The sequence below is a fragment of the Seriola lalandi genome, unplaced genomic scaffold (genome assembly GCF_002814215.2).
Source record: "Seriola lalandi dorsalis isolate HSWRI2012SDOR001 ecotype SW California unplaced genomic scaffold, Sedor1 jcf7180002054040, whole genome shotgun sequence".
NCBI classification, from domain to species: Eukaryota; Metazoa; Chordata; class Actinopteri; order Carangiformes; family Carangidae; genus Seriola; species Seriola lalandi.
Window position 1 is genome coordinate 294708 of NW_019524593.1, and position 63997 is coordinate 358704.

Sequence of the window (63997 nt, forward strand, 5' to 3'; positions counted from 1 at the left end):
TGCAATAGTATTTGTACAGATGATTTCCTGTGCTTGCTGTTACCCAGTTTGGTAGTTATTGATTGATAAACCCATCACAACAAATGTATTATAAACTGCCCTTTAGGTGACTTCAATTTCATACAAGGTTTAAATGAAAATAACCTACATTTCACATATCAAAGCTGTGTAAATTGCATCTATTTGCATTGTGCTTTTGACATGCTCCAATAAGTCAGTTGATCAATACACTTTGGCTCATTTATCCATTGTTTGTCTGGTTAATTTATCAGAGCTTTAGAAATGGCTTCTCTCTATTTAGACCAACAAAGTGAATGGTTTGCGAATCGAACTACTGGGAAGCTGTCAACCCATCGCAAGCAGCGCTGAATTCAGTGAGATAATTTCGTCAGCATAATGATTCAGCAACAGTTAACTGTCCAGTTTGAAAGAAAAATAATGACTGTCTGCTTCCTGTACTGTCTTAACTCTGATCAAGTTATTGCTTACATAAGATCCTTTAATGGTGGATGTATAGCTGCTGAAGTGTCACTATAGGAGACTGCATTCACACCATAATAGCAATAACCCGGCAGAAATGAGATAAACACTGAAGGCACTGAATTTAGAGACAACATTATATTTATTCCGTACTAATTTACATTAATTCAATGGCCATGGAAATCAGTATCGCCCATCATGAGGAAGCACATCCTGGTTATGACTGCAGAGTGTTGAGGTAGCAGGAGGTCCTGTGGGTGTGGAGAGGGAGGGACTGAGGAATGTGGATGATTATCTGTGCCTTCCACATCCACCGAAGAATTAGGGAATTTGAAATTCCTGTTGAAGACCTCAGCATGCTGGCTGACCTGTCTGGCAGTAACACTGCTGGTTGGAGGGAAGAGTTGTTCTGCAGGATTGGCAACTCTCTGGCTAGAATACATGAAACCAAAGAGAGCATTTCCACAACCCCAGTGATGGTGTGGTTTGACTCAGAGTTTGCAGTTCCTTGGGGAATAATGAAATGCTTGTGTTGAATGCTGAAATATGAGAAACCACCTGAACATCTCAGCAGTTTTCATTCTTTTTGGAATTAAAAAAAAAAAGCTGCATATTATATTAGTGTTGTTGATTACACTGGTACTGTAAGTGCTAGAAGGCAAGTTTTACATTCAGTTCTATTTATATATGTACAGCTATTTATCTTAAAATATTGACCTAAACGTCCCAGTTAGATTTAATGTTAGTCTTACCACCAGTCTCCTTAAAATACATATTGATCTACTTCGGTAATATCAAAATGAAAGCATGTCATATGTGGTAGCTATATACTATATAAAATGATGCATAATAGGGATAAAGATTATAGCATGTTTGACCATTGATAGATTATAATATCATAATGATATTAAATTCAGTATTTGTAATATTTACTATAAATAGTTCTATTTAAATTTACCAGTTATATAGATGTGACAGCCACATATTAAGGCTGGATTACCAACCAGGAAAAGCAGGCAACTGCGCAGGGACCCCAGACACCTTCAGGACCCCCAAAAGACTCTATTTGGGATTTACATAAATAAATTCATCACAAATGTTTGATAAAGAATTTTTCCAGAACTGTTTAGCAACAACAGCTGTAACTGGTACTCCACCCTCTATCTTGCGACCCTGTGACTCTGTGTCCAGATTTATTTTACAGACTTGCATTATTTTAGTTTATGCTGAGCACATTTGTTGTAAAATTGTGTTTTATCAAATTGCTTAACTTTTTTCTGTGTCAAGTAATTAACACACAGAAAATCTTGGGCAATGTCAATGTAGTATTATCCATCATAGAAGTACTGTTCGGCTGCAGCCAAGGATTATTTTCTCCAAAAATTGATGATTCTGTGTATAAAATGCCATCAAATAATGAAAACAACATATTAACATATCTAAAGTTATTTTTTAAGTTTGATGGTGAGATATTATTTATTATTATTATTATTATTATTATTATTATTATTATTATTATTATTATTATTATTATTATTATTATTATTATTGAACATTGTAGTAGGCCATAGTAGTAGAAATGTGGCGCCCCCTTGTGTCTTGATCTTGAAATTGTCAGTCGTTACGTCATCAGAGCGACGGAAGCAGTTTTCCTAAAAAAGACAATTCTGGCTGATTCATTGTAGTCAGTCCGTTTGGCTTTGCTGCCCACAGAAAAACATAGTCTTCTTAACATCTGACAGATTTGACAACAGGTAAGTGGAGTTACAGTTTTAATACAGCCAGTAGCTTCCATAGAATACGGTGAGATGGAGTCAGTGTCAGTAATTTGTTGCTGCTTTTCTGGTGCGAGATGGCACAGGCTAAGTTAGCATGAGTAAGCTAACAGCAGGCTAAAGCTTTCAGTAACAGCTAACAACATCAGTTATTGAACCGAGCGATTTAATGTCACTTCGTTAATATATTTAAGTGACATAAAGTTACATAGAAGTCTATATCTTTTTGTTAACCCACAGCAAAACTCAATAGATACTGATATTAATCAAAGACCGACATCTGCCTACTCGGCTTCTTATGCGGTGTTTACGTGACTATGGGTAAACCAGCTAACTGAAGCTACCTAGCTAACTTTGATTGCTAACTTTAGTTTTATTCAGGATTTCTTCCTTAAATAAAATAATAATGCCATGAACTCAAACAAAGCATCAGTCAATTTAAATTTTATTTCGGTCTGCAGTCAATAAGATAAGATAACCCCTGTGTTGCAGCAGCACAAGCACAGAAATAACTGCAGATACACTGAGAAATAAACGTAAATACCCTTACAAGTACAGTGGTGTTCAAAAGTCTGAAACTTTACGAAAGGAAAATGGTTACGCTTAGACACGTAACATGGTATAAAGAGCCGGATTTTTTTGAAAAGCAGAAACCTTGAAGTCTACTACGTAAGCCAAATGTATTCTGAAATCTTTGTATTGAATTTGTCCAAAAATGCTCTTACATTTACTTATTCCTGGTCGTGAGTGTATATTTAACTGTAAATATATATAACTTATGAAAAACCAAATGTATCTCTCTGGTATCTGATGATTATACAAGTTGTTGGTCAGCTCTATATAGTATATAGCTGTTGAATGCAGGCTAATGACTTTTTATGTGTCTGTTTTAATAGACCCAGATATGGACCGGCTGCTGAGGCTTGGAGGTGGAATGCCGGGGCTTGGCCAGGTATTACAGCCATTTAATTTTCTATAAATAAAAGAAGATGAACAAGTGTTTCTAATGCTTCATAGCATAACCATGATGGGCAGAAGTCAAACTACTTCTCAGATTCACACCTTAAATTACTTTTAAATGTAAATGTGTCAGTGCTTATACTTTTAAAATGTTGTTAGATAATATTTAAAAAACATTTGTTTTGCCACACTGGAAACTTCTGTCCATAACACTGATGGGATCATTACTGCATTATAATGTTTCCAGTATTTCATAAACATTAACAAGTCTTGCATGTTGACACTCAAATCTCATGGTTTAGCATAGCCTGTCACAAGATTAAAGGATACAAAGTTATATCCCATTGGACATTACATGTAATCCAATTCCTAAACGACAGCTGTATTGTGGTGATTAATCTGAGCAACTACTATATTTGAAAGGCCTGAACAACTGGTAAATAAACTCTGCTTTGACTCCTCAGGGCCCCCCAACAGATGCACCTGCTGTGGACACAGCAGAGCAGGTGTACATCTCCTCTCTGGCCCTGCTCAAGGTAATCACACGTCATCTGCACCAATCATTCTCTTTCAAAGTTGTGGTATTCATCTTTGTATTTTGAATAACACTTCAATACACTTGTGAAATCTCATTCATCAGATGTTGAAGCATGGGCGTGCTGGTGTACCAATGGAGGTCATGGGATTGATGCTGGGAGAGTTTGTTGATGACTACACAGTGCGAGTGATTGATGTGTTTGCCATGCCCCAGTCAGGAACAGTATGTATTCTCCTTAATATCATTATGTATCATTAGTGACATAACATACAGTATTTGATAGCTCTGCCATGCCTAATGATATGTAGTTCCATAATAAATTCTTTGTGTGCTGATGTCAATAGCTCTACAAGTCTGTGATGCTACATTTTGATTTTGCTCTATGTCACGAAATTATGTTTTTGATTCTCACAGGGAGTGAGTGTAGAAGCAGTGGATCCTGTGTTCCAGGCGAAGATGTTGGACATGCTGAAGCAGACCGGCAGGTAAAACTTACACAGTTAAAATATTTGAATTAATTCCCATGGTCAGATTTTGCCTATACTTACAAAAATCCTGAAGTGTAATTTTTAGAATGGCAATTCTACCAAATTTTGTCAGCTACAGCATCAATTAATGGTGCAGAAATTTTAAATGAAACCTTACTTTAAGGTGAAATGTAGACTGAATGTATTTTTTCCCCAAAAAGTAACTTGAAACATGTTTGCTGTCTTCCCCTCACATTCCTCATCAGACCAGAGATGGTGGTGGGGTGGTACCACAGTCATCCTGGTTTTGGCTGTTGGTTGTCTGGTGTGGACATCAACACACAGCAGAGCTTTGAGGCCCTGTCAGAGCGAGCCGTTGCAGTGGTCGTCGATCCCATTCAGAGCGTCAAAGGAAAGGTAAAGATGTGTGGCTGCTGCAGAAATCCTTAAATCAACTGTTCTCAATTTAGGTGCATTATACAAGATAAGCTATTCATTGGGAATTAAAGATAACTCACTGCTCAGTAAACTAGTTTCATGTGAGGCCTCTCTCTTCTTCAGGTTGTCATTGATGCCTTCAGATTGATCAATGCCAATATGATGGTTTTGGGTCATGAACCAAGACAAACCACATCCAACCTGGGTCATCTGAACAAGCCCTCAATCCAGGTAACACATTGTGCGACATACATCACCTTCGTTAATTCATTTCTTTAATAATTCCTGATGGGTATGGTAGAGTGGTAAGTGGTTGTTCCCCTGGTTTCCCCATAAAGATGAGCTTAGCTATTAGCGAACAGAAAAACGCAGCAGATACCATTTTGTTGTACCAAGGGAGAAAGCACACAATATCTAATTATGTAATGATTTTGATGGCACTCAGTCCTGTTCCTGTCAAAGGTCCAAACATAATTTAATCACAAGATGAAGTTGTTGAATATCAATTCTACTGTTTGAGTTTTTTCTTCTGTGTTTGTGGACATTCTCAGGTCAGAGCAAAGAGACTTTGCATGTTTTTATTCCTTGTAGTTAACGCAACTTTTTCTCATATTTGCAGGCTCTGATTCATGGACTTAACAGACACTACTACTCCATCACCATCAATTACAGGAAAAACGAGCTGGAGCAAAAGGTTTGAGAATGCACTCCACCGGGATTTTAATATACTGTGTGTGTGTGTATATATATATATATACAGTTTTGGTGTTTTTAAAAGGACATGACAAACATGACTGCTATTATTCTTTAGATGCTGTTGAACCTGCATAAGAAGAGCTGGATGGAGGGGCTGACCCTGCAGGACTACAGTGAGCACTGCAAGCTCAATGAGACCATTGTCAAGGAAATGCTGGAGCTGGCTAAGAACTACAATAAGGTACAGCTTTTAGATCTGCCATTTAGGACAGCCTTTTTAAACTCCCTGGAAAGCGCATTTTATTCAGCTCTTCAGAACGGGGAACTAACAGCACAAAATGGAACAAAGGTTCTGGTGTGCATTAATTTATGAATGCAAATAAGTACATTTGATTAGAATATTATTGTTAGCTTTAATTATCTTTTTATAAGGAGGTATTAATAATCTCAATATTGACTTAAAAGATCATAGCAGTGTTATAACCCAGAAAATCACTGATCTGTGATTTAATTCAACTGTTTACTCTAGCTCAGCAGTCAGAGAATCAGTGAGTGTCTCTGTGCTGTGAGTGTTCAAAGATCAGAAACCCACAAATTTGTTGACACTTGTTGATGCCTATCTTATCTCAACCGGTGCAAAAGATGCATGCTATATTTCCCTTATACAAGATTCTCAGGGTCTTGCATGACCTAAAATTATATTCAGTATTTCATCGGAGCAACGAAAAACTGCAAAAAGTGCTACATGCGTACAAATATGCGGCTCTTTGAGGTGTGCTCCTCCTCAGTACTGAGACGCTGTCGTGTTTCCACTTCAGGCTGTTGAAGAAGAAGACAAAATGACCCCAGAGCAGCTGGCAATCAAGAATGTTGGAAAACAGGTAACAAAGCCAATTTCAGATAAAAACATTGATGTATGCTGATTTATTTATTTATCTTTTGTAACATGACAATGTGCTACATTGAGGTCAGTGTTTGTGATTGGTGTTGATTAGAGGTACAATTAAATGAAAGAGAAGAGTGCATTGGCTCACAGTCAGATTTATTGTGTAGACATGTTGGTACAAACAGAATTAATACAATCAGAGGTCAGGTAACTTTGTCATTAAAGTTACTTAAAGGTTGTTTAAACAAAAGACTTTTCAAAACATTATGTGTATTTGTTTAAACCATCGTCATCACATCTCACTGTTCATGTTTTTTCTCTTTTCTTCCCAGGATCCCAAGAGACACTTGGAGGAGCACGTAGACGTTTTAATGACATCCAACATTGTTCAATGCCTAGCTGCCATGTTGGATACCGTAGTTTTCCAGTGATGGCCCTGTGTGTATAACTGTTAATATTGCAACCCATGTCTTCTTTTATATAAAATAAATGTATGTATGAAATAAAGACATAGGCTGGTGTCTGGTTTGAATTGGACAGCATGGTGTGGTACTTTATTTTGCTATCCAAGCAGCGAGTTGTAGTGCACTTGTAAATCACTTTGTAAATATTTTAGACAAATTAATCATTGACACATATATTTTTAATACCTGGTGCATTTGTATTTCTCGGGATGAGTGATCCCCTTGGTGTTGTGACGTGATGCGCATCCTAACCACTGGATGGTGCAAGAGTTGCAGTTTACAAACTAGAAGTTGTGATTTTGAGGAGTTTCTACAACATTTCAGCCCAGTTATTGTTCCAGAGTTAAACAGACTTGTTGGGATTATTTGACTAGTTTTTAGGTTTGATGCAACAGTTGGTAATGTGTACCTTAGAAGCAAACCACTGATTTTTTTTTGCCAAAATATAAAACTAAAAGCTTCGTATCCTCTATTGTAAACACTGAAAACTGGTAATGCTCCACCTTGAAACCACTGTGCATTGACGTAGTTTATGCTGCTTCTGCTGACTGTCTGAATATCAAAAATAAGATTCCTTCCCCTGTATTTGTCGCAGACATCAGCATAAAGTCGGTTACAAGGAGAAGGATGACGCAGGGTCATCACCTTTTCCCACTTTAAAGAAGTCTAATGAGCAAAATTGAACTGCCTTTTTCAGTTTATGTACAGGAGACAGACATCAGAAGTGACTAATCAGCACTGAGGGCATGAAAGGAATTGAATCCTAAATATTACAATAGTGTCGCTTTTGTAACCTTTTGTTTCAGAAAGGAACACGTTCAATGGAAAAGACATGATATTTAGAATATGTGATTGTTGTGTATGCATGTGTGCCTACATGTTGGGTTTGGTCTGAACAGAAGATGCTGCACAAACAGTTTACAACTTACCTGGATGATTGAGAAAGGCAGCTCTCATCTGGTACCAATAAAGGATCCATTGCAGATTGTGAACAATAGCTGGGTGTTGCTGTCAGTGGGAGCTGGGCCTAAATACCAATATCCCTCTAAGTTTATTACGGTTTGAAGAAAAAAGTCTCAATAATGGTCTCAAAGGATCTCAGCCAGATATGAAGCTTGTTTTGCAGCAACCCCAGTGACAACATGGAACATGTGGTCCTTCTCCATCCTGTCCAGTATATACTAACTTGACAGAGAGTTACGACAGATGTGGCCGCCAGCCATTATATCAACCTAAGGGGGCTTCAGGTTACATCATTTTTGTTCCTGACAGAAATCTTTGCAATGCACATGATGAAATTGGCTTTCTCTCGATGTGAATGAGGCTGTGAAATGAAATGAAACACCTCCCTTTGGTGAACTGCGGGAATGTGAAACCGGGCCCCACCATAGTCCTTATTATAAATTCAGAATCTAAAAGTTGACCCCTGCTGTATAGATCTCTCCGAGTTTCAGTGTATTACAACTGCTGCTTTTAATCAGTGTGGTAAAGCTGTTTCCCTAAGGCGAGGTTTTCTTGACGGGAATGTTGAGATGCTTTAGCAATGAGACTAGAACATTTTTATTGAATATGTGAGCGAGGAGTCTGGAGGAAGTGTCTAAGCATTTTCTGTGCAGTACAGTAGTAGTTTAAATATATCTGTAATGTAAAAAGGTCAGTGTAAAACCCATGTTAAAGAGTAATAATGATCATCAGCAGCTTCATCTCTTTCCATTAACTTAAACGTGAAACAGATTTCTGTGAAGCCAGTGACTGAAGAATTATATTTTGCTTAAGTAATAACTCAATGTAAAAGAGCTAAATTACAAGTAAAAATCCTGCATTCACATTTCACTCAGCCAGATCTGCTTAAGTTTAAAATTATACACTGTTGTATAGTTTAGTCTAGAACAATGCATCATACTGCAATTTTTATCTTCATTGGCATTACAACAAAAGCTGAGCTCATAGTGCAGCAGGACTACATACGAAAACCATCATAGAAATGTAACAGCAGAATGCACAAAGCAAAATAAATCACAAAGATTAGCTGAAAGGTTTATCCTTCAAGAATCAAATAGCCACAAGGAATGTACTTGTTTTGGAAAGCTAAGAAGTTGTTTTACAAACTAATCTCATGGTTTGCAGGTAAAACTTTAATCTGCCAAATAAGTTTTAACTGCTGAGATTTCCCTTTGAAATGTAGTGGAGTAAAAGTATAAAGCGCATGTCTCTAAGTGCAGTACTTAAGTGACTACATTGTAAATTGTAAATGTATTGTAACTTTCTCTCAATGTGTGAGGCTAATAAAAAAATAATTCTTGTGTGAAGTCATGAGAAAAATGTATAGGAAACTAAAATTTACAAAAAACCTAATACATATATATATAATAGATATAATAGCTATAGTTGTTCGGCTTATAGTTGAAGTTACAGTAATGGTGACCTCGCACTGAAGATAGATGTAAATGGAAACAAAAAAGTGTGTATGAAAGTTGTTATTCTCATCGATTGCATGTACAGCCAAGTTTGTTCTTTTCAGCTTACCTCTAAATCTGCCTGTTTGTCTTAACTCTTTCTAAAAACTATGAAGTTCTTTAAGTCATCGCAAGCTATCTGCATGCGTTTGTGTGCTCCTGTGCCACATCCATTGTCTGTTTAAAGTGCTGAATCATTGCACAGTATTTTCATTCCAGCCAGCTGGAATCATTGAGACGTTTTCAGACATGGCCTGTCCTGTTTGAAGTGTGAGGCGATGTCTCACTGAGATTACACACACACAAATGAAACCTGTGTGTGTGTTGTGCATAGAAGCCATGTGAGACAGCAACAACAGCACAATGTTATCTTTTGGGGGCTGTGATAAGAAACGTCCCCTCAGAAAACTTCACTGTAGCACAAGTCTGAACCAGGTTTTTTGTCTCTTTCTGACAGCAGGATAAGATAAGCCTTGACTATTGTAGGCTTTCTTTTGCTTAGATCAGTATGGTTAGTTTGCTGCCACTCTGTGTTTGTGAGTGCATGCTGTTGTTTTGTGTTTGACTGGAGACTCACTAATGCTTAAGTTGTAGTCAGACAATTCTCCTCCACCTGTCCAAACCTGAAAGTCTTTTCTCCTCTTCTTTGGTTTGAAGCCCAAAGGATAACCGTCTTATCTCATGTTCCTTTGTAGCGCTTATTTTGAAAGGGAGTGGTTCTCTCCCTGTTTTCCTCTCGTGGCAAACCACCTCTGAGCAGATGACTCCAAGGAGGAGGCTGTAAACAGCGCTGATGCTGTTTGGTGCGGCTTAAGAAGACTGATCACTCCCATGGGGCCACGGCCAAGTACACAACTTTGCCCTGCCTCAGTGGAAGGGAGCCAGAGGATGACAGAGTTCATGCTTTTTAAGTGCGTGCTTGTGGATGAACAGTAAAGAGTGTTGCAAAAATGTGAAGAGTCACAGCATGAAAAATGGAGATTTTTGTTTTTGCGAACAGCTTAAAATCCTTTGCTACTGAGTCAGAGTGTTGTGAAATCCAAACTGATCTGTTTGGGAATCATCTCGTTCAGTGTCAGAGTTTATTCTTGACCTCGGAAATAGCTGCTGGCAAAAAAACAATCTTGATTCATGTTTCATTTATTTGCTGTTCTGGAGCTTTTGATCATATCACATGGCTCTTGGGATGTTAGTTGGTAGATCCACCAATTTTGTCCAGACTGAAATATCTCAACAACAATTTGACGGATTGCCATTAAATTTCATCCACACATTCATGGTTCAGCGACATAGCTCACACCACATACAGGTCAAAATCTTGAACTGTCCTGTGAAATGTTAAAACATCTACTTGACAGATTAGTACAGAATTTGTTGCAGACATTCTTGGTTCCCAGATGATGAATCGTAGTGTAGTTGGTGGTCCCCTGACTTTTCCTCTATCAGGCCACCAGAAGGTTAAGGTTTGGGTTGAAATGTCTCAACAATTGTTGGATGGATTGCTATCAAATTCGGTACACACATTCATGCCCTGCTCACGAAAACAAAACGACTTTGGTGTCACCCTCAGGCAAAATTTCATTTTATTCAGTACTTTGGTTTATTCCCAAATACCTGCCAAACTAATGTGGTTCCCATCAGGCATGCAGAACATAAATGGAACTTTAGACAAGGTTCTTTGTTCTGCACACTAATTTGGGTGTAAACAGGGTGCATGAGTGAGAAGGTGTGAGTATTTTTGCTTGTTAATTATCGAACGAGTGTGAATTTTTGCACATGTTTATGATGTACTCTGCACATCTGGATGAACATCTCTTTGGGCTGATAAACACTCTCCCATCAACCTCGATCTGCTTTCACACGGCCCCCACAGAGCACTTTCTCCATCCCAACTAAATTTCACCTCTCTTCACTGCCTATTAAATGTCACCAAGCAAAGTTAATGCGGGCCGTTCGGGCATTTTAGTGTAATGCAATCTGTCAGACAGCTGCGCTATATCAACTCAGAGTCTGACTCCCTTGTTGTCTACCCCGGCCCATCAGAGATAGAGTGCCCTTAACCTACAAAGATCCTCACTCTCTCAGCACATCTGTTCAGCCAAGAGATAAACAGATCTGCGGAGCAGTTCATACCTGCAGGGTCGTCTGGCAAATGCTAATGTATACAACATGAAAAATGGTGCCTGCTACTGTGAGAGGGGGCATGACATCTGGGCTGTGTGGAATGTGGACTGTATTTGCATTAAGCTCTGAATCAAACACAGAGTCAGACAGAGGACGTGGATCATAGTTTGAACAACCAGTAATTGTTTAGCATCGGGGCTAGCCAGCCTCATACAACTAAACCCAAATGAAAGCATGAATGGATGGCAGAGATGGTGAAGTAGTCATGCTGCCTCTAGCATGCCAGTTTGACCACATTTCACCTCAGGAATATTTGGGGTATGACTAAATTTGTTCCTTAAAAGGGATGAATGAAAGCGAGTGGATTAACTGGAGCTCTGTTACAAGGCAGAATATTTTATAGGGGTTATGGAATGGCAAATGACGAACAAAATGAGAGGGGGCGGTGATGATTGAAGTAAAAGGGTAAAAAGCATTTAACCAAGAAAACATAAAATTCTATGAAAGGTTTGCATATACTGTAGGGGCTAAACATTGCCAGGAGCTGAAACGATCCTCCTTGATTTCTCTTCCTCTACACGAACATGTTATGGGAGCCTCTGACCTATATTTAGTAAAGTGCTATAACAATATAACAATGACCAGAGGGTGTAAAAGTCACAGTGCAGGGAGAGAGTTTGTGTTGGACTGACCTGCTCTGACCCCCACCCATTGCCACAGAAAGGATTCCTAGATGGAAAATAATTCATTTCTCTACTTTGACAGTATTTCTATACGTTTCAGGACAGGGAGCCTATTGTGTATGCCTCAAGCATCATCTCCTTGGTTTTTTCTTGACCAGATTATTTTCCAAATGCCACTCAACCAGATGTCGGACCTCCTCTTTGTAGCGTGTCTCCTCGTTGTCGGTTAGAAGTCTCATTATAGTAGTGTCGTCAGCAAAGTTAACTATAGTATTAAAAGAGTGGATGGGGCTGGGGTGCAGTCATGGGTGAAGAGGGCAGGTCTGGACATACAGCCCTGCGGTGCAGCTGTATTCAGAGTGTGTGGTTGCCCATTCTGACAATTTTGTGGTCTGTTAATGAGGAACTCCATAATCCATGGGCAGAGTTTAGCAGCTAATCCCAGGTTGTTGAGTTTGTTTATGGAGGATTATAGAACTGAAAGCCGAGCTAAAGTCAACAAATAACATCCTAACATATGTGTTTGGAAGCTCCAGGTGATTGAGACTGCATCCTCAGCAGATTTGTTCCGTCAGCAGGCAAACTGGTGGCTGCAAAGATCAGTAGGGGTTGATGGCCTTGATGATACAAGCCTCTCAATGCGCTTCATAACATTTGGGGTTAAGGCAACTGCGTTATAGTCATTAAGGCTCTTAACTGCTGTTTTTTTGGGCACAGGAGCGATGGTGTTGGATCTTAGACAAGTGGGGACTATAGCCTGTTGTAAGGAGAGGTTAAAGAACCTTTGACTGAAGTCTTTGACCTTTGTTATCAACTTTATGTTGCCATTATGTATTTATTTTTCACTTTTTAGATCTCTTGTTTTCTCTCTGTCTTTATTTGTATCCTGTTGTTTACAGACTCGTTTCCGTGTATATATTAATTAGGTAATCTGAAGCGATCTGAAGTGAATTGTGCTCTGCAGATGTTAGTTTAATGCAGCAGTGTGGATGGGGAACTCTTTGTTCTCTGTCCTGTCAAACTGTTTTAAACTGCTGATTCCCGGGAAACGGAAACACTGACTAAGAGCCCATTTGTTTCCAGGCATGTGCAAAAGAGCTCGGGTTCTGCAGGGAAGGCTAGTGGCCAAAGTTCAAACCTGTAACCATACAGAGACTCTACCGAAACAACCATTTCTTATAATTACGTGAAGTCATTTCCCCCCATGTTTGCCTTCTTTGTCAATGTTATGTAATGCAGCCATATGCTTCCAATCCACAGAAGAGAGTTAGGAGCAAATAGAAGCACAAGAATTTACCAGGAACTCTTATCTTGCAAAGCACAGATAAACATATCAGGGAATAGCTCACCCCCTTCAAAGTGTTTGTTTAAAGGTAGCCCTTCAGATATTGCATAGACAAATGATGGGAGGGAAGGGATTTGATAGTGGACAAGTAAACAAAGACCATCCGGTGCCATCCAGAACATGTAACTTCGGTCGTTCTTTAATGTTTTTATCCTGATGCACGACTCTTTCGAAATGAAAAAAGATTTTAGACCATAAATGAGCTCACTTTGTCTGCCCAGGGAGATGTTTTTGTTCCTCTTTGCTTTGTGTGTGTCTTTGTGTCCTTGTGTGGATTTCCGCGATTGTTGTGCCCTACAGTCTTTGCTTCGGTGGTTGTGGTACTTTAATGACAGTATCACCGTGCCTTGGTGTTGTGATGTTACTCGTTGCCCAGGACTACATTTCCACTCTTGCATGATGATGTCACTGTCCGCAAAGTTTCCACCACAGCAAAGGGCCTGCAGAGATGAAGGGAGTGGGTGTGTGAGTTTGTGACGCGCAGTCAGACTGGCTGCGTTTGCACAGGGAAGAGGGTCGTGTTGAACAGAGCCACAAGAGAGAGGTGCTGTTTTCGTTGGTCTAGTCTTCAGGGACTCACCGTCTGGGTCTGTGTTATTTAAGTCAATAACACACACACATACATGTATTAGAAAACAGGAAGCTTTCCGTTTTACAGTATATTTACTCTTCGTCCTTCAATTTATGGTTACATAAGTTATTCTTCCTCTCAAAATGTCAGTAAGGAGATATGAAAAGTGGATAGTGCATGGGAAATGGAAAGAACTGCAAGAATGCTCCTATTAACAATTCTATTTTATTATATTCAATGGAATCGCAAAAAAAATATGCATGCCTCCTTCTGTATTTAATCTATTGCAGTTTTATCTGCAGTGTTAAGGTGAATTAGTCTGTGGTAATGCAGAAGTAGCATAATAAAACATTGGCAACGTAAAGGCACAATCCATATATAGTGAGGAGGTATCACCACAATTCAAACTGGAAACACAGGATTAGAGCCTGTTCACATGAGATACCATTAAATAATAAATGATTAAATGATGCACAAACAACAGTAAATCTGATCCAAACACTGATCAAATATAGTTTTAGATGCATAATCTAATTATCTATGTTAAACAATTTTTTGAGCCCAGAGTAATAATTTACCTTAAAATTTACTAATAAGATAAAATTTTTGAATTGCAGATAATTCATTTTTTTTATTATCCAGGCTGTTTGAGGGTCCTACACATGTTGGGGCACCTAGCTCTTCTTCAAAAAAGAGGAAGACCCAGTGGGCTTGAAATTTTGTCCTTTTCCCACTGCAATATAATAGAATTTTTAAAGGAGCATTCTGCAGTCTCCTTACGAAGAGTTGTTTGTGTGGGTGTGTGTGGGTGTGTGTTGCACCTACACACTCAATGATTTAAAACTGTGTTTGCTTTGAAATTCTGCATTACATGTAAGAGGTATTATTTCATATTCAGCCAGAATTATTCATGACTCAAGTTAACTTTTAGGAAGCCCTTTGAAAAAATAATACAGGTTGGAAATTGAGTCAGACAGCCCTTCTGGTTTGCCTCAACCTCCTTCCTGTGATGCAGACAGTTGGAAAACAGCACCAAGTGAATCTGAAATGTCAGCGCAGGAGAATTTATTAGCCTAATATTTCTGCCAAATGTGTTGGATGATGACAAATGTGGTGTCTGTGTCTGTGTCTGTGCGGTTTGATGGAACAATTTGGAGCTGTTTCATCTGATAGGTAGAAAAGATTAGATGGGTTAAAAGACTAAACCACCAAATCTCATCAGTTTGAGACATTCCTTCTGCTGAGGATAAAACGCCAAACAGATGTTCTGAAAGAGACTCATGTGATGTCAGAATTTTATCAACTACTGATGTTTCCAATGTAAATACTGTCTTATATTAATGTAATAGTAATGTTGTAGAGTAAAAAAATCTTGTTGTTTCTTTCTTTTTAGCAGGCTGTAATATAAAGTATTGACTGTGTTCTACTCTTTTTTTTCCCCCTAAACTTTTGTTTCCCAGAACTTTACCCTGTCAGAATTCAGTATTTACAAGAATACTAAAAGCAAAACCTATTTCTTCTTTTCTCTGAATTTTCCAAATGTCACTTCCTTATTCCACATAGCCTTCTCATCTTACACTGTACCAGCATGGAAGTACCAGTATGATGTACTGACCATTTTATTGATACCAGATTCACACTGTGATATGACACTGTATTACAAAGTGTTACCTTCTACTCTCGTGGACTCTGTGTATTTGTTTACTCAAACACAGCATGTTGGACTTACAGTAATGTTGCTCTTTCACTGGCGATACTTTGTTTCTTCCTTCCAGGTCACTTCACAGTTAGTCTTATACTCTTGTGGATCCAGGTTTATTTTTGCTGCGCTAATTTCTTTTTAACCATGCAAACAGCACGGCTCTTGGGATGACGGTGTCATTCTGCCTGTTGGTCTGTTGCTTGTTTTACAACTTTAGTCCAGATTGAAATATCTCAGCAACTGATTGCCATGACATTTTGTACAGACATTTATGTTTCCCAGAGGATGAATCTTCCTGACTTTGGTGATTCCCTGATCTTTCATCTAAGACAACCAGCAGGGAACATTATAATTTTGCCCAGTACTGTGGTTTATGAACAAATACTTGCAAAACTAATGACATTGCCATCACTCGCTGCATAGATGTGCAGCTGCATTCATACTGAGGGCAGAAGATTATTTGTAGAACAACAAATGTTGGAAGAATCCATAAGAAAGTCCTTTAAGATGATCAATTTGGATGCATGACAGTTTGCGTTCGTGCATACAACTGAAAATGTAAATATTATTGATTAATTTATAGATATATTGCTCTTGGAATCTGTGAACTTTTCATAAGTTTCATAATTATAACTTCCAATTTTCATACTTTTTCGCAGACTTTCCTAAATTACCTCAGAAACCTCTAGACTTCCTCTTTGGCTATAAGACACTCACCACAGACCGAAGCATCTCCACAACAAACACAAACGTTCACAGTGCGTCACCACCTCACTGCTACATTTGCAAAAACAGAAGTTATGTTTAGATTGTACTTATGTGATACAAATACTTCCGTGTCTAGAGGTCTTTTATTTCATTTCTGCAATGTTTAGTTCAACTATAGTTCAACCTGATATACTGTATCTACATAAATATCAGGAGAAAAGTTTGTTTTACATACAGCTTGGTATTGAAAGGTGGTTAATCACTGATACGTTTCTTCCTTTACCTGTATGTCTACGTCACGCCTCCTGTTATGTCACAGTCTCGAGTGAGTCAGATGAACAGAAGCAGATCACATAAGTCTCTATAATGTGTGAGCACGTGAGGATGTTCCAGCTTTACACCTTTAAATAAGTAACTGGCCTGGTGGTGCTGTGGTCTGATGTCATCTTCTGGATTCCTTCATGGGAGGATGAGCTGTGTAATTATAGGACATTAGAAATGGAGAGAGACATCAAACACACACATGCGTGCACATTACACACTGTGATGATGTCATGCTCGTCTCCTAGGACCTTTTGTCTCAATCTGTTTAATGGTCTTAAAAGCTGCAGGACGAGACAGATCACCCCCAGCTGACGGTTTGTGTTTTGTCTGACAAATAATTACAAAGTCAGGCAAAGTGGATGTGAGGCAGGGGTTTTTGAGGTCTGATTGTGTTTTGGTGCCTCAGGTCCTTTGTGATTATTGCAGCCTCGTTGTCCTCTTGCTTGTTGCTTTTTCTCGTAAGTACAGATCAGAAATTTCAGTTACCGGCACAACTGAGTAATGAAACAGTAAGTCATACAGCAAAATGTTCTGGCCTCATTACAAGATATTTTTGTTTCCAAGAGTGTGAGGGTGTTGCTGACATGTTTGTAACTGTATGTGCAGTGGGGAACTATAACTGTGTGCCTGCTGTGCGACTATACAGGGAAAACGTTGGGAATCTCCTTTCAGGTCATTCTTAATGTTTTCTCCATGCAGAAAAATATTCTGCTGGGAAATAATGTAAATCGGCTCACCAGTGCTCCCATCCACAGACTGTGAGTCATTCTGTCACAGCTTGATGATTTTTGCTTTGTTTTTTTGGTACTGCATTGCAATACATTTAAGTCACAGCCAACCTGGAGCACTGTTAGAGCCTTAGCCAAATGAGACCTGGAGTTTACGTTTACAATAAGTCTTCTTTACTCGGCTGTCAGTCTGAGAAGTCAAAGATGCACTCCACTAAACTGTGAACAGTCACATTCAAGCGTCAAACACTCTGTAGGGTTAAAGTGTTGTGGTTATAGTTTTTGGCTCTCTGTGGCACAGTCAGTAAAACATTCTGGCATTTCCCTCAGAAAACAGCACTGTGGCAAATGATCTAAGGAAGGCTGCAGTCTCACATGGAGCCAAATGGAGAGAGAAGCTTTCAGACTGAGACCAAAAAAGGTAGTGGAGAGGAGTGAGTGCGGGGGATGGTAAAAAAAAAAAAAAAAAAAAAAGGAGGAAAGTATAATACAAGACAAGGTGGAATGATATTCTCACCCACGTGAAATAATTCTTTGATGATGCTGCTGTGATGTAACTGCCTCCACTTTCACTATTTAGACCACTGCCTCTTATTTTGAAAGACCATACTGCTGGTTTTCGTGTGTTTTAGCCAATTAACTACAAATTAAATTTCCTTTTAAGTGACAACATGAAAACAAATGTCCGTAAAGATTCTTCGTGATACATGAGGGTGTAATGTGACATGAATGTGTGAAGTGACATTAAATTTGCAGGAGCGATGTTACCTTGGATATTTAAGATCACACTTTACAGCCTCAACATCAGCACCACCCTACCAATGCTGAAGAAATGCCATTATATCCCTACTGTTAGCCACTGTTTGAATCATTGTGTGGGTGTGAACTGTGACCCAAGCTTCACTCAGCAGCTATAGCAGACTGCTCATCCACAGCTGCTCTACCCATCCTCCACCATCGCCCTCTCTGAATCAAGCCTCCCCATCCCTGCAGACTGCTCATGCTGGCACGCCTTACATGGAGGCCAGTGTATCATTTCTAGTAGTGGTGTCAAAACAGAGTCCTAACACAAGTGTGTCTGAAAAAAATCAGAGCCAGGGAATGAAATTTTTTTTTGCTGTGGTAGGGATTACGGCTGAAGTACATGCAACACACAAATGTGGCGGAGGCTGAGAACAAACATCTCCGTGCTTTGCAGACTGTGTTTGTTGAGGTGTCTGTGTATTTCTGTGCATGTGTATGTTTGTGGAGGTGTCTGACTCCGTGTGTTGAGGGGGCTGTGGTGGTCTGTACATGAGCACCCTTCGTTACTCAGACCTCTGGAAGTGCAGCTTCTCATATTCAAGCTGAGCAGAGCTGTCCCGGGAATGAGCCACACTGTGGTTTCTTTGACTTGCATCTAAAATTACAGTTTTTTTTTCTTTCTGTTGATCATTAATTCCCATCATGTCATGCCATTTTATGTTAATAGAATCAATGGGGCTTGTCATGCATTTCCCAAAACAGGCTGACTTCCCCTGGGATGGGGCAGGTGGGCCTCCTCCTCTGTGCGGCCCCAGGTGAGCTGGCGCGTCCATGTCATCTAGACAGGAAGGAGTGAGTAATGGTGACGCTCACAGCAAGGTACACGTTTAATGATCTTCCCCCTCACTTGTTCACAGAGTGTGTCTGCATTATCAGGGCTCAGTTGCATAACATATTTAGGGGTGATAATAGGCATGTTTGTGTATGTGTGCGTTTGTGGGGCACAAAGTGGGTGAGTTTCGACAAAGGATTGCTGCTTTGGCAGGGAAATGGTTTTGTTTTTATTCCTCACAAGTATACATTGGCAGAATGAGAGGGAAAGTGCCGACATTGAGAAAAACACACGGCAGAGAGAGGGCGAGACGCCAAATGACATTTTTTTCACTTGCTAGGGTCTCATAAACCCTCATTCTGCTTCCCTCAGGGGTCGGCGCTGGGAAAGTCTGCTTTACATCAGTTGTGTCGTCAGGAAGTTTTAGGAGGCAGGCAGGCAGGAGTGCTGGAGTATACTCTGACCTGCTGTATACTATGGACCAGTCAGCCTACTGTGATCTAGAGAAAACAACCTATTGTCTAGTAAAACATAGTGAAACAGAGCATAATGGAAACTACTCACTCATTAAGAGTGAATGTTTTAAAAGGTGGGGTATTTTTCCCACAGGTAAAACAGCCAGGGGAAGGATCCAAATTGGCTCAATATTTTCGGCACAAACAGCTTTTACTGTGGAATAGAATGAATGTATTTACTCATCAACAACAACATCTTTGTGTTTTCTTTGTATATGTTTTGTCTGACTGCTGGGCATCTCTCTTGAATCTGCATTGGACTGTTGCAGACACACATTTCCTGATGGCCAGTAAAAGGTCTGGCCACTCAAAGCCCCTCTTTGTCTGCTTACCCCAGGAGCTTTTGAGGACAACCTGCTCAGTGAGAGATGACGAGGGAGGCTGGTTGTGGCGAGGGGGGCTGCCTACAAACGCACGTCGCAGACACACACCAAAAGTGTGAGCAACAAGGTTGACCAGGGTCAGGTCAGAATGATTCTCTACCTCGCTGCCTTTGGAGCTTCCTGTAAGTCCTTTGGAAATGTGCCCTGTCTGTGTGAATATCATCACCTTTCTACTGGCAGCTTAATCAGGAATTCATTAATGAGATGATTTGCAGTCTCTGTTTTAGAAGACAATCACTCATAGTTGGCGTGACAACAGGAAAAGACACAGACATTTTCACATGGGTCCCAAATTCTGTGCACGTCCGCGAAGCTCACTTTGCAACACTAACAAAGTGTCTATTTTTTCATTCTGGTGGGTAAACAAGATGCAGACTTGTTTCCTCTACTTCTCCCATTGGCCATATTACAACCACAGTGCAGTCTGGGGAATTAACCCCACAGGAAAAGGACAGCTCCTCCTTTCCACGTTGAGTGACTACACTATGGCAAAACTGTGGACAGTGTGTGTGTGAGGGCATGAGTTAAAGAAGCACTGCCTGTTTCACGCAAACACACCAACATGGTGCAGAAAAGGAAACACACGTGTTACCCTCTTAAGGTCAAGCTTATTTACACCTTCTGTCATGGTGTGAAAACCCAGACAATGTTTCCACATCCCTGACCGAAGGTGAAGTGTCCTGAAAGACTGCCGTCCAGGAAATTGCAGCAGAACTAACGTCAGGTTTGACTGGTGGAGGTATAAACAGTGACTGAACTGAGGACACACAGCTGTCTGCAGAGGTGGAGGGCGTAGGTCAGCTTTCACAAAGCTTTGCAATGGGCGTGCCGTTCTTGGATCAGGATGGACCCTCGAAAAAGGTCAGAGAGGTGGAAGAGGTGGGAGACATCCCGCGAAGCACCTTTTGAGGTTAACATTGCACTCAATCATCAGCACTTGAGGTCAAATGTAAAGTGGCTATAGTCAATTCTTTATATCAGCAATGACTCACATGACTACTTGTATGTGAAAACGGACGCTTGCGGAAAGTGAAAATTTGTCTTACAGAAACATGACTCCAAATTAATGATAATGTTACTTTACATCTCATGAATGTGTAACGGCCAACTGTGAACCATATGGACCATATCTACTGAAAAAGTGATATGTCAGTGTTCACAACTTGTTTCCACTTCCCTCAAGTGGCCGGAAAAACCGCCATGTCCGATTTATAAATCATTCATGTCAACATTCCAGCTCACAAGACTGACTGGAATTAAAAATGTATAAATTACATTAAATGTTAGCTCTCTGAGACCTGAAAGACTTGCATCTGGACTTGCAATTTGCTTATGAACTGGCTTGTGACTTGACATGGACTTGCCCTTTAAGGACAAGAGACTTGATTTGAGACTTTGCGGCTCAGCAAATCACTGTAGATTAAATGAATCTGTAAAATATTTTCTCTGATCCTTTCGCTCCTCTGGAGAACTCTTGATATTGAGGTTAGCTCATCTCAAGGGCGTGTGAGTGTCTTGTGTGACTTAACATATAATTCAGTCGATGAAGCACCGCCATCATCACCACCCTTCACTTGTCAAGTCAAACCCTTGCTGTCACTCTCCCAATGGCCCCACCCAATCTGGTTTCCACGGTAACTCTGTATTGTAGCACTCTGTTGTGGAATCTTGGAGAAGTGCTGCGTCAGAGTGTTGGTCTCTGTATGGGCCGCCCGACCTCTCAGCGGCCTTTTTTCATCAGCAGAGCAGCAGATGATCTTCACATCCTGTGCAGAAAATTCAAACTGGTTCAGACTTGAGCGGTGACGAGGACCGCTGAGAATGCTGACAACCTCCAATTATGTTGCTCAACCATTTCATATTCTTCCTGTAGCTGTCTGGAGTATGAACTTCTGCATAAATGCATGTTTCCCATATCTTGTTTTCACGCCTCTGAGCGTGCAGCGCATTCTTCAGTTCATATTTTAACTGCACAGCTACAGATCCTACCACTTTTACTACTGCAGGCAGGGAGCTGGAGGAAAGCAGCAGGAAAACAGCCAGACATTGGGTGTGACAGACAGACAGTCATGGTCCCATTGCTTCTCATCTTGCCCTCCACCCTTCTGGTACATAAACCAGCCACCGTACCTTCCCAAATTCTACCTCCATTCTAAACCCTCTCAACTTTCTTCCCACCTATCACTTCACATATCCCCCCGCTCCTCCACTCCTCCAATTATTCCATCCAGCTGTGGCCTTCTGGCTCTCACTCTCCAAACTGCCCATCCACATTTGGTGAAGCCAGGGTGGAGAAAAAACAAGCGCTCCCAAGGCTCTACATGTGTTAAAGTTTGGCACATACTACAAACGCTTTTTTTAGATTTGGAAATTGTTGAAGACACCACACAACACAGCTGCTTTTCACAGTTTTATCTCTTTTAGTAAACTGAAGCACAAACACATTACTCATATGGCTGGGCGAAGAACTGGCAGCACACAAATATACTGGCTGTACAGGTCTGGCAGATTTTTTTAGTATCGTTAAATTTTTACTCAATTTACTTAAAGGAATAGTTCAAAAGTTCTGGGAAATATGCTTATTCGCCTTTGTGCCAAGATTACAATGAGCAAATAGATATCACTCTTATCCATTCAATTCCTTTCAGCAGCTAGTTAGCTTAGCAAGAAATAATCCTCTGTTTCCTCCCATAAAACTACAACTTGTCATTTTGCGGAAGGGGAGCGCTGCTGATTTTACACATCAAAGTCTGTTTGCACGCCTTTACAGGTACAGCTGCATATGTGAAAAAAGTTTTATGTAAATCTGTGGCTCCAGCTGTGTGAAATTACCTCAAATAAGTCACTTGACAGTGTTGTTAGGCAAATTTGAAAAAGAAAAAAATCTGAGGGTGTGGAGTTAGAAAAAACTGAACTTAACAAGATCTCTGCAGCCCGCTCTTCATCGCTACATTAGCCGCTCCGACCCAATAGTCAGTGGTCAAGTTGCATTGTGGGTACTGTTGGCACCAGGCTGTGGCAAAGAAACAATATCTGTAGTTTCTTTTGAACTGTCCATCGTGTGTTCAGCTGTGTTATGGGAACGCAATGCTAAATCAGAGGAGATATTTAGGTGGATTTTATTACCTTTTGGACAGAGCCAGGCTAACTACTGTTTCCCCCTGTACTTTATACTAAGCTAAGCTAACCATCTGCTGGCTGTACCTTCATAGAGATGCACACTTTTCAAATCAATCTAACAAACAACTTTGCTCTTGTGCAAATTAGACAAGAAATACAGATGTTGTGTTAATTGCAATGGATTGTCTAACTCAAGCTATTTTCCGTGTTGTTTTGAAATTAATGGAAAATGATGACTGAAAAGTAGAAAAAACAAATCTAAAACACTACATCATAATTTTGAAAAAATGCTCTGCAGTAATGTTATTTCCAGTTCTCAAGGATTATGAGATCAGGTTTTCACTCCACTAAGTCATTCAGGGTCAACAAAAACAAAATCACTGAGAAAATAATCAGAGTGGAGATGTGTTTATGTTAAAATATGGATGTTAAATATGGAAAATAGAGACAGAAGAAGAAGAGTTGAATCAGTTTGATATAAACCAGGCTGCCTTCCAGAGGCTTTGACGGAGACAACTCATAAATCTGACAAGGAGAGCTAACAGCACAGGAAATTAAGTCATAGGCCTCCCCCAAATACACCATTCTAGTAAGAACTCAGTGTCTCTTTTGTTCACAAATATTTATACTCTCTTTTACACCAGTTCCTCCTCTGTACTGTATAAGTGCGCATTTCAGGAACCATCTGTGAATATCGAAGTTACACTTTTTAAAGTAATACCTCAGATTCTGCATCTTGAAACTGTCCTGTGTTTTGATCCCTCACACTCTGACAAGTGGAAAGTATGTGAAAGCTTTTTCCACATGGGAGAAATTGGTGACTCAGTTTCACTCACTTTAAAAACAACGACAGTGTTTTTGCTGTTTTCTTTCTCTGTTTCCCCAAAACCATCTGCTCCCTGCTTCATTCTTGCGCGACCCGTTCCACGTACCCCACGACAGGGATTATTAGACCACAGTCTGACACACATTAGCTGCTCTCCAGACCAGACCCATGAGTAAGTTTAGCTGAACCGGCAGCTCCTCTCCTGAACCATAACATGACCAAGACAGTCGGGTTCTCTTTTTTCCCTCTTTTGCATATTGTTTTTGAAAACATTTCATTTCTTGGCAGAGAAATTAATTTTCCCACAACTGAACCCCACAGACCCTTTGCGAGTGTATAACTATGACCAACCAACCATCAACCATGTTACGTGCAGACAGTTAAACCACAGATTGTTTTTTTTTCAGGGTTTCAAAAGCTACGAAATACTATATGGTAATCTTAATTAAAGGGTAAATTGTATGAAATGTACTACACACCCTTAACTATCCAAATGCAAAGGTGCAGCCATTAAAAGATTTAAAATGTGAATATTTCACTAATGTTAAGTGTTATAAAGGTTAAATGGTGATGCACTGGAACAAGTTTACCTTTATATGTGATGTGTGATCAGTGTAATCTAACTCAAGCAGATATTTAGGGGATTGGGTGCCAGAATGTGAAAGTTCTGGCACTACAGAACTGATATAGTGTTGTATATTAATTTGATGATCAAGGAATATTTATTATCAAAAGCAGTAATATTAACTCTGATACTTAAGTGACTCATAACAAACAACCTTTGTCCTTGTAGCAGAGATCAATTTATGAGTGGAAATATCTTTTTTCAGAATGTTGGACACCTGGCTTTAAAATGGGATATTGCTCTGACATTAAAAAGGATCATGTTTTCTGGGAAAAGTCTTGCAGACTGAATGTGAATTACAGACACGAGGGAAAGCACTTGGTCTTTTTTCCCTGTAACACACTCACACACTTGGCTAAACCAGACGGATGACAAATAAAGAAAGGAAAAACACCATGATGGAAGTAGAGCAGGTGGAGGGGAAGGAGCGAGACGGTGTGTGTGGGTGTGTGTGGGTGCATGTCTCTGTGTGTGTGTCTGTGTGTGTGTGTGTGTGTGTGTGTGTATGTATGTTTGTGTGTGTGTGTGTGGTAGGTGGTGACTTGGGTTGAGGTAAGACTGGCCAAGGTGTTAAGTAATGGCTATTGCAGCATGCACACATTCAATTTACAGATTTTTGCACACCACTTTGAAGGCATTTAACAGTAGACATTACTGCTCAATGTGGTATCCAAAAATATTTAAACTAATTTTTCACTGAGGAAGGGGTGGAAAAATGGCAAAAGCAATGACTCAACAGAGAGTCCAAAGAAAAATGATGATTGTGTTTGATTTCTCAACATGGACAGAAATACATATCGGTGAACTCCTGTCTGGAGAGCAGCAGAATAGACAGTCTGGAGTCTCTGCCCCTGGATGTTTTTGTTCATTTAGGATGCAGCAAAGTTACACGTACTGCACATGTACACCCGTGTCTGTCTGCAGCGATCTTGGTGGATGGATGGGGCATTGACGAATGAAGAACCCACTAAATTTTAGGGCAGATCTGGATCATTTGAATTGTTGGGGTCTCAATTTACTCTATAACAATACTTACTATTACTATTTACTACAACAATTCACAATATTTCATATTCATTACAGGTTTTCAAATTTGTAAAAAATTGAACAATAACTACCCAGTGAACGTTTTACTGCTGAAAAGACATTCACAAAATGCCAATGGTCTGCAGTTCAAAAACCAGTGAAAAGCCGTCCAAAAAACAGCTACGGGCAGTGTATCAAAAGCCAATGAAAAGATGTTCATAAAATGAAACGTTTAAATGTGAACAGTCATTAGTGTAAATTTTGAATCAAAGTCTTCAAATAGTCTGTGAAAGAACTTTCCCCTTTGAACCCATTTTGAACATCTCTTCACCATCGTTGGTTTTTAAATGTCAACAGAAAAATGCTCACTAGGTTCCACTAAAGGACAAAGAAAACCATGTGACACAGGTGAAAATAAATTTGTATTTATTAATCAACAATTTAAATAACATGGACTATATACAATCGCAATGAAATAGAAAAATACATAGTTATTGCAAGAAAAAAACCTCTCTCTTCCCTTATTTAAACATAGGTAATTTTGCATATTAGCCAGAGCCTTTGTGTTTTTAAAGTCTGTAAATTTGAAAATACAGAGTCACAAAAGCCGTTTCAAACTATACTTCAGTAATGCTTGTCCGTCTAGAATCGCTCTGATGAGTCCATGCCATTGATATGGTATTTGATTTCCACTTCTTTAGTCTGCAGACATTGTGTGGGTATGATGTCCATACCCACCTGTCCATGATTTCATTTTTGTTGTTGTCAATGTTCTTTGTCCTGACTTGGACCAGCAGTTGAACCTGTGTCGCACAGTGTCATGCTCTGTGCTAATAGAGGCGTTTTGCAGAGGAGTAATTGTGCTGATCTTCAGTTTAATTATAAGTGCATATATATTGTTTACATGAAACAGCTTAGAGTAAAAAAAAAAAAAAAGAATTGCCTCCCCCAATGATTTCACGATTCACCCGTGTCTGTTTGTTGATTTGTTTGTTTGTTTGTTTGTTTGTTTGTTTGTCAGCGGGATTACGCAAAAGGTACTAAACCGATTTGCACCAAACGTGGTGGAGGGATGGAGCATGGGCCAGGGAAGAACCCATTAAACTTTCGTGTGGATTCTGTTAAGGGGCCGCATCCAGGAATCTTTTTTTTTTCTTTTTTTATCACTTTCCCTAACATTGCCAGATTGGCCAGATTGGACATTTCTGGCCCTGGCGGAGGTATGCGCCCTGCTGAGGGGCCGTTCCTGTTAGTGCTGTGAATGTTTGTTAGCGAAGTTTATTAACTAGAAGCGAAACCAAACAACAAACAAACAAACAAACTCTTTGGGAACTCATAACTCATTTAGGTCTGATCCTTCGTATGAGTTTTTGGAAATCTCTCTTGTTCTTATATTTTTGCATTGACATCTACTTTAGCAGTGGCATGCTCTGAGATGTCTTTTGATTTCTTGCAGGCCCCTGACCCTCTGTGTGGCATCCTCATCCTTTCACAGTGATGCTATCCCACCCGATGCTCTTTTACCCTTTAATCTGTGATTTGAACAGATTTCAGAGGCTCATTCATCGCCATAACTTGATGTGTTTCTTTTTTTTTGTCCTGTGGCTTTTTTTCGTTCCTTGAAAGTGAAGTGTCCAGTGTCAGTATTGCTCACACTCGGGCGGGTCATCCCAGCTCCGGTTAAAGCCCTCCCCTCTTGGGGGCTGCGGCGGTGTGTCCGGGTATAAAACGAGTGCGCTCCCCTCTCCTCAGTCTGGCGCACCAGCTGCAAGGCGGCAGAACCGACCCGCCTGGAAGAACAGCAACTGGGAGCGAAGAACAAGGGACAGAAACTAATCCAATCTCTCTAAGTAAAACTGAACTCCTGCGCTGGCTTCTCCTGTTAAACTTTACTTCAGTCTTTTTTCTACTTTAGCTTGAAATCCTTATTTTTCCACAAAATGACTGGTAGCCCACTGACAGGGCTGCTGGTTGCGCTGTGCGTAAGCAGCGCAGTCCACGGCTTGCCAAACAAGAGCAAAAGACAAACTGGCCAATATCAGGTGTATCCTGAGCTCCAAGACTCAGCGGCCCTTACTCCAGGTTGGTACAAGGACAAAATATTCTTCAGTCTCCTTAATGTGTTAAAAGTCAAAGATGATTTTATTTCTGCATTGGAAAGAAAGTTTTAGTTCCTATTGTACCTAGAGATGTCAATAACAAGTTTTACTTTTGCATTTCTAATATTTCTTTTGAGATGAGCCAAAACTTTAATAGTCATTTTATGGCCCAAATGTTTAACAATCTTTTTGTGACAATATTCATATTATATGATATTTAGTCGGCTGTGAGGAAAACGGTCGCTCATACAGACAGAACGAGCAGTGGGAGAAACCCTACCTTGGCAGTACACTGCTGTGCACCTGCAATGGAGGAGCAGGCATCAAATGTAAAACTAAGCCTGAAGGTCAGTGAGAGAGACCCACCGGTTTCACACAGAAATGTCTTAACAGGCCATTATTTCTCCCCGGCTCACTTTTTCACATCTGGACACAAGTGAGAACTGACTTGGTTTGGGAGAGTTGCCTCTCCCCAGTGCAGTACCTCTTGTTTCAGAGCTATTGTGCCACTGTCAACAAGTGAAGTAAAAAAATATCATCACACCATGATTGAAACAACATCAAAAAACATCTGGCAACATCTTGAGATAGCCACAATTGTTCAGAGAAATACCCAGTACAGGTTGTACAATAACAGCCTCTTAACCTTTAGGTGTTTCCTCTGTTTTTCTCTCAGTGGTGGAGTCCTGTTATGACAAGCACAATGAACGGACATACCAGGTCGGTGAAACCTACGAGAGACCCAAGGACGGGATGATGTGGGACTGTACCTGTATTGGTTCTGGTCGGGCCAAGATCAGCTGTACCATCGCAAGTGAGTTCAAATTAAATTGGATTTAAGTAAAATATTGAAAAATCATAGTTGTTTATGCCTCTGCCTAGAAGTAAATTCCCTGCTTGGTTCATGCATTGGGGAAGAAAACAGTTAAAAAAAAAACAGTTAAATTGCATTTTACTTAAATGATAAAGATTGAAAATAAGGCTTTAGTGACGGACATGTATTACAGTGTATATATATATTAAGGGCATCTTTTGTAAACCAAAGAAAGTGAGCTAAACTTCAAATCTGTGTCAACCGCAGATCGTTGCCATGAAGGCGGGAGGTCTTATAAAATTGGGGACACTTGGCAGAGGCCTCATGATACCGCTGACTACATGCTGGAGTGTGTGTGTCTTGGAAATGGCAAAGGGGAGTGGACCTGCAAACCCGTGGGTGAGTACCTTCACCTCCTGTATTGAAACCTGTCGTCAACACTTCCCACATGAACTCCAGAAGGCAGAAAAATTGTGAAATATGGCAACTTTAGCGTGCAAGTTTGTGTTTTCAGGTTCCACCTACACACATGCACATACTTGGAGCGGGGTAATTTCTCAGAAGCATGACAGTGTTTGATGCTATTCTAAATATTTGAAAACAGTCAAGGCAAACAGGTTGTGTGACAGAGCACCCCTCTCCTCTTTGCCCATCTTACGCCACAGCTATTGATTTCCACATGGTTTATTTTTTGTGTAAATGTCCACATTGATTTAGATGCTGTGATTTCAAGTCAGAATTACAGATGCATTGAATCATGACCCTGCTGTTTTATGTGCAGCTGAGCGTTGCTACGACAACAATGCAGCATCATCCTATGTTGTGGGAGAGACCTGGGAGAAACCGTACCAAGGCTGGATGATGCTGGACTGTACCTGTCTGGGAGAGGGAAATGGACGCATCACATGCACCTCAAGGAGTAAGCAGAATATAAATACACACACACACACACATGAACACACACTTTTTACATACTTAAGTGGCGGCTGTTGACCACTGTTGTTCTGCCACCAGATCGTTGCAACGACCAGGACACCAGGAGGTCCTACCGCATCGGAGACACATGGACAAAGACTGACACAAGTGGACACGCCCTGCAGTGTCTGTGCTTAGGAAACGGCCGTGGAGAGTGGAAGTGTGAAAGACACAATGCAGGCAGAGGTGAGACTTAAAATCAGTTTTTCTATAAGTGTTAACTGAATGACAAAAGCTTTACTCTGAGCCTCTCAGCGGCCACAGCCCTGACATCCATCTTTCTCTCAATCTGCTTGGTGATTAACAGCCACAGGTACTGTCGTGGTGACCCCCACCCATTCCGTGGTCCAGAAACAGGTTGAGACCCCCGCCGAGGGAACCTGCCGCACAGACTCTGGAGCCATCTACTATGACGGACAGCGCTGGATCAGAAGCCAGGGCAGCAAGCAGATGCTCTGTACCTGTCTGGGCAATGGCGTCAGCTGTCAGGAATGGGGTGAGCACAGGAGGGAGGGAAGAAAAACAGGGGTCTCAGTGAAAGAAAAAAAAAAGTTTTTTTGCTCAAAATGAAACTTTAGCTTTTCTTTCAAGCAAAAAAAATCAAACCACTTTCCGCACTCTCCCCTCCCTTTTCTGTGTAGAGGCCAGGAACCAGGTGTACGGTGGTAACTCTAACGGCCAGCAGTGTGCGTTCCCCTTCGTCTTCATGGGGAAAACCTACTACTCCTGCACCTCAGATGGACGCACAGACGGGCAGCTCTGGTGCTCTACAACCTCAGACTATGAGAAAGACCAGCAGTACTCTTTCTGTACTGAGAGGAATGGTGAGATGGAAACATGGGCTTTACAATTATATTGCTTTGGTACTGTGCTGATGTTGGCCTTTTTATGAAGTAATGGCTGTTTTCATCCACCACCAATATAATAATGATTACCTCCCACTTTCTTACTTAGTCTGTGAAACCTGAAAAGTAGATTTAGTTCTTCATCAATTTCTTGTGTTTTGATGTTTATTTATTTTACACTTTACTTTGAGTCCAGCAATTATAATCCCAATATAAACATTTAATACATGGTTTGTAACACACTATAACACACACTATAAAACACTGTAGTTGTAAGCATATATTTATTTTGTTTATTAATGTATTTGTCAATGAAGTGGAGGCTGGTGTATAATGAATGATAACAGTAAAATGCAGTTGTAATATTACATGATAAATGATAATTGTCAGTACATTACATTAATGTACACTCTACTACATTATAGTGTATTATAAACCAATTATTAAACATGTATATACTGCTAATAAAGGCTAAATAGGGCAACTTAAAGTAGGGCGACTTAAAGTAATACATTACATCACTAAGTCTTTATGTTCCTTCTTTGGGATTCATGGATACTTGTTGTTTTTGGTATGAAAATGCTCATATTTTAAGCTTTCACAGTAACCACAGATGAACAATAACTGTTGTGTCTCCTTATTAATTCCAGCCATTGTAGCAACACGAGGCGGAAACGCCAATGGCGCCCTGTGCCACTTCCCCTTCCTCTTCGGTGGCCGCAACTACACCGACTGCACCTCTGACGGACGCCGTGACGCCATGAGGTGGTGCGGTACCACCCACAACTACGACGCAGAGCAACGCTTTGGATTCTGCCCCATGGCTGGTGAGTGTGTGCGCACTGCTTTTTATGATATATCAAGTATTTTTTTTCTAGAGTGGCTTTGAAACAATTCCAAATATTTGTATACATGATATGAAATTTAAAATAATTACATTAGTGAATATAGCTATAACCACAGAACAACCTCCTGAAGTGCAATGAAAGCATCTGCCAAGTTATTATAATGGCATAACCCTAAAAATGGGACACTCTTGGAGAAAGTGCTTTCAGCCCATTCAGCCCAAGCTGGGACATGTGGTCAAAGTTAGAAATGTTCAATTGCTACACAAACATGGTATGTATATCTTTCTGTTGAAAGCATTAAATTAAATGCTTTTGTCTTTATCTTGTTCCCATGGATGATAATGACTGTTGTTTGCATGGATCACTTGCAGATTAAATAGCTTTTAGAGAAGAGGGGGTTTATGGTCATGGGAGAGTAATAGCTCAATCAAGGTTGTTGCATAACACCATTACAATACAGAATGTTTAACCGGACCACAGAGAATTCCCCGTGCGAACGCACACAGCTGCATGTGAATGCTCAGACAGATGCGTCAGAAACAAGCACTGCAAGCACACAGAGCAGAGACTTCTTTGTTTTCATTTCTTTTTTCCTGTCTTTCTTCATGTAGCCCATGAGGAGATATGTACCACCAACGATGGAGCGATGCACCGTGTAGGCGACAAGTGGGACAAACGCCATGATGTCATGGGTCACATGATGGAGTGCACATGCCTGGGGAACGGCCGTGGGGAGTGGAGCTGTATTGCTCACTCACAGCTGCGAGGTCAGAGAACTAACTGTGTTTGGATTTGAAACAAAACTGTTAAAGTCTTGTAGAAGTTGAAACAGTCACAGAACTCATGCAGCCTGACATTGGAGCATAAGAGGTGTGTTTTTGTTTGTCTCATGCTTCTACATGTGCAGACCAGTGTATTGTTGATAGCTTGACCTATGAAGTAAACCAGGAATTCTCCAAGCGCCACGACGAGGGCTACATGATGAACTGCACCTGCTATGGACAGGGACGTGGACGCTGGAAGTGTGACGCTCTCGGTGCGTTCATGGCTCAATAGCTCAGCTGTTGGGGAATTAAATACTCAGCGCTTTGCCACTGAGAATTACAAGCCCACATTTTTCTGTCTGTTGACTTGTCTTGTGTTTTCTATTACAGATCAGTGTCAGGAGCCACAAACCAGGGCCTTCCATCAGATTGGAGACACATGGGACAAAGTCATCCATAACATCCACTACCGCTGTTATTGCTATGGCAACGGGATTGGAGAGCTTAGATGTGAACCTCAGCAGACCTACCAAGGTAGGAAAACAATCTTCTCAACATAATCATTTCAAAGTTGCAATCTGCTTCAGTGGGTTTACAGTTCTGTTTTAATGTGGGCCGTATAAAGTCACATGGGCCACTGGTGGTCTAAGTGTTTGTATGCATCACAGAACAACAAAAGTGATAAAGGAAGTAAACAGAAGACTTTAATTTGTGCCCTATGCAATTTCTTGTATTCATAAATCCATTTAGAAATCAGAGAAAATACTCTACTTATAACTTCAGATCTTCCTCATAAGCGATGTGGAAGTAATTGAATTAATCCTGTGATAGCAGTCTGTATATGCATGTTATACTGCAAACACAAACTGCGAGAAACTAAATTGACAATGAATTTTCATGGTGCAAATCTACTACAATGTAAACATATATAAGCAAATATTCATATTTTAATTTGAAAACCAGCTGAAAATCTCAGCATCATTTTCTAGGTTGTGGAGGATCCAGTTGTGAAAATCAAATATTTGGCTGGTCTGAGGCTCAGTCAATCCTGAATCCCTGCAGACAACAAGATAATGTGGCAATTGTGAATTGCAGTCTTTTACTGTACTCATTCAACTCTCTGACATTGTTGACCTCCTTCCTCTCACCCACCCCGAACCTCCCATCACACGTCACTGAAATGAAAAGTTCACTTCAGGTTTGTGGAGGGAAGCGGGGGGTCTGGGGTTTTTCTTGACTTTGAAGTCTAGCAAATGAGCAAATGAGCAAAGTGCCGGCCAATCACATCACCCCTGCCTTCCCCTTGGTCTTTGTAGTCAGAGAGGTTTTTTCCTCCCCCCGCCTGGTGTTGAGTGTTGTTGTGTTGACCTGCTGAGGGGAAAGGGATGCTGGTCATAATGAGGGGCAAAAGGGGGGGGGGGGTCAGTAGCCTTAAACACACTTCCTGTCTCCAATACCTCCCTCTGGTTAGGTAAACGTTGCTTAATGTGATACTTTGTTCTGCAGCACACTCTGTCCTGAATCAAACATTGACCAAAAAATCTTTTTACAGTTGCAACATTTCTCTCACTGTGATCAGTGGAGGAGGAAAGTGTGTGTGTGTGTGTGTGTGTGTGTGTGTGTGTGTGTGTGTGTGTGTGTGTGGAGAAGAGTGTGTGAAGCTTCGTGTGTGTGTTCTTGAGGGTACAAAGGCCAGATAAATTGTGATGAATATAGTACTCCGGTGTTATGTGAGACTGTAAGATGTCAGTGGGTGTATAGGTTGGTTTAACACTGTCTGGTGGTTTGGTTCTATCCCAAAATAAGAAGCCAACTTTCACCCACACTCTCTCCAGGTAACACTGATGTATTATATTTCTTTGACAACGTGTGAGTCTTTTTCTCATTGCTAATAGCGGCTTTGTTCATGTCTCTCCTACTCTCCCCTGATGTCTTCGCCAAAATCTTTTCTTCCGCCTGACGCTCTAACTCCTCAGACGGCCACAGGCCTGTCCAGGTGATCATCACAGAGGCAGGAAAACAGCCAGACTCTCACCCCATTCAGTGGAACGCCCCTTCGTCTGTTCACATTACCCAGTACATCCTCAAATGGAGAATTGTAAGTCATTCTTTTGGTTCTTAATTTGGGTTAGAAAGTGCTTGAGTAAATGAAAGTGAGCTCTTTTTTTTCTATTTTTTTTTCTAAAACGGGTGTTTGCTGACTGGTAGCATTAGTAGAGGTGGGCAAATAGTCTGAATGAAGTCAAGCCTTTTGGGTAATGTTGACTGAAGTTGGAGCATGGACAAACAAGATGATTAGAGGATACGCAAACTCACTTCTACAGTCTGCAGTTTTTAGATATTCCAAGAAAAATATCCCCCACCCAGAGATTTTTTTTTTTCTCATACATCTTTTTCCTCTGAAGACTTCAAAGTCTGACAAGCTGGTTGAAATGTTAACGAATCTTAACTGAAGTCAAACAGATTTCCTCTGAAGGGGTTTGTGTATTTTGGACGACAAAGTCACACAAAGTCCTCATCTGGCCCTCCTGCTGAGAAAGTCTGGGGTTTTCCGACAGCATGCAAACCCCAGTCTAAATACTTCTAAAGCAGGATTTGGCAGTAAATAAGTATGAGCCAGTGTCCAGTCCAGAATATACAGGCTACCATGTCAAGTCTTCATTTTATGAATTAATTAATGATTTCATTAAATCCTCAAAGTTTCACACAGTATTTAACTTTATCTCATTGGTGCTGTCAAAAAATGTAATTACTTTAAAGATTTATGTTTGCCATAAAGAGTTTAGAAATCAGATTATCTAGTTCAGAAAACAATCTCACCACAGGGTTCATTAGTAGCTGCTCTGGAGCTTTCAATCATGTAACATGGTCTTCATCAACAGATTGAATTTGCCTGCTTATAATGTAATTGTAGATGTTCAAATTGTTTTTTTCAGAGCACCTAAAAGTACTCCTTGCCATGTTCACTTAAAAGCTGAAGTTCGCTCTTGAGCTATTAAACAGCAGTTGAGAAAAAAAACACAGCTTTTGATCGTAGCACATGAACTTCATCAGCAAATGAAGATTATCCGCTCTTCAGTTTGTGCTTTATGTGATCAAAACGTCACTTAAAACCCATTCATTTTTGTCTTTTTACCCTTCTGGTAGAAAAATTCACGAGCACCCTGGAGGGAGGCCACCGTTCCCGGCCACCTCAACTCCTACACCATCAGCGGGCTGCGTCCAGGTGTCATGTATGAGGGTCAGCTTATCAGCATCCTGCGCTACGGACGCCGCGAGGTCACACGCTTCGATTTCACCACTACCCACGGTTCTTGTAAGTAGAGTCGAGCAGTTACATTCTCCCAGTGCCACAAATCTAAAGAAATATTCACATGGTCACTATATCCCTTTGTTTTTAAAGTGGAGACATCAGAGGGAGAGACAGCCCAGCCTGCTCCAGTGTTGGACACTTCTGAGTCGGTGACAGAAATCACCTCAAACAGCTTCGTTGTGTCCTGGACATCGGCTTCTTCTACCATCTCTGGGTTCAGGGTGGAGTATGAGCTCAGTGAGGATGGGGCCAAGCGCAAAGTCCTGGGTATGAGCCTTTGACCATCACTGAAACATCCATAAAGCAAATAATATAATTGATATAAGAAATAAAATAATTGAATCGGTTGATTAATTGGATAGTCTCTCCGTTGAGGTTCTGAATGATGTGTCTCAGGTTAAATGTGATGAACACAATATATATACAATATTAAAACATAGCTTACTCTGGTAGAGACGACACATCAAAATCATACTCTACATAGAACGGATATAGCCTACTTGCATGTGTATTAACCAACTTTTTGTCTGCTTCTCCAGATGTTCCCCGCACAGCCACCTCTGTCACCGTCAGTGATCTCCTGCCAGGACGCAGATACAACGTCAATGTCTACGAGCTACCAGATCAGGGAGAACCAAACCTGATCCTGACTACCTCACAGACTACAGGTATAGGAGAAGCTCTCTCCTCAACTTTCTCATCACACTGAGCTCAGCATCATGCTAATTCTGTAATTCTTTGCACAAAATATGCCATGAAGGATTTCCATTATTTTCCTTTTTTTCTAGCTCCTGACACACCCACTCAGCACACCGTCGATGAGGTGGGAGAGAGCTCCATTCGAATCAGCTGGTCCAAACCTCAAGCTCCTATTACTGGTAAGACGCGACTCACTCTGTATGTGTGTGTGTGTCTATCTGTTTTATTCTGGCTGTGTGTAACTGTATGTTTTGCGCCTGCCAGGTTACCGTGTGTTGTACACGCCGTCAGTGGAAGGCAGCAGCACTGAGCTGAACCTGCCAGACTCAGAGACCTCAGTGACCCTGGTTGACCTTCGCCCTGGTCTGCTCTACAACATCAGCATCTACGCTGTCGAGGAGGATCAGGAGAGTGAGCCTGTTTTTGTACAGGTCAACACCGCTGGATCCCCTCCGCCTGGTACACACTTTTAAACAGACACCATATCTTTCAGTTATTAAAAAAAAACTTCATGACTTTAATACTTCATGACTTAAGTCCATTGCAGGTTTTTGTGTTTTATTAAAGTGAAAGCTGAGCAGATTAAATTTCACAGCTGAAGATTCCTTATAGGGGAGTTCTAGGAAGGGTTGTCAGTGTTTGGGGAAGACTGAACGTGTCAAAAACATTGCATGGTCAAAATATGCTTCTACAGCTATAGCTATACTGTCATAATATTTTTTCTTTCTTAGTCCGTCATGGCCTCTGAATGACCTCTTGAATTCATGGTGGGCTCATAAACCTTCATCTGTTCAGACATAGTTAAAATACTTATGAAAGTAACCATGCATGTACAGCCCACACCCATGCAGAGGCACACACAATTCATAACTCCTCATTATATCTTAAGTGGGATTTCCATTTCTGCCTTGATCCTCCTTGTGCCTTGCACGGTAAAATGTACTGTTTTATTATACATGCAAAACAAAACCAGATGCTGTACGAAATTGCTTCTTTTTTTTTTTTTTTACACATCTGGTTTGACATTCTCTTATATTATCTGCTTTATCTAATCTGTTATTGTTGAAATATGTTAAAGTCTTTTATTGGGCTATTTTTTTTAGTTTGCCAAGTTGCCATAATAACCACAGCCTGTTGTTAGCCTTGTGCAGCACTTACACAGCTAATTTATAGGTGCCCTGTGGGATTTTATTGCAACAAAGTTTGGTTTACATTCAGTGTTTTTCCACAGAACATAATGTGTTTATCCTTGAGAGTTAACAAACATGTGAAATGCATGTCGTTTCTCCAAATAAAAAATGGGGACCCATTCATAAAAACATCACTCCATAGTGTTGACGTATCTGACTATATCCCCTGTCAATCAATCTACCACTTCCTGTCCACAGAGGAGGTCCGAGCCCCTACAGACCTGCAGTTCTACGAGGTTTCTGATGTGAAGATCACCATCACCTGGACCGGTCCTCCCAGCGAGGTGTCTGGTTACAGGGTGATCTTCTCCCCTGTTGGCCCTGATGGCACTGACACGAGACCCCTTCAGCTGCCCATCTCACCCAACGCATATGCTGATATCACCCACTTGCAGCCGGGCACACTCTACCGTTTCTACATCTACGCCATCAGTGGTGGAGTGGAGAGCGAGCCACTAGTGGGAGAAAAGTTCACCAGTAAGTATCACCATGGACAAAGGCGCCCAAATTAGACGGAGGAAGATTACACCAACTTCTGCCTCACGTTTTATATTTTCTCACCCCTCCAGAACCTGATTCGCCCACCAATGTGCATTTCACCGACGTTGGCCCTGACAGTGCTTTGGTCATCTGGGAGGCTCCCCGCGCCATCGTCAGTGGTTACCGTCTCCTCCTGAGCATCGAGGGCTCTAACCCTGTCGAGAAGAGGATCCCAGGCAGGGTCACCCAGTATGCTCTGAGGAATCTACGACCAGACACCCAGTACACTGCCACCCTGCACTCTGAGCGAGACAATGAGCTCAGTGAGGGCGTCACCACACATTTTACCACCGGTCAGTATTAAGAGAAACGGGACATCAGCACAGAGTAGAATTCATTTTTGGCATTGAATTAAATATTATTTTTTCCGCATTCTGTTCCTCTCCCAGCTCCGCAGATGGGAAATGCTCCAACTTTCAGCACCGAGGTCACTGATACCTCTATCATCGTCACCTGGATACCTGTCCGCAGGTTCAGCTACAAGGTGGAAACCTGCATTAGCTCACAGCATAAAAAAAAATATATATCAGTTTATCATCTTGAGAAACAACTGTTCATAATAGCAGAAAAGCTGCTCTAATAAATATTTTAATACTATCACTAAAGTCGCAAAATCTCTAAAATTATCACACGACTCTGCATTTCCTGTCAGTGCTGTAGCTTTTTAGCATATTCAGTCTCATTATTCTGACATTTCACTCTGTCGGTGGAGACCAAAACAGAGCTGAAAGGAGAGTGAATGTTGGACACATGGATCTAAATTGATCCAAATATTGCTCTGTATCTGCTAGATATATAAACAGTCAACACTTTGCTAACATGTTCTCCATATCAACTTTATAAGGTGACAATATGTCAATGTTGTGTTTACAGCTTGTTGCTCGGTTAAGTGTATTTTTCTAGGTTTCTGATCTTTGCATGTTTGTTTCTTTCTCCCCAGCTGTCTGTGCTCCCCAGCCAGGAAGGCGAGTCTCCCAGAGAAGACACCTCTGATTCTGGACGTATTCAAATTCCAGACCTGATCTCTGGAAATCAGTACACCTACAGCATTCAGCCCATCTTCAATGGACGCAACCGTGGAAACCCCATCACCCGCAACGTTGTCACTTGTGCGTATCTATTTCACTTTAACTGAGAAAAAGACAGCCATAATGATGACTGCCACACAAAAACCACAAAAAAAGAAGCTGTATAACTTATCACCATCTGATTTTGTGCTAACTGGGCTGTGGCCCCACATAGCACTGTTCAAACCATATGGGATACGTTTGTGTAAGAAGTTACTGCTGTATTGAATGCTGCTTTTCTGTCCTTGCAGCCGTGTCTCCTCCCACTGACCTCAGAGTGGAATCCAACCCCAACACAGGAGATCTCACTGTCCACTGGGTAGCCTCCAAAGCACCAGGTAAATATTGACTGTGCTCCCCACGCACTGCCAGCCACTGGATCACGCCAAGTCTAGACCTTGGCCTTCTTTTTTTTTTCGGAAGGACAAACGTCTCTTCCCGGTATTTCTTTTTCATTTCTCACAGTGACTCATAAATTGAAAAAAGCTCTTGACATTCTGTTCTATCTCCCCCATATTTGTCATGTCCCCCCCCCTTCCCTTTGCAGGCCTCACAGGCTACAGGGTGACAAGCACGCCGACCAATGGCCAGCGAGGAAACTCCCTGGAGGAGTTAGTCCGACCTGATCAAACCTCAGTCGTCCTAGAGAATTTGAATCTGGGGGTGGAGTACAACGTCAGTGTCTTTACCACTAAGGGCAATTTGGAAAGTGTGCCTGTGTCCACTATTATCACACCAGGTAGGAGCCACCAGGAAGGCATTCACACTCATTAATAGGCATCAGACACACAACTGCGTCCTCACAAAAAGACCGATGTCTGCGTGTGTGTAGGAGAGAGATGAATTTGCCATTAAAGGATGGGTCCAGGTTAAACTAGAGCAAACTCCAATATTTCACCACATTACGGTAATATTTTTATTAGCCCTACGGTTACACTGTATTCGTCTTCATGCTGGAACTTGCGTACAAATATATTCTTTTTAAAATTGGCATAGCTTTAAAAAAAAAAAAAAAAAAAAGTTGGAATGCCTCAAAAACAACTGTTTCTTAAAGCTGCATTAATGGACTTTTTGCCACTAACCTTAAAACAAGTTGACAACCACACACCTCTGACATTATCACCTTTTTTGAAGCTGTTATGGCTAATGGTTAAAATTATCACCTCATTGGATTGCCACCTGATGAATGACATCCAATATTCACATTCATATTTAGCTCTATTTTAGTCTCCACCAACTTTTATAAAATATCTGACAGGAAGGTCCGTCATCTTCGCGGTATGGTAGGTTTATTACAACTAGTTTGCTGAAAACAGCTGCCTGAAGTAAATGAGCACAGTAAGACTGAACCAAACAGGAAATGATGTGCCATAAAACCAAAAACAATGAGCTAAAAGAGGCAAAAAAGTTCACTCAGAACACTGTTTAATGCAGCTTTAATTATCATAACCTACTAATAATATGATCATTGGCTAACCTGCCATGCATGGAGATCATATTTATTAATTGGGATGGTGAATTAATTAGTTTTTTTTTTGCATGCTCAGACCAGTAGTATTAATCACTGCTTTAATTATATTATATTTATAATGTGAATGAATGTTTATGGACTGAAGTCATTTGTAATTATCTCTATCTAGCATGGCTACTGGTACACTCTGGACCTCTGACTGCTTTAGTTGGAATGAAATTAATGTTATTGACATAGTCAATGTAATTATGGCTTTTGGGTCTGTTTTTCTGTCTTATTTTGCTTGCGCTTTACAACTGGCCTAACCCTTTCAGACATCCCCGCACCAAGTCACATTGACTTTGTCGACATTACTGACACCACCATTGGTCTGCGCTGGATCCCTATGAACTATACTACCATTACTGCTTACCGGATAACAGTTGTAACGTCAGGCGAGAACTTGCCAATTTTTCAAGACACGGTGGACGCGGCTGCTGGTTATTACACGATTCGTGGCTTGGAGCCGGGCGTGGACTATGACATCAGTATCTTCACTCTTACAGAGGAGGGGGAAAGCGAGCCGACCACATACACAAAGCAAACACAAGCAAACAATGGTGATTTAACTCTTTCACTCCATCAGTGGGAAGGGCTTGGGTTTTTGACGTGAGAGAACTGATAAAGGCACATAACAACCCTTTTTTAATTTATGTGTAACATAAAGTAAAGTTCAGAAATGTATCATGTCTCTTCCATTGTAAACGCACTCTAATTTATTTAACCTCTTTATTAAGCTCTTTTTTCCCCTGTGTTAGGTATAACTTTTAACCCCTCGTTCTTCCAGCCATTCCTGCCCCCACCAACTTGCAGTTTGGAGGGGTGGGTCCTGACCACATTAGGGTGACCTGGACAGTCCCCCATGTTGCCACACCAAGCGACATCTCTCGATTTGTCATCCGTTACCACCCTGTAACCACAGATGATGACATTAGAGAGGTTAATGTTGGCGGAGCCACCAACACCTTCCTGCTGCAGAGTAAGACCACATAGAGATCTGACAGAATAATGGCTGCAAGGGCCAAAATGAGCTGTTTTTCTTTGCAGTGCTCCATGTCAAGCCTCTCTGAGTGCATAATTATCTCTCCATTTCCATTTAGACCTGCTGCCCAACACTGAGTATCGTATCAGTGTTGTGTGTGTGTACGGGGAACGAGAAAGTAAACCAACCACAGGCACTCAGAGGACAAGTGAGTATGACAATGGTTTATAAAAGTGTGTTCCTTAAGGAAGGCTGACAGCTGCTGCAAGTTTTGTTCATGTCCATTTTTAATCATATTGGATCAACATAAAACCAAGGCTATATTTACATTAACTGTTATGTTTTTAAAACAGAAGACAGAAGTAACAAAGATCACTATTTTAAAACCCCTGTTAAATATTTAATTACTCTGCAGCTAAGACTGGTGACATGACTGCTTCACTTTTGAACAGAACAAAAAAATGTTTAAAATGAGGACATGGGTCGAAACCCTTTGGCCAACCATTTATTCCATTAATGTTATTTGTTTTGTTAATCTATTAAAATGAGGGTAATTCTCAGCTAAGGTTGCATGTTTTTTGTGTTTGGGGATGGGTAGGTTTTTATGAAAAAAAAAATCACGAACTGGTGCAATGTTTTTAAAAGGTTTGGGAGACAGTGGATTATGACACCGGTACAAGTAAAAGTCCAAGACAACAGACCATAGATTGTTGAAATTGATCATTTGTGTTTCCCTGCAATTTTGTTTTTGCCATTATCATTAGGTGTAATTTAAAATTTATCCCATTCTCCAATTCCTTTCCCTCCAGCTCTGGACTCCCCCACCGGCTTGGACTTCTCTGACATTCGTACCAACTCCTTCACTGTTCACTGGCTAGCTCCAACTGCTTCGATCACCGGCTACCGCATCCGCTATCAGAAGACAAGCGGCGGGCGGACCAAGGATGAGAGGCTGCCCCCAACCAGGAACTACTTCACTTTGACTGGACTGACACCAGAGACAGAGTACCTGGTATACGTGTTTGCCGTCAACAACAATCAGGAGAGTCAGCCTCTGACTGGAACGCAGGCCACCAGTAAGCTTCCATACTGGTTTCTACTGTCCCCTCTCTTTTTCTTCTCCTACATTGTTTTTTTTCTTATAATGAACTTTTTTTTCATGTCTCTTCTAATCTTTTTCAGTCTCTGATGCTCCCACTGATCTGGAGGTAACATCATCCACCCCCACCAGCATCACCATTCACTGGGAAGCCCCCTCTGTCACAGTGAAGAACTACAGGATCACCTATGGAGGAACAAGTCTGTAGTTGTCTTTTAATTCATAGTTTCCTCTAAACCTCAGCCATTAATTTAAAGTTTAACACTTCTTTTTCTACTTGTTGTCTCTCTCTTTCTAGGTGGCGAGACTCCTCAAGAGTTCACAATCCCGGGCTCTCAGACCACCGCCACCATTACTGGTCTGAATCCTGGCACTGACTACACCATCACAGTCTATGCTGTTACCGGACGAGGGGACAGCCCTGCCTCCAACACCCCAGTCTACATCAGACACAAGACTGGTACAGCAAACTGAAAGACAATTGTTTCTGGAAAAAAATCTGTTGTGGTCAAAAAACAAAATCTAAAGCTTGATATTGTATGTGTCCATCTCTCCGTTAGATACCGAGCCTCCCACTGACATGAAAGTGACTGACGTGAGTGACAACGCTATCACAGTGCGCTGGTCTCCTGCTCAGGGACCAATCAGAGGCTACAGAATCACCAGTGTCCCCAAGAACGGCCTGGGACCCTCCTACTCTGAGGTGGTTGCCCCTGGTAAGATGGTGGCCCCTGTTCAGAACCAGACTGTCATCCTTATTTGATATAATTTATCATTTCCCAGGACAATCTCTTCTTTCATTTGCTCCTTTTCTGCCCTTTTGTTACAGATCAGCGTGAGATGACGTTCACAGGTTTGATGCCCACTGTTGAGTATGTTGTGAGTGTCTACGCCCTGGGAAATGACGGACAACCCTCCTCCCCTGTGGTGGAGAATGCTATCACTGGTTAGTTTGACTCAGTTCAGTCCAAGAAACACTTCAATTAGAAACTGTTTTGGCATAACCGATGTGAGTATCTCTGCCAGTGTGTTTACACGCGCATATTAAGTAACCAGGATACAGGCATCTTTCTGTCTTAACTTTATTTCTCTGTGATTTCTTCAAATCATGTTAATGAAAAACCTGCGTTCTGTAATTGGGATATGGGATTAGAGGAAACTTAATTTCCCCGGATAGATTTCTCCTGGAGGAAGCCACTTATACTGTGACAGCAGATTCTCCTCTCAAATGTCTATCTCGGTTTTGTTTGTTGAAAAATGCAAATGTTTTACTGTGAAGTGGAGGGGGTTGGTTAACTTCCCACCAATAAAGGAGATGTAGGGTATGTAAATGAGGCATGATATGCAAACAGAAGTAATATACCTGCATTTACTAGACAAAACAAATCCAGGAGAGGTGTTTTGTATGGCTGTTTACGGCTGTTTAAGTTCATGTATATAGTACCTTTTAATTCATTCATTTCAGTTATTTCACTATCAGGGTAACTCAGAAAGTGTCGCTTTAAGACCACCCACTCATTTACCTCCTTTCCTGCAGCTATGGATCGTCCCAAAGACCTGACCTTCTCTGATATTGACTCCACCTCCATGCGCATCACGTGGGACAGTCCAGAAGGTACAGTGACATCATACCGCGTCATGTACTCCAGCTCGGAGGAGGGCGAGAGGGAGCTGCGCCCAGCACCCAGAGGTGACCAGGACAGTGTGGTGCTGAGAGGCCTTCGCCCCGGGACAGAGTACACTGTCAAAGTCATCGCCCTCAATGGCCGCACACCCAGCACGCCCTTGGTGGGAACCCAGGCCACAGGTAGAAATGCACAGAAAACAACATATTCATGACTTTTTATGTATGTATGTTTATATGTTCCCTGACTACAAGTCTAACTGTGTTTTCTCTTTGCAATTGTGTCTCTCTGCCTCAGTAATCCCTGCTCCGACCAACCTGGTGGTCTCAGAGGTTAGTCCCTCTGCCTTCACCGTGTCATGGCGAGCCCCCACTGCACGTCTGACAGGCTACCGTGTGGTTGTCACCCCCAAGAACATCAACAGCCCCTCCAAAGAGATGAATGTTGCTCCAGACACCACACGTGTCGTCGTACCTGGCCTCATGGTAAACAGAGTTCTTGTCTCAGTATTTACATGGATTCATAGTCAGCCAGTGAATAAATATCAACTGTATGTCTGCGTATCGTAGGTGGCAACTACATACCAGATACAAGTCTATGCTCTGAAGAACTCTGTCACCAGCAGACCTCTGGAGGGAGAGATGACCACACTGGAAGGTATCCGACCCGCACCATAAATGGGAACCACTTCCGTTGTCATCACTGATTATTGCCCACTGCTCTGTTTCATGTCAGTCTTCTCTCCTCCTCAATGCAGACGTGAGTCCTCCTCGTCGTGTGCGCATCACTGATGTGACGGATACTTCTGTCATACTGAGCTGGCGCACCAAGGTAGAAACCATCACTGGTTTCCTCATCGATGCCACGCCCGTGGATAAGTCGCACCCCACTATCACCAGGACCATGCCAGGAGAAACACGCACCTTCACTCTCACAGGTACACCGCACCTTCCTTCTGCAACGGAGGATGGGGAAGTGTGATTTTTGTGTTTCAGTCTTGCTTCACAATGTTTTTTTTGTTTTTTTCTAAGGTCTGCATCCAGGCACCAAGTACTCTGTTAACCTGTACACTCTGAACGGCAACACAAAAAGCGCTCCATTTAACATCATCACTCAAACAGGTACGAGACAAATCTGCATCTCATTGCGAACACATTTCAGGCTTCATAACGTGAATTTAAGTTTAAATTTAATTTTTCATATCCAGAAATGTTTACTTAAATGTAGTTGTTGGCGTTTTCATTACATACAGTACATAATGTACAGTAAACAGTGCAGAGTTAATACGAGCAATGTAAAGTGATAAAGAGATGCAAAAAATAAGTCACACAATGGTTTAGATAAATGCAGCCAATCACAATTGTGAAAATATGTAAACTAAACTGTGTGGACATAAATCACAACTATAACCTTACAGAGCACACACACACACACTCAGATGCAACAAGCAATCAGTTGATCGAACATGATGTCTTTCTTCCTAGCTCAACCAGCGGTCCAGACTCCCACCAACCTCCAGGTCACATCTTTGACCCCCACCTCCATCTCCTTCACATGGCAGCCACCTCCCACACAGATCACAGGATACTACGTCACCTACGAGGAGTTGGGACGAGCACCACGGGACCTCATCCCACAACCCCATGCCGGCCAAAACTACGCCACCATATCTGGTATGCGCTTGTTAACGGTTCCATTTTACACTTGCATTTACTCATTTGGCAGACGCCTTTATCTAAAGCGACTTACCCACCTGGGCCACAGCCACTCATTTTCACTATAAACAATAATGCCACTGAAAATATTTCTTCTCATTTTTCATTTACATTTTACATTTTTCACACAGGATCCACTGGTTATATCATTCTCTTACACGTAATCATGAGTCAAGTGCCACCTACTAATTCCGATATGTGATAATTATTCCTCTCGTCAGGCCTGAGACCAGCCACAGAGTACATCATCAAGATCATCGCCATCCAGAACACACAGAGGAGCACACCTCTGACGGGCAGAATCAGGACTCGTGAGTATTATCAGACTTCTGCTCTGTACTGTGACAAATTTGATGGTACAAGTGATGCATTCAAATGATGTGATAAAGAAGAAGATTCAAATTAGATATGGGTAAACATCTTATAAGATGTGAGGGTTTGAAACGGCAGCTTTAATCTGCTCAGCTGAATCAGCTGTTTGGCTGTAACAGCTCGGAGGCCTTAAGATAAACTGTGCTATCGATTGGCATTAGGCTCCTAAAACAATAATACCCATTTTTATTTTGAATGCCTCCAGAAATGACATTCAAAATACCTCTTGTGTGTTTGTAATATTGGCTTTATGATACACTTTGCCATGAAGTGGTACCCCAGCAATGTTGCATATCTGTCACCTCCTGCTGGATGAGATATGCTACAGCAGCTCTGCTTTACCCACCCCGTGTCTAACCTGCTTGCTTCCCTAACCCCTTCTCTCCCGCCCAGAACCAGACTCCTTTCTTCCCCTGCCTCTGCCACATCGCCCTGGAGTTATTGATGACAGGTTGGATGTGCCTGAAAGTGAGTTGGACAACACAGTCCAGGTAGTGGCCAGTGGCCAGGATACGCCTGGTGGTCAGAGCCAGCATGTGGAGTACACAGAGTACAACAACAATGGAGGCCCCAACAGATATAATGGGAACAGTGGCAACCCACAGTCTCCCTATGGGCAAGTTCGTGAGCCCCTGGTCTTTGTGCCCCTCCCTGATGCAGAGGGCCGCAGATTGCCCATTTTGAAGCTGAATGTGCCCATTGGCGCTACGTTTGGTAACGAGACAGGAGTGCCACAGGAGGCCCAAACTCAGACCACCATCTCCTGGAAGCCTTACAAGCAGAGCAACGCCTACCTGGTGTCCTGCCAACCTCTCACACACATAAATGAGAAGATGTTCCAGGTAAGAGATTCAGTCTGAACATTATCTATCAGTTGAATGACATCTCTGATTTCATGTGGATAAACCTCATCTCTCTCTACCTGCCCAGATCCGCCTGCCAGGCACCGCCACCACTGCTACCCTGATAGGACTCAGCCCTGGAGCGAACTACAATGTGATCGTGGAGGCCCTGATGGGAGCGCTCAAACACAAGATTATGGAGCAGGTCGTCACTGCTGGAAACACAAGTGAGAACCCCACCACCCTTCTAAACTAGACTGAGCTAAGTGTAAAGCAACTCCTGCTTATTAACTTGGGACACCGGTGTGTAGAACAGGGTGTCTCGGGCAGATATGAACCGTCACATTGGTTAGGTACTATTTTTTATACTCCCTGCTGAACGGTAAAAAGGAAGCAGCTGGTGACTCTATAAGTGTCTCAAACTACACCCTATAGTTCAATAGACACAATAAAATGCTTGAGTAGTAAATCAGTAGTAGTAAATCAGGCCTCTTTATATTAGAGACAGGCTTTTATTCCTAATTTTCCCTGGTAAATGCAACCACAGAACTTCCCCTATGTTATCTTATTAATTTAGTTTTATGTACATGTCAAAACACTAATTCCATTAGTTCACTGACAGTCGTGTCATATTCATCACTCTGCTGCTGTGAGACTCTAATCGCCAACAGAAATAGTGTTTTTATTTACTAAATAATTCCACTTGTGCTGGCCACCAACAACATATATACATATAAACAACAGCGAGCACCAGTGCTGGCTATTTTCATTGACTGGAAGTAACCACACAACACACATCTGCTCCTCTACATGTTTCAGTTTTTAGTTCATCCTTTCAGAGATATGGTACTGATGAAAAATGTCACTAGAAATAAGAACCTGAATAAAAAGCGAGCGGTTACTTCAGCTAATCACTCATTTTCAAGTTACTAGAGGCTTACACAAACTTTTGTTTCCTCATATTTCAGTCCCAGAGGGCGTGTCCTCCGCTGACGACTCATGTTATGATGCCTTCACCGCAACGCACCATGATGTTGGTGCTGAATGGGAGCGGATGTCTGAGACAGGCTTCAAGCTGTGGTGCAGGTGCCTGGGCCTGGGCAGTGGCCACTTCAGATGCGATTCATCTAGTAAGTTTTTGGGATATTTTTTTTCCCTCGAGTTCACAAGCATATATATGTAATTTCACTATAATTCTCTCCCTTTTATTTTGTCCATCATTAGAGTGGTGCCATGACAACGGCAACAACTATCGCATTGGAGAGAAATGGGACCGCCGCGGAGAAAACGGTCACCTAATGAGCTGCACTTGCCTGGGAAATGGCAAAGGAGAGTTCAAGTGTGAACCACGTAAGGGCTCTTACTACCCAAAGAAATGTTCAGGGACCATCTCAGAATCAGGTGAAAGGCATATGAATTTTAACGTGTATGTACACCCACGCAGATGAATCGGTGTGCTACGATGATGGAAAAACTTACCAGGTGGGCAACCAGTGGCAGAAGGAGTACCTGGGCGCTATCTGTACCTGCACATGCTTTGGAGGACAACAGGTACGACACATCAACCTCCCTGAATTTTGGCTCTGATGTTCAGTGAGATGCTTATAATGACTTGTGGTCATTAGGAAACATGTTTAAAGAGACAATATAATTGCGTATGTTTTGTCTCATCAGGGCTGGCGGTGCGAGAACTGCCGCAGACCAGGTTCTGATGTTGATGCCAGTCTGCTGCAGCCTGTTAGATATGGAGACAACACCCTACGCAAAGTGAGTAGTGGAATTATTATAAAATTATATTAATTTAATATTACAATTTGTCCTGTTTAGTATGTAGTGGTACTGGATTTCTACACGTTTTAGCCCTTTTTAAAAACCCCAAAATTGTCTAATTAAATTTATAAGCCCAACGATGAAGAGTATGATCAAATATAATGAAGAGACAGGATTGTTTTTTCTGAGGCATGTGAGCTTGCCTCTTCTAAATCTTCCCACTCTTCTTCTAGAATATTCATTGCCCCATTGAGTGTCTCCGACCTGACCTGCTGGCAGACGCAATTGCTCAAAATCCTCGGGAATAAAGGATCAGTCATCTGATATCTGCTTTGCTCCCTCACCGTCCAATCGCTGCACTGTCTCACCCTGTAGTTGCCACGCTGTCTGTGACTGAACCGAACCAACTGCCTGATCACTTTCTGACACGTTTAGCTTAAACATGTTACACTGCCTTGCTGCCTGATCAATCCCGATCCTTCTCTAAAGTCTTTTCACTGTTGACTGTTAAAGTCTCTAAATTCATGCTCTTTTAGAAAAAGAAGACTCTTGACAATACAATTTTACTCTGTGTAGCATTTCCTCCCACGTGTTTGAGCCTTAATGAATGTTTTTAGGGCTCGTCACCATTCAGATTTATTTGTCAAACTGGCATTTGTTTCCCCCCGTTTAAAAATTCAGAAACATTTCCTAATTAAAAGAGCAGAAACTGTCAGAAAGTAAGCACTGTGTTAAAGAATGTCAATGTAGTTATTAACAATGTTTAAATTGTCCATGAAAATGTGCTTCTCTTTTCTGTAGCCCTTCTGTTCCTGAGGGGTCGCACTGTGTGTGATTGACACAATCTGAAGTCTAATGTCTTTTTACTAATTTATCCCTTTAATCTCAACGTGTGAATGTGTGAACTGGGATGTGAGAATTTGAACCGTTCTATTTTTGTACTTTGTTGTCGGTGCCAAAGTTGTTTCTACCTTTGACAAAAAGTCCCTTATTTTAATAAAGCTGGAGAAATCCTGAAACCTAACCACTGTGTTATGTTAGTTTTTTGTAAATAAGAGGTTTATACACATGCTAGACGGAAATGCTTAATAGATGGGGTGGCTGAGGCACTGACCAGCTTGACTCCAGATGGAAGCCCTTGTTCCCCATTTCCCTCCTTCCCTCAAATAAAATTGCAAAATTCCCAAGAAAACTTAATGCTAAATATGAGATGTTTAATCAATGGAATAAAGGAAATCAATAAAAATGTCAAGGGTCCACGTTTAAGCCAGTATGCTAACATGCTGATGTTCAGCATGTGTTTAACATGTTCCAGATGATGGTGCTGGTTGAAAAGTCAGGGGAAAATTTTTCATGGCAATCCAGCCAAAAATAGAAAAAATTGTTGATATTTCACAAAATCCCTAAAATGCCAACCTGCTGGCGGTGGTAGAAATAAATTCAGAGAATCATCAAAGTCTTCATCCTCTGGACACCATGAACGTCTGTTAAAGATTTCACAGTAATGAAGTAAATAGTTGTTGAGATATTTCAGTCTGGACCAAAGTGGGAGACCAACTGACCATGTTGTTAGCGTGTCCAAAAAAACAGACAGAAAAACTCATGAACTGTCATTTACAGTTTATTTCACACTTAAATGTGTCTGACCTAGAAATAACAGCATTTCTCTGTAATGTTCAGATCACAAGTCAGGAATGCAGTTAATGTGCTACAGAACAGAGCATTTGTGACCTTTACATCTTGGCAAGATGAAGGTAGGAATGTTTTGAGTAACAGCAATGTTAGAAAAAGATTTTGACTCTAGTGAAGCAAAACTGAGTTGTCTGTAAAGAACACTGGGAAAAATGTTGAGGTGCTCAGTGGTGGAAGAGTCGAGTGTTGGTGTGCACCAGAGTGATGCCCTGCTCATTGCAGGCGTTAATCACAACCTGGTCAGCAGCAGAGCCTGCAGGAGCTGCGATGTACTCGACGCCGCTCTGCAGACAGACACACAGTGAGTAGAAACATTAGTAAAAGGTGGTTGGAAAGCTCGTCAGTTGTACACTACGGTTCTTAAAGTCAATAGTTTGTAAAACTGTTGATGACCTTCCTGTGTGTGTGTGAGAGAATGATAGCAGGTGCATTCCCATGCATTTTCTAAATAGAGTGTATACAGTAAGAATGCATGCTTTTGTGAAAGGTGTGTGATGTTTACCCGTTTGGCACGATCTATGTTATCTCTGAAGGGGAAGAAGGCGTCAGAGCTGACAGCCACGGCCTGCAGGGAGCTGATCCAGTTCTTCTTCTCAGTCTCTGACAGAGGCTCAGGCACCTCCTCATACATAGACTTCCACACTGCCAAGTCTGGACCCTGTCAGCACAAAAACAACACAATACAGGACTTTTTATTTATATTCAGTGTCCCAAACTTGGCACATTTTGTGATAAGACTTGACACTGAACATCAGACACCACAGTACAGACAGAGATGGACTTTGTGTACTACTGTATCCACATTTCTAACAATCTGAGTAAAGAAATAAAATCTAATGTAGCTGCAACTACAACTTAACTCAAGCTTAATCTTAAAAATGCCTATTTCCCCATTGTTACCCCCCTCACCTCTCCAACGGTGTCGCTGACATACTGGTCGATTGCATTGGCCATCTCAGCTCGTTTCACACCACTGCGAAACTTCATGTTCAGGACACAGGGGTGGTGTCTCAGCCACCAGTTATCAGCTTTGTCACCCGCCAGTCGTGTGCAGTGGATACGCGACTGCTGGCCCGCTCCGATACCAATTACCTGTAAAACACAGATATATTTGTAAAAACCTTGTGGTTCATCCAGATTGCTTTGTCCACCTTTTCACCTGCCAATTCTTACCTGTCCATCTTTAGCATAGCAGACAGAGTTGGACTGGGTGTACTTGACAGCGATGGTGGCCACAGTGAGGTCACGCACAGCTTCCTCTGAGAGCTTGTGGACACAGAAATGATTAAAGGGTGAACACTTGTTATTTACATCGGATTGTGTCAATAATGAAAGAATTACTTAAAATGACAAAAGCAGGGCGAGCCAGTATGAAAGTCGATATGGTGACTCACCGAGCCCTTGGAAACAACGTTGCTGAAGAAGTCCTTATCGATAAGCGCTCCATTCCTCTTTTGTTTCAGATAGAGACCAAACAACACTCTCACTTCAGCCTCATCAGGCTCGTAGTCTGGGTCCATCTGGGACCAAAACACGCATGGGTCAAAAAATGTAAATCAAACAACAAAATGAACTCAGATTCTAATCATTATTAGAGATAAAAAAAAATCTCTCACCTGTAGCACACAGTAGTTTCCATTCTTCTTTTTGGAGAGGATCTTGAGCGCCTCCTCATCATAACCAGGAGCAATGATGCCATCAGACACCTGGGCACAATCAAATTGAATCATGCAAAACAATGTTGAAGAAAAAAAAAAAAAACAACTCCTTTTTATCTGTATTTGTTCTTTGGCACCATGACTTTACCTCTCTCGATATAATCTTGGCGGTGGGAACGTCACACACATCTGACACAGCAATGAAGTCTCCAAATGAGGACATTCTGTCTGAGCCTGGAGATGTAGAAGGAGTTAATATAACTGCATGTTAAAAAAAGACAGAAAATACCTCAGGTTATCCACTGTATGGCTCATTGTTTTTGACCTCTTGCCCTGGCGTAGGCTGTAGCCAGAGGGGTGAGATCCTTCAACATGTCGTGCACCATACACACTCTGGCTTCCTCCTCAGTCAGAGGAACTCCTACTGCAGCTCCTTCAGAATAAAAAAAAAAAAAAAAAAAAAAAAAAAAAAAAAAAAGGTGAAAAAAAGTCATTTTCAGATTTAAGACATTTATCTCCAAGGCCAAATTTATAACATTTAGAGTCTGTCTCTCGTCTCTTTTCGTCTCACCGGCAGGGCTGACATGTTTGAAGGAGGTGGCAGCAGCCATGCCGAGGGCGCTCTTCAACTCTCTGACCAGCTGCCAGGCGTTCAGAGCGTCACACAGGTTGATAAAGCCGGGGGAACCACTGACCACTGGGAGATAGAGGCAAAAATCAAAATCTTCTTCTAGCTCACACACAATCCGTTTCTTTTAGTAGCCGTTCTCTAACATGGTTATTTTAAGCAGACAGGGATATTGACAGGGCATGTGTTCAAAAGTTTGACATTCTGGGAAACAGACTCTTTTATCTTCTGGAGGAGACTTGGGTGAGAATATTGGCTGCCATCTGTAACCTCATATTTAACTGACAGACTTACTGTATGTCAATTAGCTTAGTTTAGCACAAAGACTGGAAACAACTGGCCTGGCACTGTCCAGATGTAACAACATCTACATACAATCACCTCTAAAACTAACTAAATAACAAGTTATATCTTGTTTTTTTAAAACAGTTATAATTTAGCGTCATATTTAACAGAGTCAGAAGGGATAGTGGTGTCAATCTTCTCTTTTCCAGTAAGCTGAGACAGTTGTGATCTGGGTTTACCTTTGAGGGGGAGGGCTGGGCGCAGGGTGTACAGTTGAGCAGGTGCTTGGTGGGGGTTCATGCCATAACGCAGAGGCAGCTGGGAAACACCACGGCTGTACTGTCCACGAAAGTAGTCCGATATGGCGTCATCATACTGTGCAGTGTGTGTGAAGGCCTGAAGAGCACAGAGAGAAAATACATTAAGTTCATCTATCTAACTAAACATGCAGTTCAGTCCGACTACAGGGTGAAAGTTCACAAACTCTGTGACCTGAACATATATTTCAACATTTGTGATAAAAAGCCTATGCTGGACTTTGTCTTGCACTGACCCCCCCCCCCATCTCTAAGCAAACATTTTGTCTGTAACCAGCAGTTTGGAGAATTACCTAAACTGAGTGATACGGGCAACATATTTACTGTATTAACTGATTTTTGCCTCTTGGCCCTTATTTATGTTTCGTAAGAATCTGACAGCATGTGGTTACTATTATGCAACCATCATTTTAAGACTGATGACTGCTCATACCTTAAAACAGCCAAAGGCAAGATTCACATCTTATGCCAAACTGCTAGTCTTAACTCACAATTGCGACATAATTTAGTCCCTGAAACAAGTCTGAACAGTGACAGGGCGGGATTAGAGGTAGATGGTCGAAAGATCAGGCAAGGTTGATCAGTAACACACAACTTTACTTCTTCCAACTTTAAATGGCACTTTTTTAAATTTTCAGCTCAGGATTAGAGAAAATCAGGAAACAAATTTGATGAAAAAAGGAGCAGGACACTTTGTTATTGTGCCTGTGCTTAAAGGAGCACATCATCGCGTTTCAGAGAGCTAATTTTAACAGTACAGGTTGTAATGTAGGGCTCGAACCAACGGTTATTCTCATCATTAATTGATCTGACAATTATTTGCTTGATTCATTTATTAATCCTTTGGTCTAAAAGATGCCAGGAAATGGTCAAAGAAAAATGTTGAGTGAAAGTGAAAATATTCAAACGGTTTGTTCTGTCAGACTCACAGTAAAAACCCAAAGATATTCAGTTCACTATCATAGATAACAGAGTTCTGATTTCAAGGGTTGAAATTACACACTAGCATTGTACGAAAAATTACAAAGACACAAATTCTTAAAGCTTTTAAAAAGTAGATGGATTTGGGAAGGAGTAAATTTCCCCTCACATTACTTGCAAGTTCAAATGGTGGGGAACCAAACCTACTTTGAGGGCCAGAGTCCTGCGGGTTTCCAGGGCTGTGTCTTTGTCTCCTGAACTCTCCATCTCCTTGGCAATAAGCGAATAGTCAGCTGGATCACACACAATAGTAACCCGAGCATGATTCTTGGCTGCTGCTCTCAGTAGAGTTACTCCACCTGGGGGAAAAAAAAAACCACATGCTAATAATCACCAAAACTTCATTAGTAGATGAAGTGGAGAATTTGATTTTTTAATGCAAATGGAGGCATGAACCCTCTGATACTCTCTGCTTTACAAGCATTATTTAAACATTTATTCAGCATTATTGTTTGAATATTTTAAAGCTACAATTCAATTTACCGATATCAATCTGCTCCACAGCATCCTCCACAGTAACAGTCGGGTTAGAGACGGTCTTCACAAATGGGTAGAGGTTGCACACCACCACTCTTGAAAAGAGCAGGCAAAGAAATTAAATTCATACTCATCAAATTCTGAAAACACGCACTTTTCCCCCTTCATGAATTTTATTGCTTTGTCACATTTTTTCACCAATTATGTTTTTATTAAACTTTTCTTTTGACAGGATTAGATTAAGAAAGGGTTAGATGCTATGTAAAGGCATTTATGTTAACAAAAGATGTTTAGTGCTTTTTGGTACAAGTCAAAGAAGCAACACTAGTGTGCAAAAAGTATTATGAACAACCTTAAAACTCAACTCAGGTTTAAATTCAAGTGAATGCCTTTGGCCAATTACAAAGAACATTGGTGTCATGAGGTTCCATGTGCTTGAATTTACATCAAGTGACCAGATGCTCATATTAATTTTGTTACAGAAACTTGTTTCCTCCGTCTACATCACATACGATAGTGAAGACAACCTGAGAAAGACCCAAAATTTCACCAGATTCACTCAAATTTTCACTCAGCTAATTTGAGCCTTTTAAATGGATTAAGCTGAAGGATGCTCTCTGCTGCACAACAGCATACACATCCACAATATGCATCAAGCAGCACCGCCAGTGAGCATGTGCCAGCCGTTTTTACCCACTTTGTACAAAATCGTTTGTACCTCAAATACAAGTGTTTCCTCAGTCAGTCACATATAGTGCTGGTGTTAAACACCACATGAAGAACAATCTCTTGAACTAAATATCTTGCTCTTGTTGCGATCCCCTGTCGTTTTTAAGTTAAGTCTGCAAATTAATGACCGGCCTACAGTGTACAACTGAAAAGATTAGTTGATTAATCTATTAGGTGATCAACAGCAAATTAATTTTGATATTAATATTTTGATAATCAAATAATTGTTTTAGTAATTATTTTTCAGCAAAACATCAAATATTTGCTGTTTTCAGCTTCTGCAGTATGAGGATAATGGACAAGCTGAAATCATAATTCCTAATTCCATAAAAACACTCAATTAGTCACTAAAACACAGAAACTAGATTTTTCTATTAAATGTGTGTTAAACAGTCAATACCTAATCAGTTAAGGTATCTTTAGTCAACTTTAATCCAGCGTGTTGTTTAATATACCAGTTAAAACAGTGTGAGATCTGTGATCTATTCACATTCTTCCAGCCCTAAACAAACGAGAGTCACAAGACAAGCTTATAGCAGGGGCAGAAGTTTTCCAATTAACCAGCTGCCAAATCAACTACACGTGCTTCCTAATGGCACAATACAAGTCTATATCTTGAAGCTTGTGATCTGCCTGACAGTCACAGGTCGGGCATGCTCTTTGATTCCTCTTTGATTGATTGTAGTTATTATTCTTAATTCAGACTTTCCCCTCTATTGTAGATAAACATAAATATATCCACTATAACCGAGGCTGCACAGATGGGATATTAACATATGATTTCCTGTGTTTTTAAATGTTACAGATCTTTCCAGTAATTCACAGTGTGTCTCGCACCTGACCAAGCTGTAGCCCAGCTTCTCCATGTCTGTGGTGTCAGAGGGGGTTTTCCTGGCCAGGATTCCTCCATGGACAGCAGGGTGGAGGGTCTTCACTCTGCCTCCCAGCATCTCTGGGTGTCCAGTCAGCTCAGACACATCCCTGACACACAGCACAGACTTTATCAAAATGGGGTAAACAAACATATCCGCAATGGATTGAATTTTTACCGTAAAAAAAAAAAAGACTAATTACAACAACAAAAAAACTATTTGAGGCACCTGACAGCTAGTCCAGCATCACGCAGGGCTTTGGCTGTGCCACCTGAGGCGACTAGAGACAATCCCACATCCACAAGCCTCTTGGCGAAGTCCAGCAGACCGGTTTTGTCTGAAACACTCAAAAGTGCTGCGAGGACAGATAAAAGGGAGACATAACAAATCACTGCAGTCGTTTCATACACAAAACAATAGTATAGGTATGTTTTACTTGGGTAGAGCTGACCACGTTGGCTAATGTTAGCCAGCGAGCTACCATCCTGCATGTCGCAGAACAAAACTTTATAATGGCGACAGAGAATTAATTAATTCTGCAGAAAAACTCTCACCAAGCTCTGAAGACGCCATGTTCTGAGTCACAGTGTCAGTCCGCAGTCTGTGTGGATGTCAGGCGGCTTTCTGCTCAGGCTTCTTTCAGTTAGACTAAACACAGAAAGTAAAGAGCGTGCAGACTGAAACAAATCTACAAGCTTTTCACTGCTTCATCATGTGCTTGAAAACCAGAAAGACCCGCCCTGCTGAAGTCGGCCCGCCCCTGTCACACGAGCGTACCCACAAGAGCCACGCGGCGCAGAACATGCGCATGTTTATCCACAAAATGGAAAGACATAAAGACATTATGGAGGTAGATTTGTCGCAATATCATATGTGTGAATAGACTGACAATCAGTGACTAATTGTGCATTCTATAAATATAAAACACCTTTCAAAAATCCAAAAAAAAAAGCATTTGTGAATATCGTCCAGACATTTACAACTTTCAAAAAGACATTTGTGAATCATTTTTCTATTTGTGAAGGGAAAAAGCATTTGTGGATCTCAGTTCTCTTGTGGATTTGCATTTTACACACACAGTTTTGAGACAAACTTTCCTCCAGTCCAATTTTACATAATAATGCAATCTAGATGTTTAGGCCTCTTGGACGTCTGGCTGTGATGACATATGTCGGGTGTTTGTGTTTATTTAGATGTACAATTTTCATTGTGTCTTGTTTTGTTTTTATGGGATTCTGACGTGTCGTTTTGTTTTGGTTGTTTCCTTTTTCTGTTGGTTACGTTATGTTTTTGTTATTTAAAAAAAGAAAAAAGAAAAAAAAATATCCTCCAGTCTGAAAAAAATCGAAATGTATCACTCGGCCACTTTCGGAAAACACATGATCGCCTGATGACGACGCCATTTTGTTATTGAAATAATGGGCGACAAGTAAGGTGCACGATGTTAACGGTTTTAAGATATGAAATGACAGGACCTGGTTAAGGTCCTATGGATGTTGGTGTTGATAATTGTTTTGTTAAGAAATTAGGTATTACAGTTTTATTGCTCATTGTTAATATGGCTAAGCTTACGTTAACTACTAAACGCCATGGCTACAGTAAACATTCATGTTGCCTAAGGGAATGAAAGCAGGGTGCTGGATTTTTATACACTGTGATGATGATGATGATGATGATGATGATGATGATGATGATGAAGATGCATTTATACAACACAATAGCCTGTAAAGAGATGACTGGTGTCTTTTCTTTAACATTGAGTTTATTGTAATCATTCTGTCCATTTGTGGAACGTGTTTTTCACGCTGTTTGCTTAATGTATTTGAATATTGTCACTTTAGAGCAGGTTAAGTCTTTGAAAATTAATTGTCAATAGCTTTTCAATTTTTAATTTACAGAACGCCCACATGTGTATATGAAAATGCAAATTCGATTACTGCAGCAGGAGAATAGGTGTGCAAACTGGGCCGCTCACACAGGTACCTTGAGTGTTCTTTGTGATAGTTGTGTCCTGACCTCATTCTCTCTTTGCCCTTCTGTTCAGCTGCTTCCCTCTGTCATTTCACCTTTGTTCCTGATTGTGTAAATTGAGTATTCCTCAACTCATGTCTATTTTGTTGTTAAGTAGTACATCTAATCTCCTTGGTTTGTTCTCACTCAGTCTATGCTTCCAGAGTATGTTTTTCTACTGTATTAGTTCATTTGCACTCAGTAGCTCTTAATGTGGGGCGTTGAAATTTAATCAAAAACTGCATTCCATATTTTCATTTGTGACTTATTACATTTAATTTATATTTTAATGGAATACACAACTGTTGACACAGCACAAAGTCAGTGGCCCTTGTGTTGTCTATGGAGGATTTGAGGATTGTCTGTGATTTCTAGTTTTGGGACAGACGTTCTTGGGCACAGGAACAACATATGTGATATTTAAGCATTTTATTTAGTCAAGACTGCTGTAAAATGACTGAATGTTAATGAATGCTGTGATTATTATTGAATACATTTGTGGAAGGTGTTTTACAGATTAAAGATGAGATTTGAGCCAAGTCTAGTGAAGTATCTTCTTTCTTTTCAACACAAGAGGGCAGACATGGACCTTGTTTGTTCAACAAGTCTGCTTCTGGTGACATTTGTACAAAATGATAGTACAGACACACACACACACACACACACACACACACACGCACACCGATTTAGGCCCGAATAAAAACAAAAAACACACAGACTGTTAGTGTTTTCCTGTTGGTGTTTTCTTTTGTTTGATGCCCATTAAACATTTTTGCTGATCAGCATGAACTGAAGGTTACACCCACCAACATCACTATGTCCGCCAAGGGTGTAGGTTCACATTTGGAGGGTAGGTACATGTCCCCAATAATATTTTGGGAAGACAGAACTGTCCCTGCCAATATTTGAGTGAACAACTTTGCACGAGGTTTGGAGTGAAGTCATATTAGGTCATCATTCCAATGTGCCTTCCATGAGTTTAAGTCTCTAAGACAACCTGTTTAGGCATGCTACTATTTGACTGACTGAAAGGGCGGGGGTTATCTGAAGTCTGACATCATATAGGAATATCACAGTGGTACTATGACTATAGTATGATGTTTTCATGACTTTTTATATATATACCATAGTATACCATGACGTTTTTATTACTTTTAAAGTGTATTTTTGGGGCTTTTGTGCCTTTATTGGACAGGATAGTAGAGAGAGACAGGAAATGGCGAGGCAGAGAGAAGGGGAATGACGTGCAGTAAAGGGCCGTCCGATGCGGGATTCGAACTGGGGCCTGCTGCACCGAGGACTGTAGCCTGTACATATGGGGCGCTCAACCCACTGCGCCACTCTACGTCCCTTTGTATGACTTTTAATGCCTTACTAGATTATGTTGTTTTTATGCCTTACTATACTGTGTTGTTTTTATGACTTTTTATACCTTACTCTACTAAGTTGTTTTTATGACTTTTTATGCCTTACATATACTATGATGTTTTTAAGACTTTTTATGCCTTACTCTACTAAGTTGGTTTTATGACTTTTTATGCCTTACTATACTATGAGGTTTTTATGACTTTTTATGCGATACTATACAATTATTTTTTTTTATGACTTTTTATGCCTTACTATACTATGAGGTTTTTATGACCTTTTTATGCCTTACTGTACTGAGTCGTTTTCATGATTTCTTATGCCTTACTATACTATGTGGTTTTTATGACATTTTATGCCTTAAAATACTAAGTCGTTTTTTATGACTTTTTATGCCTTAAAATACTAAGTCGCTTTTATGACTTTTTATGCCTTATTATACTATGATGTTTTTAAGACTTTTTATGTGATACTATACAATGGTTTTTTATGACTTTTTATGCCTTACTATACTAAGTCGTTTTTATGACTTCTTATGCCTTACTATACTATGACGGTTTATGACTTTTTATGCCTTACTACACTAAATTGTTTTTATGCCTTTTTATGCCTTACTATACTGTTTTATGACAATTTATGCCTTACTATACTATGAGGTTTTTATGACTTTTTATGCAATACTTTACAATGGTTTTTTTATGACTTTTTATGCATTACTATACTATGTCGTTTTCAGGCCATACTATACAATTACTTTTTTTTATGACTTTTTATGCCTTACTATACTATGATGTTTTTAAGACTTTTTATGCCTTACTATGCTATGAGGTTTTTATGACCTTTTTATGCCTTACTGTACTGAGTTGTTTTCATGACTTCTTATGCCTTACCATACTATGTGGTTTTTATGACTTTTATGCCTTAAAATACTAAGTCGTTTTTATGACTTTTTATGCCTTATTGTACTATGGCCTTTTTATGACTTTTTGTGCCTTACTACACTATATTGTTTTTATGCCTTACAATACTATGTTGTTTTTTGACGTTTTTATGCCTTACTATACTAAGTCGTTTTCATGCCTTACTATACAATGACTTTTTTTTTATTACTTTTTATGCCTTACTATACTATACTGTGACGATTTAATGACTTTTTATGCCTTACTATACTATGTCATTTTTATGACTTTTTATGCCTTACTATATATACGAAGTCATTTTTATGACTTTTTATGCCTTACTACACTATGTTGTTTTTATGCCTTTTTATGCCTTACTATACTATGTCGTTTTTATTACTTTTTATGGCTTACTATATTATGACGATTTAATGACTTTTTTTGCCTTACTACACTATGTTGATTTTAGGACTTTTTATGCCTTAATATATATACTAAGTCATTTTTATGACTTTTTATGCCTTACTACACTATGTTGTTTTTATGCCTTACTATACTATGTTGTGTTATGACATTTTATGCCTTACTTTACTATGAGGTTTTTATGACTTTTTATGCCTTACTATACTATGACGATTTAATGACTTTTGATGACTTACTATACTAAGATCTTTTTATGCCTTACTATAATATGTCATTTTTATGACTTTTTATGAATGAATAAAATGTCGTTTTTATGACTTTTTATGCCTTAAGATAGTATGTCGTTTTTAAGACTTTTTATGCCTTACTATATATACTAAGTCATTTTTATGACTTTTTATGCCTTACTATACTAAGATGTTTTTATGCCTTACTAAACTATGTCGTTTTTATGACTTTTTATGCCTTAATATACTATGTCGTTTTTAAGACTTTTTATGCCTTACTATATATACTAAGTCATTTTTATGACTTTTGATGCCTTACTATACTAAGATGTTTTTATGCCTTACTATACTATGTCGTTTTTATGTCTTTTTATGCCTTACTATAATATGTCATTTTTATGACTTTTTATGAATGAATAAACTATGTTGTTTTTATGACTTTTTATGCCTTAAGATACTATGTCGTTTTTAAGACTTTTTATGCCTTACTATATATACTAAGTCATTTTTATGACTTTTTATGCCTTACTACACTATGATGTTTTTATGCCTTACTAAACTATGTCGTTTTTATGACTTTTTTATGCCTTACTATACTGTGATAATTTAATGACTTTTTATGCCTTACTATACTATGTTGTGTTATGACATTTTATGCCTTACTTTACTATGAGGTTTTTATGACTTTTTATGTGATGCTATACAATGGCTTTTTTTTATAATTTTTTGTGCCTTACTATACTATGTCGTTTTCAGGCCTTACTATACAATAACTTTTTTTTTTCACTCTTTATGCCTAACTATACTACGATGTTTTTAAGACTTTTTATGCCTTCCTATACTATGATGTTTTTATGACTTTTTATGCCTTAATATACTATGTTGTTTTTAGGACTTTTTATGCCTTACTATACTATGTTGTTTTATCACATTTTATGCCTTACTATACTATGAGGCTTTTATGGCTTTTTATGTTATACTATACAATGGTTTTTTTATGATTTTTTATGCCTTACTATACTATGTCGTTTTCAGGCCTTACTATACATGACTTTTTTTTTTTCACTTTCTATGCCTTACTATACTATGATGTTTTTATGACTTTTTATGCCTTACTATACTATGACGCTTTTATGACTTTTTATGCCTTACTACACTATGTTGTTTTTAGGACTTTTATGCCTTACTATACTATGTCGTTTTTATGACTTTTTATGGCTTACTATACTATGACGATTTAATGACTTTTTATGCCTTACTGCACTATGTTGTTTTTATGCCTTTTTATATTATGTTGTTTTTATGACTTTTTATGCCTTACTATACTATGTCGTTTAGTGACAATTTTATGCCTTACTATACTATGACATTTTTATGACTTTTTACGCCTTACTATACTATGTCGTTTTTATGAATTTTCATGCCTAACTATACTGTGACGATTTAATGACTTTTTATGCCTTACTATACTATGTCATTTTTATGACTTTTTATGTGATACTATAAAATGATTTTTTTGTAATCTTTTATGCCTTACTATACTATGTCGTTTTCAGGCCTTACTATACAATGACTTTTTTTTTTCACTTTTTATGCCTTATATACTATGATGTTTTTAAGACTTTTTATGCCTTACTATATATACTAAGTCATTTTTATGACTTTTTATGCCTTACTATACCATGATGATTTTATGCCTTACTAAACTATGTCGTTTTTATGACTTTTTTATACCTTACTATACTGTGATGATTTAATGACTTTTTATGCCTTACTATATATACTATGTTGTGTTATGACATTTTATGCCTTACTTTACTATGAGGTTTTTATGACTTTTTATGTGATGCTATACAATGGCATTTTTTTTATAATTTTTTGTGCCTTACTATACAATAACTTTTTTTTTTCACTCTTTATGCCTAACTATACTACAATGTTTTTAAGACTTTTTATGCCTTACTATACTATGATGTTTTTATGACTTTTTATGCCTTAATATACCATGTTGTTTTTAAGACTTTTAAATGAATTAATAAACTATGTCATTTTTATGACTTTATATGCCTTAAGATACTATGTCGTTTTTATAACTTTTTATGCCTTACTACACTATCATGTTTTCATGATTTTTTATGCCTTACTATACTAAGTTGTTTTTATGACTTTTAATGGCTTACTATACCATGATGGTTTTATGACTTTTTACGCCTTCCTATACTATGACGATTTAATGACTTTTTATGCCTTACTATACTATATTGTTTTTTGACATTTTTATGCCTTACTATACGATGTTGTTTTTATGACTTTTTATGCCTTAATATACTATGACTTTTTATGCCTTACTATACTATGTCGTTTTTATGTCTTTTTATGCCTTACTATAATATGTCATTTTTATGACTTTTTATGAATAAATAAACTATGTCTTTTTTTTTACTTTTCATGCCTTAATATACTATGTTGTTTTTAAGACTTTTTATGAATTAATAAACTGTCGTTTTTATGACTTTTCATGCCTTACTATACAATGGTTTTTTTATAACTTTTTATGCCTTACTACACTATGATGTTTCCATGATTTTGTATGCCTTACTATACTATGTCGTTTTTATGACTTTTTATGCCTTCCTATACTATGACGATTTAATGACTTTTTATGCCTTACTATACTATGACTTTTTATGCCTTACTATACCATGACATTCTTATGACTTTTTATGCGTTTTCATACTATGTCGTTTTTATGACTTTCTATGCCTTACTATACTATGACTTTTTTATGCCTTACTATACTGTGATAATTTAATGACTTTTTATGCCTTACTATACTATGTTGTGTTATGACATTTTATGCCTTACTTTACTATGAGGTTTTTATGACTTTTTATGTGATGCTATACAATGGCTTTTTTTTATAATTTTTTGTGCCTTACTATACTATGT

General features: G+C 40.1%; 3 protein-coding genes across 5 annotated transcripts; 2 read left to right on the forward strand and 1 right to left on the reverse strand.

Annotated features, from left to right (window-relative positions):
* Positions 1-2108: 2108 nt before the first annotated feature.
* psmd14 (proteasome 26S subunit, non-ATPase 14) lies at positions 2109-6777 on the forward strand. The gene is made up of 11 exons (XM_023402869.2): positions 2109-2234; positions 3152-3207; positions 3680-3751; positions 3856-3975; positions 4168-4238; positions 4487-4637; positions 4782-4889; positions 5278-5352; positions 5470-5595; positions 6173-6235; positions 6573-6777. Exons 2-11 carry the CDS (start codon positions 3160-3162, stop codon positions 6669-6671), a joined length of 933 nt encoding a protein of 310 aa, XP_023258637.1. The 5' UTR covers positions 2109-2234; positions 3152-3159; the 3' UTR covers positions 6672-6777.
* A 20383-nt stretch (positions 6778-27160) lies between these two features.
* Positions 27161-49509, forward strand: LOC111652560 (fibronectin-like). 3 transcript variants are annotated; one of them, XM_023402849.2, is made up of 46 exons: positions 27161-27498; positions 27737-27862; positions 28192-28329; positions 28597-28728; positions 29111-29248; positions 29344-29490; positions 29612-29800; positions 29946-30128; positions 30800-30976; positions 31609-31764; positions 31905-32033; positions 32152-32295; positions 33738-33859; positions 34909-35077; positions 35165-35341; positions 35614-35742; positions 35863-35952; positions 36038-36232; positions 37162-37440; positions 37533-37796; positions 37893-37987; positions 38444-38612; positions 38822-38908; positions 39118-39309; positions 40356-40640; positions 40868-41059; positions 41181-41270; positions 41872-42138; positions 42245-42361; positions 42460-42621; positions 42722-42877; positions 42991-43107; positions 43699-43968; positions 44084-44271; positions 44356-44443; positions 44544-44723; positions 44818-44907; positions 45271-45459; positions 45723-45812; positions 46267-46715; positions 46804-46942; positions 47684-47845; positions 47940-48065; positions 48160-48266; positions 48390-48482; positions 48719-49509. In XM_023402849.2, exons 1-46 carry the CDS (start codon positions 27357-27359, stop codon positions 48791-48793), a joined length of 7401 nt encoding a protein of 2466 aa, XP_023258617.1. In that variant the 5' UTR covers positions 27161-27356; the 3' UTR covers positions 48794-49509. The 3 variants fall into 3 exon arrangements, with proteins under 3 accessions (XP_023258617.1, XP_023258619.1, XP_087029206.1); XM_023402851.2 differs by lacking the exon at positions 40356-40640; XM_087173080.1 differs by lacking the exons at positions 27737-27862; positions 40356-40640.
* A 581-nt stretch (positions 49510-50090) lies between these two features.
* On the reverse strand, positions 50091-56836 carry atic (5-aminoimidazole-4-carboxamide ribonucleotide formyltransferase/IMP cyclohydrolase). Its single transcript, XM_023402830.2, has 15 exons — positions 56679-56836; positions 56353-56479; positions 56090-56233; positions 54530-54618; positions 54194-54345; positions 52988-53144; positions 52407-52532; positions 52161-52268; positions 51984-52069; positions 51794-51883; positions 51572-51697; positions 51351-51443; positions 51087-51269; positions 50680-50835; positions 50091-50461 (listed from the first exon to the last, which is right to left on the reverse strand). The coding sequence occupies exons 1-15, from the start codon at positions 56695-56697 to the stop codon at positions 50342-50344; spliced, it is 1776 nt and encodes a 591-aa protein (XP_023258598.1). The 5' UTR covers positions 56698-56836; the 3' UTR covers positions 50091-50341.
* Between the last annotated feature and the right edge of the window lie 7161 nt (positions 56837-63997).

What these genes read in the sequence shown, in the direction of transcription:
- LOC111652560 (XM_023402849.2), top strand. Translation starts at nt 27,357, where the DNA reads ATGACTGGTAGCCCACTGACAGGGCTGCTGGTTGCGCTGTGCGTAAGC. An exon ending in TGCTCACTCACAGCTGCGAG is followed by an intron (nt 31,765 to 31,904) that starts GTCAGAGAACTA and finishes CTACATGTGCAG; the next exon opens with ACCAGTGTATTGTTGATAGC. An exon ending in ACATCCTCAAATGGAGAATT is followed by an intron (nt 33,860 to 34,908) that starts GTAAGTCATTCT and finishes CCCTTCTGGTAG; the next exon opens with AAAAATTCACGAGCACCCTG.
- psmd14 (XM_023402869.2), top strand. Translation starts at nt 3,160, where the DNA reads ATGGACCGGCTGCTGAGGCTTGGAGGTGGAATGCCGGGGCTTGGCCAG. An exon ending in ATGCTGAAGCAGACCGGCAG is followed by an intron (nt 4,239 to 4,486) that starts GTAAAACTTACA and finishes ATTCCTCATCAG; the next exon opens with ACCAGAGATGGTGGTGGGGT. An exon ending in AAAACGAGCTGGAGCAAAAG is followed by an intron (nt 5,353 to 5,469) that starts GTTTGAGAATGC and finishes ATTATTCTTTAG; the next exon opens with ATGCTGTTGAACCTGCATAA.
- atic (XM_023402830.2), bottom strand. An exon ending in ACGTTGTTTCCAAGGGCTCG is followed by an intron (nt 51,444 to 51,571) that starts GTGAGTCACCAT and finishes TGTGTCCACAAG; the next exon opens with CTCTCAGAGGAAGCTGTGCG. An exon ending in ACATAGATCGTGCCAAACGG is followed by an intron (nt 50,462 to 50,679) that starts GTAAACATCACA and finishes GTCTGTCTGCAG; the next exon opens with AGCGGCGTCGAGTACATCGC.